Below are 72,089 nucleotides of genomic sequence, written 5' to 3'. Positions count from 1 at the left end.
TTTATAACACACTGGCCTTTTCAGTAATGGGCCTTTGATCTCATTGGTCAGATATATCTAGCTTCATCCAATGGACATAAATTCATCATAACCGCCACTGAGTATTTCACCGAGTGGGTAGAGGCAATTCTGCTCACCAAAGCAATTGGTAAACAAGTCGCCTTATTCATCCTAAACTATATAATTTGCAGGTATGGGATACCTTCGTCCATCGTGATTGATAATGGAGGACAATTCAAGAATAAAGATCTGGATGAGCTTTGTGAGAAATTCAAAATAAAGCAACACTGATCATCAGTATATTACCCTCAAGGTAATGGACAAGCTGAGGCATCTAACAAAAACCTACTGACTATCTTGCACAGAACAGTGAACAAGTCTGGGAAGGATTGGCATCTGCAGCTCAATCCTGCACTATGGGCTTACAAAAATAGTATCAGAACACCTACTGGGGCTACACCTTTTTCTTTGGTGTATGGGTCTGAAGCAGTATTACCTATTGAAGTAGAAATACCATCTCTAAGAGTTTCGTTGCAAGGTCTTGTTACTGATGAAGATCATAGAATATCTAGATTGCAAGAACTTGAATTGTTGGATGAACGTCGGCAAGTGGCATTTGATCATCTTAAAGTGTATAAGAAGAGAATGTCCAAAGGATATAACAAGAAGGTTTGACAAAGAGAATTTCAAGTTGGTGACCTAGTTCTGAGAGAAAATCCAAAAAATCAACAGTTTCGCGACAATAAAGGGAAGTTTGAACCCAACTAGCTGGGTCCCTACATTGTTACTACAGTATTCGGCTCTCATGCCTATCAACTCTCAAACTCGGAAGGAGAATAGCTTCGTGAACCAATTAACACCATCCACTTGAAGAAATTCTTCGCTTAGCACTCTCTGCTCCAGCAAACATGTGCAGCTGAAAAAAGTCCTGAAAAAAATCCTAAAAAAAAAATTAGAAAAAGTCCTGAAGAAATCACAAAAAAAAATAAAAATAAAAATTAAATATATATATATATATACAGAGAGAAATTGCCCTAGTGAAAACCTAGTAAACAGGCAGCTTGGCAAAAAAAAAATGAATCTCTGCCAAGCAGGTGAAAGCCTGGCAAATAGGCACCTCTTGTACTCAAGAACTCCATCTATCAACGCAATGTTGGCATTTCCCGCTTTCATGCATCTTTTTCTTTCGCTTGTACATATTTTTAGTCACTTTTGTGACATCCTGGTTCGTTGAAACTCTCATGACTTGAAACTGATTAACATCCTAGTCTTAGGTTACTCGACAGAGCACATTACATATCCTAAGTAGTGTCAACCAAGTCATTCTTCCATCAGTGAAACCTAGTCGTCCACTCTGAGTCAGTCACCTGTCTCCTAATTACCAAAGAGTTTATCACTGAGTTCACAAGCAAAACAACATAACAGAAAACAATCACTAAACAGTTTGAGCTATGAGTGAAAATTTTCTTTGTATGCTATCTTTTATATTGATTTTTGATTATTGTCCCTCTGAGTAACTCGAGGAAGTCTATTGTGACTAAGAGGAGCAAGGATTGGGGGCATAATATTTTCTTTGTTTTCTGCTTGTAGGAATGATCTCGATGATCTAGAAACATATAAATTAGCTAGGTGTCTATGATAAGAGTCTTCACATCAAGGTGAAATCGCCTCACATACCTCGACTCCGCTTATTTTTATGCTACAGGGAGGTCCATATCATTTCTTTGTCTATTTTGAGGGAATTTCTTTATGATGCAATTTGGGTCCCTACAAAATCTGTCCAAGGATATGAACAAAAAAAGGGTCATTGTGGACAAGATAATTAAAATTGCACATTGAAAAAGAAAGGAACTCTAACCTACCTGTTGTGTTCGTTATGCTCAGTGATGAATCTTAAGTATTTTAAAACCGGTGACTAGGTTTAGGTTGCATTTCGCATATCATTTTGCATTTCATTCTGCATTTTTGTGAATCTAGAGTGATTTCGGTATGGTAATAATCTCTTTATCTTCTGAATGAGAGCTGAAAGCATCATCATTTCTTACCCTAAGTGGTCTTTTTATCATTATTTCTCTGATCGAGTACTTGTGTTTTGAGATGTTTAGCTGCATACATAACATTTCACATAGCTTCATAAATTTCATTATTACTCATTTGCATTATCATTTATTTGCATATCAAAGAAACCAAAATATACATTCATAATCATTTGCATACATATAGAATAAAGCATATAAGAGACATCTCATAGTTGAATCAGCACAAGTATGATGAAGTCAAATCAAATCTTGTATATATATCATATCAAGTATAAGAGTACAAAATGATGTCCAATGACATGTACAAACTCCCATCGGAGCAAGAATCGTATCAACTACAAAAAATGGGTGTGTCTACAATATATATCCGAGCTCCAAAAAAGATGAATCATCTAGCTGGCGCCCTCTCCCTCATCGCCTGGTGGAGGAGCAGGAGCCTAATGCCCGGGATCCTGTCGAGGTGCTCATGCTCCCTCTGATCTAGCCATATACTGTGAATAGGGTTGCACCTGCTATGCAAAAGGAACTGTGACACTATATGCCACCACATAATATGCTACCCTACTACTCTGGAGAAGCACCTCCTATCGTAGAGACTGTATCTCTGCTCTCAATGTTGTGATATGGTGATCACGCTCGACCCTAACCTCGACCAACTATCGGTCTCGCTCTGCCAACTGAGTCTAAGCCACTGTCAACTGTGACTGTAACTTTGCAAGACGTGCTCTCATCGACCATCCTATGTCAGCCCTTGCTCTCTCGCAGGCTCTCCGCCACCATCTCCACCTATGGCTCCACTCTGCTCATCCCGGTGCTATCGCACTTATCTAGGAGCTACTTGCTCCTCCTCCACCTCACCCACTCGCCCTAGGGATCCACCCTCACCCCTCTACTGCCTACCCTGAGCTGACACCCTACTGCTGCTAGCACTCGGATCACCACTACCTCGTCATGGAGCCTCAGCTCTTTGTGCCTGACCCTGTCTCTAGCCCTATCCCTGTGTTGGTGCAGGGGGCATCCTCCTCAACATCCTCAATCTGAGGAGCCTGCTCACCTAGGTCTGTAAACCATGGGAAAGGATGCTGCTGAAAATAATCTCTATACTGGGGCAATACCTCCACATCTGCTATATCATCTAGGTAATCCCACCTCAGGCGGTGTAAACCTATCAGCTCCTGCATCGCTAAAGCATGGGATAGCCTAGGTGACCATCCTTGTCTCTCCTCATCGATGTATCAAGAATACGTTGTATACTCCTGAGAGATCCCCTGAGGTTGGCCGTACTGCCTCATCACTCGTGAAATGACGAATCGCTCCACAACAGTCTGTGATCTCCCAATCAGTGGGCATGTCACAAAAAGGTCCCTGCGAACCCTCTGCCAATCATCCCACAACTCCAATCCTCTATATGGTCTCCAGACAACTGCTATCAGATCATCGAGTTGTCATCACCAAAAATCTATCTTGCCCAGATGGGGCTACATAATATATCTGGCATACCTGTAAATAATCGCCTGCCCTGGCTCTCTGCTATCATCAACTATCGGCTAACAAATGGGAAGGTGCTCCCAAGCCCACACCTGTAAAATGTACACCCCTTTGGCCATGCTTCACCCATCTCTTTAAACAATCTCATGCATCTCCTGATACATGTGGGCCAATAAACAAGAGCCCCAGCCAGGTCTCTGAGGGGTCTCTATCAACCACTCCAGCATACGGTCCCATCCGCTCTGGAAACCCTGTTGCCCTCTATCTGGCATCAAAAAGCAACCAATGAAACCTGCTAGGACACATGCCAGCGGATACTCCTCATTGTACCTGCTCATCAATATATCCCAACTCATGGAATGAGTCAAGATATCAGGATCCCTGAATACGTTCCTAAGAGCCTGTAGTCCAGGTAACAATGCGGTATCATAATCCACCTTATCCCCAGCAAAAGGGATACGAAGGATCCTGTACACATCCTTGGGAGTGATAGTCAAGTCCCCAATTGGCAAATGAAAGGTATTCTACTCCGAATGAAAATGCTCAACCAATGCCGTCAGCATCCCATGATTCACACGGATATCAGGTAATCGCAATAAATGAGTCAAGCTGCATAAATCAACATGAGCGTGCTCAACCTCAGATAGATGATAAACTAATGCCATCGTAGGTGGATATACACATCTAAAGAGCACAAGAGGTAATCAAACCTACAAAAACCCAACAACGATCATTAGAAAACATTCCAAATAAGCCTACAAGAGAAGTTAAACATCACGCAAATCCAAATAAGTCAAATGCAAAACCAAAATTTCATGTTTACACTTTCAAAAATGATCACTATCTTTCGAACGACAAAACATAGTCAAGCAGCATCTCATATGAGTCAGGAATGGCTTTCGTACGAGAAAACAGCCTCGAACGACAATTTAATAGACTTAGCATGACAAAATGGTCTTTTAACAGACCTGTCGTATGACACAAGGGTGGACCCCGTATGACAAAACTAGTAGGCTCAAACGAAATAAGATTTTTTACCATTTTCTTGTACGAGACAGGATCCTGTCTCGCATAATAAACTGAGACACCCAACCCAAAACCCATGAAAGACATCAAAAATGCATTAAAAAATTCAAAATTGGAAACATAAAGAGGCTTAAGATTGATCACTTACCACTGGCTCGTAGTTTCGGGGTCGATTGTGACGTCTCTGGCACTCAAATCGATGCTGACGAGAAGGGACCACCATTTTTCTTCACAGAAGGCTTTTTGAATTTTCAAACTTGGAGGGTTAAAATGATTTGAAAATGACACGTTCGTCCTATATATAGCCTAAAATCTAATTTTTCAACTTGCTCCGATGGTTATGAAAATTGTACCCTTAGCTAATTTGCCTGCTCTAATTCCATTTTCGGGATCGAAATCAAAATTTGAGATCATTTTCTTAGTCAATTTCACAAGTTTGACCACTTAGTGCTCTTTTCATCAAACGCTCATTCTTTCTTCAAATTGCACTCAATTTCAACGCTGAATCTTAATTCAATTTCGTTCTACACATCAACATTTCAACCAACTCTATGCTCAATTTATCATCAATCAACGCCAAAATTTTCAACAACAAAAAAAAATCCTCAAAATCAATTTGTGCTCAAATTACTTATTTTCGCCAAACAATTGCCAATAATCAAGTACCCTCATTATCTTTTGATTTCACTCCCGAGGGGGTATACTCATGACCTTATGACTTCACATCTCACAAGTCGAGGAAATTTTTCAATTCTTCATCAAAAGTCGAGCAAAATCTTTTCAACTAAAGAAAATCAATCCTTATTGCTAAGGGGCATCTCAGCTTCAATGCTTCACATCAAGTTGAGATCTCTCGAACATCTGAATCAAATCAATGACTAGGGGCATATCAGTTTCATCACTTCAAATCAAGCTGATATTTGTCTTTCATCTGAATTAATCTCTTAACATTAATCAGTTTCATCGCTTCAAATCAAACTGATTATTCATTTAAACTCAATCAAAAGTTTAAAGAGTTTCTTTGATCACACTTAATCTAAGCTGGTGTTCAGTATTCATTTCTTGATCAAGCTGGATGGTTCATTCTTCGCTCATCGTGTCTTGATCAATCAAGTTCAAGATCGATTTTTATCATCACTCACTGTATCTAAGATCAATCAAGTTCTACATCAGTAAGATCCGCTTCTTGATCAATCAAGTTCAAGTTCGGTATCTTTGTTTTCTATCGTTCCCCAGTTCAATCAAGTTCGAGATTGGTATCAATTTAATTAGACTTCATTTAGCCTTGTCGCTTCGAATCAAGCTAAACACCTTGCTTTTCATCTAGTTCGTGATCGATCAAGTTCAGAACTGGCATCTCCTAGACATCACACATTCTTTGAACCAACGTGCTGCTCGCACATTAATTCAAAGAGGGGAAAATGTAATACCCTAAAATTGGTCATCTAAACCATGTGCCCCTAATCTCGACAACATCACCAAGGTCCTAACCAAAGGCAATTAAATCAATCTTGAGCACATTATTAATTCTTTAATTATCAAATATCACATGGCAAATCAACTACTCAATATTATTTATTTAATTAATTGAATCATTTCCAATAATATCATTTTGATCAATTATCCCATTTTAATTTATTAAATATCCTTGCATATTTAATTAATTAATAAATTTGCCATTCAATCATGCAAAAAGGATTAATTTATTACAAAAGATGGATTAATTTATTACAAAGAGTTGAATTGAAAATAAATAAATAAAAAGAATTGAATTGAGAGAGAAATCAAACTTGAGATATTATTTCTTTTTCTAAATTTAGAACTTGAAATCAAAAAAGCAAATTTAATTGAATTATTGAATTATTCTCTAAAATTGGAACTCAAAGCTTTTCAGAATAAGAAGTTCAATTGCATTGAAAAGACCTTTTTCTTGAATAAATCAAATATGTGCATGGAATTATCTATTTTCATCATATATGCATGGAATTAATTTATTATTATTTTCCAATGCAACTTGGACTTCTAATTTGAAAGCATTTCAATTAAACTATAATTGGAATCTATCTCAAGGTTAACTAAACATGATTTCTCAATTATTTCAATTAATCCTAAATTGAGCTTTTTCTCTTGCAATTCTCTATAAATTCAGTCTTCAGCTCTCATTCCAATTCAACCCAGAGATTTTTGAGAACACGCTTGGAGATTATTATCGCGCTAATTTTGCTCTGGAGTCATTAAAGATTATTGTGCTTTTTAGATTGTTTGCATCCATTTTACATCCATTATTGTTTGCATCCATTTTACATCCATTATTGCTTGCATCCATTGTTACTTGAATTGATTATTATTGGTTGAATTATTCATACATCTTGCATCCATATAGTTAATATCATATAGATTAAATCCTTCATCTTGGTGTAGTCTAGTCACTGGTATTGCTTATAAAAATCTGAGAGCAATCTTATACTCGCATCTTTTAGAAGGCAATTGGTCGCTTTGCTATGGTTTATTTCTTATTGATTATTGATTACTAACCATGCATATAATGACTTAATTGAAGTGTTGTGCTTGCAGCTACAGGTTCACTTTTTCACACACACAATAAGATGAATAGTAACTTTCATGGATATTATCGCATATGCAATGGCTATGGTCACAAAGATCAATTCAAATCTAGAACACATTCAACAAATTCAGTGCAGAGGAACATCAATTGTTACAATTTCCAGCAATCCAGACATTATACTAATCAATGTAGAAATGAAGTTGGTGTGGAGAAGTATACAGAGAATAATGTGTGAATCAAAGAAAAAGGAAATCATGGTATGGAGACAGAAGGAGGTGAACAATGAAAGTAATCCTGGTGTACCGGAATCCGATGCAGGCACCTCTTCCTTCGGTAACTGAGCTTATTACTTTGGATGAGGGGAGTTATCAAGGAAAAACATTTGCTCCTCTCTTCTGAGTTAGTTCATGTCGTTGTTCCAACATGACTGTGTTTAAGATATAATTCGATAATTTAATGAATATGTTGACGTCATCAACAAGACACTTTTTGGCAACAAAACCTTAGAAGAAATTGACAAGATAAATATGGGAATTTGAAATCATTTTTTACATTGTGCAAAGAAAAGAGTTTAAGGAGAAGAGAAAGAAATCATGGAATCAAAGATGATCATCAAAGAATTGAGCAACGAAAATTTTTAAACTTTGAAAAAGGTACAACTAGATGAATTTGATACTAAAAAGATCAGAAAGATAGAAAGTATCTTAAGTGAAGTAGATTGCAGAAGGTTAAGGACTTAGGTCACAAAGGAATGGATTTGTGGAGTAAATTCCCTTGGTTTAACAATGAGGATGTGATCAGATTACTCCTAAGTCAAGTGCAAAATGATTGTATCATGTTGGATAAACCCTATCTGATCACAAAAGACATTATTTCAGTTATAGTTGGTTTGTGTGATAAAGGGAGTGTACTGGTTAAGAAGAATGTAAAGAATAAGGAGGTTGAAACCCTAACCAGTGTGATGGGAGATCAGAGAGAACTATTAATTGACAAAATCATCAATCCCATGGTGAGGTATGTTGCGTATGATATGTCTTACAAGATTTATTTCATAAATAGGGAAGGTTATGTTGGCAACAAGGCAACCAACTGAGAGGGGGTGTGAATGAGTTGTTTCAAAAACTTTACCTAACTCAACACAATCTTAGACCAGATAATTAACTATGAAATCATAAATCAACACCACATCAATGACAAACATAACACCAAGATTTTTGACGTAAAAAACCCAGTTAAGGGAAAAATCATAGTGGGAACCTACCACAATATGATGATACCATGTTATAATTGTATAAAATATTACAATAAGGAATGCACATGCATTCAGACACATTGCCTAGAGGTCACTGCTCAAAACACATAACAAGGAGGGCTACAACCCTTGGGAAGACTCACTGTCTTACAAACATATTAGGATTACATTTGGAAGATCATGAACAGATAGAATAACATCTCCTCATGCCTGGTTATAGTTTCGATTAAGCACATAACATATATATTGTTCTTTCGCACTTCCTCACACTTCCCCGCACTTCTTCTCTGCTCTCGAAAGATTAATACATTATTTGCACACACAGAGGCCTCTCTCACATGAGAATTACATTTATTTATACATATCATCAACCTATCTTTCAAGGTAGGCTCAACACACATCACAAATTACAAAGATATAACCATACATGCTACAACATTACATGTGGACCAAACCAATATCAGCTAAGACATAGTATGGACCCAAAACAACACCTTGAACATGAAACACCTCCAAGAATTATGCCTCAAACATTTGCAACACGCTACAATCATCATGTCATCCAAGAACATGAAGAACAACACCAGATCAAATAAACTCATCAATAACATGCACAACGATCAATGTGGACCATCAACATGAATAGGACATGATCTAGAAACATCCACAAGCATCATGAATTACCACAAAAACAACCGCACCAACACAACGTACTAGAATCTTCATCATCATTATACCGAGCTTCAAGAACACTAACTGAACCTATAGCATCGTAAATTGTACACCCTTAATTGGGTGGTACAATTCCACGCTTAGGTTAGCACCTACCTTGGTGTGTTTGCATCTTGCATTTAAAATTCCCTTTAAGCATTTAATTAATTAATTTAATTAAATCTAAAGTCTTCTTTTATCACTCCACTTTATAAAATTGGGCCATTTACCCTAAGTGTGCCCCTTTTATTTTATTCCTCTAATTAATCATTTAATCAAATATCCTAATTATGTCTTATTTCGACCTTCAAGGCCTCATTTTGCATATCTAAACATTGCAAATTCCCACATACTCCTGGAATTTGTTTTAAAATCACAATATCTTGCTTCCACGAAAATTTGGCAAAAAGTTGGTCGAACCATGTGTTCGGATCATGTGGGTACCCACATGGTCCTAACTTTTTCTCCCCAAATTTTAGGAGCATGTTTTGGCAATAATTTAATATTCAAATCCAAGAGATTGGAAAAAAATATTATTTCTAAGTCGGCCTATAACTCAAAACAAAGTTAGGGTCTCCTACATAAAGCATTCCCCTCATTTGAAGGATCTAAGATCTAGTGATTGAAGGAGCCTCTTGTGAAGTGAAAGTGTAGGTTATATGCAGTCTACAATAGAAAATCAAGCATTCACCAAGACTACATCATGCATTTTCAACATCCCTTAGGAGCTTTGAAAACATTGAGAATAATAGGAGATCACCGACTGATGATTGGTTTGTACCTCTCCCTTAGGGTTTGGTATGGTTTCATGTTATTTTCATGTCTTTGTATGAGCTTCATAACATTCATTTTCAAATTTATATTCATGCTTTAGATCCATTGTTACATGTGATTTGAAGCATTTACATTCATTCAAGGTTTACTCTCCAAAGCGTAGGGTAGAACTCTATATCTTCTTTCTTGATCATTTAGGATCTTGCATATACACGAGATTCTTGGACACATTTTTAGTACATTATCATCTATTTGTGGAGGTGGAGATCACCAAAACAAGGGGTTTGACTAAGGAAAAACCCTATATAGCCACCTAGACACCCTTTTTCGAGTTGCAGGTGTAGGTATAGGAATCCGACGAACACACAAATTTTGGGAGCAACAGATCACACAAGTGAAGACTTAAGGATAGAGATAGGTCTTAGTTTTCTAAGACTAGGGTGTGGTAGCCTAGTCCAAGACTAGGGTGCAGTGCCCTGGTCCTCAACATTTTTTTAATTTTTTGTTGATAGTCCAACAAATCAGACCTTCAGCACCTGATTCCCAGAACCATAGCAAGTTACAGTATTTGGGACCAAGGTGCCCAGTGCCCTAGTCCTACACAGCCAGCTACAAATTTTAATACCAGGTACACATCATAATTCCCCTCCATGCTATATTCTTAGTTCCTCAGTTTTAGTTTTGTCAGTTTCTGTATTTTCAGTTTATACTTGCTTCATTGTTCATCTCCTAGCATAGTTGATCATTGCATCATATATTGCATATCTACTCCTCATTTACAACAAAGAAATAGAAACCCTAAGAGATATTCCTTGACTCTCTCTTCCCTACATGAATTATTCAAAGTTAGATATCTCCCTAGGCTCTTTTGTATTCCACTGTGTGTACATGAGAGCTGGATTACATCTTAACTACCCAATTCCATTTTTATGCCTCACAGAACTGATTGTCGAACTGAAAGATTCACTTGAGGACCTCTAAATCATGAACCGTATGAATTTAGGACACACCAGAATGTCCCAACCACTCTACCAAATCCACAAACCAAGATATTGCAACACAGAGCAAAATCCAAAACACTAATCAACACCGAACAACTACAAAACCAACCACAATACCGGATCTCATAACTCAATCAAATCTCCATGCGAACCTCTAAAACTTGAGCTGAATCAACTAGAGATACTTATCTCAAAACACTTTAATCTGTAACAACTCATCTACAACACATTGACCAAACCAACTCACTTAATCTAACTGCAACACTGAAACACACAGAGGAATATGTTGACATCAATGATAGCACATCACTTAGCCAATCCAAACACATATTTGCACATTATCCCAACAATCTTCCAATACATCCTACAGGTTCTATATTGGCTATTGTTGTGTATGTTGCACACAAGATTACTATGGAGGATGCAGTATTCAATTTGTGTGAATTGTTAAAGAATCATTTTTTAGAAAATATTAAAATGACAAAAGATCAAGGTTATCCCTTCTGGTTTGGATCGTTGCTTGTGTGTTTGACAATGTATTTTATAAGATCTTTATATATGAAGGAAAATGTGTTGTGGGAATCTCAAGTCTCGGTTGCTAGACAAATATTCTGGCATCTAATTTGTCTGAAAAAGAGAGAAGAAGCTTGTGATGTTTAATTTAAGTCATTTATGGATATGTGTTGTATCGGCCTAGTATCCCTTGCTACCGGTTCTTCTATAGAGGGTCTAGCCTCTAAAAAGAGGAATCTAAAGGAGATTGTGTCCTCTGGTTCTTTGCAACCTAAGAAGAAGCATAAATAATTGAAACAAGAAGAAGTTATTGAGCTAGATGATCCGAAATTCCTTGTGGTTAAGGAAGAATTTGAGATTGCAGAGTAAGAGGAAATTGATTCAGAGGAAGAAGTAGATACTATGCATAATATGCTAGAGAAATGTGATGATGCTAAGAGGAATTTATCCAAATGCATAAATAATATAAGAGATTGTATTAATCGTGCCAGAAAAGTTTACAGATATTGTCTACAATAGTTGGCTGCTATGGTGAAGTTCAAGACAAAAGTTGAATCTGTTGAAGAAGAATTCAATTCTATGGGTAAATCATTTGATTTTCTAAGAAACAAAGATGGTGAGCAAAGGAAAAAGGTAAATTTCATGTAGTATGAATTGTTATCTTTGTGGATGCAGAAGGAAGATTACGTTAGCATTTTTTTGGAAAGTTAAGGAGATTGTTGAAGTGAAACTGGAACAATTCTCAGTATTGCTTGGTGATGTGGTTGAGTATGAGTAGAATCCATCTGTTCTAGATAATTTATCCCATTATATTGATGTGTTGGTCAAATGAAAAATCTTATCTATTGGTATTAAATTGGTTGTACATTAATGCAAGGTTCTCCTTTCAGAGCTTAAGAAGAAATACAAGTAGATCATTCAAAAGAAAAGTAGTTAAGAATCATTTTTGGTTAATATACAATTTTGACATTCTTTTTGTTGTTGAACGCATTTATTTATTTCTTTATTTTTTATCAAATGCACCCTTTGTCCTTGATTTCAAAGGGGGAGAGAAGAGAAGTTTATGGAGAAAGGTAAAATAGAGATATATGAGTAAGGGGGAGCTTCATGCAGATATTCATGTGGCCATGTTTTTAAGATTATTCTTTTTGAGATGTTTTTCCATCAATGACAAAGGGGGAGATTGTTATATTTGTGTGAATGTTGTCATTTATGGTAATCCGGTTTGGACTGGATATGGCATATTAAGTAGCAGTGGAAGATAGGTATGTATGTGATATGAAGCACTAAGTTAAATATGAGCTACTGGAGTTATTTCTGGAAGATCCTCTTCTTCAGAATCATGTGTCTTGATTATCATATTTTTTATCTTGTTTTGGTGGCAGTTGTATTGCTATTTGAATGATTATATTGCATTATTATTTATGGCTCTATGCTCCAGAATCTATGGCATCGGTATCTTGAAGTTTGGGAGTTGTTGTGCCTAGAATTTGTGATTATGGGTTCGTATCTTTGGGTCCAGTAAACCCTTGTTTTGTCTTGGTAATTGAGGTGTATGTTTCGGTAAATGAAATATGTGAAGGAAGTGTGTAGAAGATCAATGAAGATCGACTTGGTTACCTTGTTTTTGGTCGATGCTCTATTGGGTAGCGTGTTTCTCCAAGAAAAGTATTATTGAGTAAATCATTTGTGCTTCGCTGACATATTATCTGATGATATGATGAATCAATAAGGATCTGGACAACTACTGAGAGGGGGGGTGAATCAGTAGAAAGAAATTGACTAAAATTTCACCAAACTCAAAAACAATCTCTCAAGTCAATCACTGAATTAACTGGTTCAAACACTGAGCTACAAAGTTTAATAGCACTGACAGTTTACCGATTTGACTGGCATATCAAAATAACAGTATAATAGCTCTAAAACTCCCAAACCATTTAACCAAAACATCAAAATACTTTACTAACAATAGTAAAAGCACATTTTAGATTACTGTCGCCTCATCCTAACATAACTAAGTGGATTTAACAGTTAAGCAAATTAACCATATCAAACATAACCACAAAAACCATTCACTACTTGAAACAATGATTTTTGAAGTGGAAACCCAAATGGGAAAAACCACGGTGGGGATGAATAGTCACAAGTATTCTGAACTATTTTTAAGTTTTCCCTGTTAGGAGCCAAGCATGTTAAAGATTTACAAAATTTCCTGTTAAGAACAGATCCCGTTAGGGACCACCCGGTTAAGGGATTGACTATAATGCCCTGTTAGAAGTAATACCCTGTTAGGAGTAACCTCGATAGAATATTTGAAATCCAAGCTAATGAATCACCTGGTTAGAGTATTTAGATAGCACTAAGCTTGTTAAAGTTTACCCGATTAAGGGATTTAAATAGTTGTAATTGTTAGAGAACAATAGGGATTTGTTGATCTGGTAAATAGCACTACTCTGCTTGATCACATCCTTTTCATGCTCCTATCTGCCTTCACACATACTGCAGATACTCCTTCTAGTTCGGCAACCAATCACATTGACACTTAGCCAAAATTGCCAACACTACAACAAAACAACTCATCTATCTTATATGCAAAATAATAGATCGGTAACACATCACAAACCTAAGATCTCATAGAGATTACAAACAAATAGATTCAACTATGACTATTGGATTACATAGCAACCATTGCACACTGTTCAGGACAACCTCGACCGCTCCTTGATCACCACTTCATCGATTCTTGTAACTCATCATGCAGTTTCAACTTCATGCAATGTACTCGCTCATTCCCAAGATAAAACCATTATCTCTACGTGCCAAAAACTACTTGAAACTCATCACATACAACATGCATACATGGCATAATCATTACCGTTCACCATTTGATCATAAATCAATACAACTGATTCACCAGGCTCCATCGGTTAGGGTTTGCCACATCAACAATTAGGGTTACCAGTTGATCTCACTTCTTCTAAAGTAATACCAGTTTCCTTCACTTGCTCACCTATCGGTTGCAAAACAACATCATCACCGATTACAATTGATATCAATGACAACACAATAGCTCATCAATGCAATCTTCATGCAAATGCCAACAATCTCCCCCTTTGGCATTGATGGATAAAAATATCAATACCCTTGATTGTAATGATTGAGAGTAATGCACATACACAGGTATAGGAATCTTGGTTTACATTTTATCATGTACTCTCCTTCAACTGAGTCTCCATGTTTTCAGCTCATAACTCGCTACAGTTCTTCTCTCTATCAATCATACAATTCTTAGTTCATAATCAAAAAGTTCTTCTCCCCCTTTGACAATAATGCCAAAGTGAAAGCAAAATAGGCAGTGTCCTACTTCATTCTTCTATATCAACAATATGCAACTTGATGCTCCCCATGTGGAGTAACTCCACTCTACACCAATCCTACTACAAGATTCTTCAATTAGCTTTGGGATTGATGTCTTCCACATCTACTCAATTGACCTCATGTAGGGGCACAACCCCTAGCTAACCTCTAAGATACTCAAAAGTAGTCTTAGGCAAAGGTTTAGTAAAGACATCTGCTAGTTTCTCCTTAGTAGATACATCCTCCAATAACACATCTTTACTCTGCACTTTCTCCCTCAAGAAATGATATTTTAGCTCAATATGCTTGGTTCTAGGATGCAACACTGGGTTCTTTGAAATATTTATTGCACTGGTGTTATCACATAAAATCTTTACTATTTCCTGTGATCTTCAACTTGAATCCTTCCAGGATGTGTTTTAGCTAGATTGCCTGGGTACAATTCATATACGCTGCAACATATTCAACTTCAGTAGTGGACTGTGATATACAAATTTGCTTTTTTTTTCTCCAAGATACAAGTCTTCCTCCAAGAAAGAATGCACCACTGGTTGTGCTCTTCCTATCATCAACATTTCCTTCCTATTCTGCATCTATATAAACCTTCAAATCAAAGCTACCTGCATATGGATACCATAATCCATAATCAATAGTACCTTTCAAATATCTGAATATCCTTTTAGTTGCAATCATGTGTGTCTCCTTAAGGTTATTTTGAAATCTATCAACTAATCCAACTGCATGAGAAATATCCGGTCTGCTGTGAACAACATAATGTAGTTTCCCTATCATTGATCTATACTCCTTTTCATCAACAGATGTGGCATCATCCTCCTTAGACATTTTACAACATGTAACCTATTGTTCTCAAAATCTGATTCACTTTAACATCCTTATAATGACATGATAACTCTGTATGTAGAAGAGACATTAAAGAGAAGGAAACTTCTAGGACAACATGTGACAAGGTTTGATTAACCTTCTACACTTCGGACTTATTCAAAGTCCAGGAAGGTATACCTTTGTGAACTAAATCCACACTTGTAAAAGATAAATCCACAACAAACCAGTCCAAAAACCAGTGGATTCAATCACCTTAAAACTAACTGAAACAAAGGAATGAAAATTGTATTCATGTTCAGTATTGACCTATAAAATATGTAATAAACAACCTTGATCTATACCAGTGCCTTATCCAAGGTCACAGAGTCATCCAAGTTCAAATAATATGCCCACAATCAAATATCTCCACATATCCCATTAGTTTGGCTTCTGCATATCCCTATATATGCCTGACACACATAAGAATGTTTCATACCAAATTAAACTACGCTCATCAAGATTCAAAGTATCCCACAGAGAATTTACTAGTAGAGATGATTCCTGCATATTTAATTCCCCTCTTGAAGAGAAAAGCTAAGAAACATATCTACTGAAAATTGCCTTACAACCCCTATTCAAATGAAATAACCCTAGATTATTCAGAATGAAATAGTAAACACTTGGAAACATATTTTGAAGACAACACAAAGTTTTAACTCAAAACCAATGGTCTGTATATTGATATTTTCTTCAAGAAAGTATTACAAGAAACCTTCGAATATTCTCCATTAGAACTTGGAAAAGCCCAGATAAATTTCTGCAGTGTTTTCTTACAATTCTTTTGTGATCCCTTTCTACTAGTCCTGGTATCCATTTATAACAATATGGATGCATACAAAGCTTCGCACTTTCCTAGGAGAGTTTGTTACAATCATTACTTTTCAAGAAGAAGTTACAAAATCTTTTACAAATGTGGTTACAAGTCTTTCTCAACATTCGCGGCTTCTTCTTCTTGTTACTCTATTGCAACATCTTCTAAATACTCCACATCAAGAATTGCATATTTGTTTGTCCATTCCTGATACACCTCATCAATGGGCCATGAGAAGTTAATTACTTTTTCTTTTGTCTTGGCTATTCTTTTCCAAGAATTTCTCATTTTATTAACCTCTGAATTCAGGAAACCATAATGAGATTTGTCTCAATCTCTTCAATTGTTTTAACAAATATGGAGGCATCCTCTGATTTAACAATTCCTTTTATCCTTAATGACAATTTGGCTTCTAATTCCTTAAGCCATATTTGTTTGTCCTTTAATTGGTTTGGGCTGACAAAACCTCCTGGGAGCAATTCAAAAACCTGATTAGTGTACTCTTTCTTGTACAAATTGATCTTTTTGTCTGCATTATCTACTCCTTCTACCAACTTTACTAAATCCTTAGTCATAACATTTGTAGATTTAATGATAGGGTTAGCCCCTGCCTCATCATAGGATACACAAATCAATTCTATATCCCACTCTCTGGGTCTCCATTTATCAAAAATAGGCATTAACACAGCCTTGTCCCCATTTAGCTCATTCCACATTTCCAAGATTTTACTCATGTTATTGTACATTAGAGAAGACCCTATAGTGTCAGCAAAACTTAAAATTGTAGCTTTTACCCTCTCTTCATACTTCTTTGCATATAAGGCTTGAGCCTGTTTTAAATTCTCCAACTCATGGGGAGTGATCTCAATCAACTGAGAACTAGAAGGTGTCGGAGATGGTTGGAACTGAATAATGGGGCTAGTAGGTGGAGGTCTTATAGGAGAAGAGGAGATCATCAATGTTGAGGACTCACCTTGATGGTATTGTCTTGCCAACTGGCTTTGTAGCCTGGCAATGATGCTATCTTTACCTCTTACCTCTTCCTTGGCATTGTTGTAAGCTTTTAGAACTGTCTCCAACTTAACTTGGAGATCTGCCTTTTCCTTGGCCTCCCTTTCTACTACTACAACACTAAACTTTGCAGTCTATAGCACAGTGCTAGCAGGTTCTACTACCCCAGTGCTCTGCACTCTTTTCACTATCATTCCTCCAAGCTAACTTGACCCTAGGGTATCCTTATTCCTCTTATTTTTATCTCTCTTAAGAGACCACATGACTAGTGCAGCATTATCTTTACTGAAAGTGACTCCCTCCATAGGTTTAGTCTCTTTTCTTACTGCCTCTAAAACTAAGGCATTTGCTATGTCCCATTTGGGGAGAATGAGTACCCTAGCCTGTGCTACCATGTCTCTTCCCTACTCAGGATAAATGGTCTTAAACTCATCAGCCATTTCTTGCTTTATCTCTTCCTCTACCACAGCTGGATCTCTGTGGGGCTGCTCACTTTTCCTCTTTTCACACCTAGCATTAAATTTATCAATGTTCTACTTCCACACAAACTATATGAAAGCTCCTGATGTGACAAAGTTATTATCAGCCAAGAAATCTTCACTGGCTTGTTTGATCTCAAGGTCCCACTCCTGGCCTTTGAACTCATTAGCAGCGATGTTCATTTCAGCAGTAAGGGGCTCCTCTAGCATTCCCTCCTCCACTTCATCATATGTGTAGGCTATCTCTCCAAGACTACCTAACTATAAAAGTTGCTCAGCTGCTGCCTGTTCATCTCCTATATGAATAGGGGATTGAGATGGAGAGTACAAAGGTTCATCAGATTATACTTCTTTTCCCACTCTTTGTTTCTTTGGGCTATCTTGAATGTCAATGACATCCTGTATCTTCCTCTTTCCTTTAGAGGTAGAGGGCTCCCCATTTGTAGGCATCAACACACTGTAATTGGACTTCTTATGCAGCATGTAATCACTAGGAGGGATTACTCTGGCAGATGCAGACCTATTCAGAACCAGTCTTGCTTTCTCAGGGTTGTTCTTTATTACAACTTCCCTCTTTTCTTTCAATGTTTGCATCACATCCTCAAAGCAAAGAATCAAGAACTTTATCTTCTCCTCAAAAGGGTGAAAGCTAGACAAAGGGTCATTGCTAGTGTCAAATTGGTGTACAAAGTCTAAAGCCTTTTTGTAGGCCACCCACTTCTCCTTCCTCAGCTCTTGTTCATCCAAATCAAACTCATTCCTAATGAGATCTTCAGGAAACTGGAATTGGTGGGGTCTACCTCTGCATATTGCCCTCTTTCTGAACATGTCGTTGAAGAAGTCTTCAGGGTCAGCACATTGGGATACTGCAGTTGATAAATGGTATGGTTTTAGGAAATCTTCAAAATACTTCCAACCTCCTTTAATTATCACAAATTGGTGTGCTATGGTAACTGTAGGGAAAATGGTCCCTTTACCTCTGCTTGTTAACTCTGCCTCCTGCACACCACCAATCTGCTTGAGGATCTCTATAATTCCCACTTTAAGAGGGACCTGATAGGGTAACAAAAATGGAGTGCCTTTGAATCCATACACTCTGAAAACTATGGAGACAGGGTATAAGTAAATATCACCCCAATTGTGGACATTTTTAACATTCTCAGCAAACTCTTTTGGCCTAATGAATTCCAAAAGAACCTTAGGGACTCTTGGATTCTTTGAACAGATAAGAGTCCTAATCTTAGATGCAAAACATTTATCAAACTTTAGGAAGCTTGCATCTTCTCTGTCCCATGACAGCACTATACTCCATAACTGCACTGGCATTTTCTCTCCATTTTTCTCTTTCACAATATCCATCCCACTTGCAAAATAGTCACCACCTTTGAATAAAAACAAATGCATGAGGAGGGAATACCACCCAAAAGGCCTGTCCACTTTCCCATTCTTTATTCCTATCAATCCTTCATGGATAGCATCAGTGATAAATAAAGGAAGCATAGTCAAAGGTCATTGCCAAAGAGGGGTTCAAAATTTGAGCAACCATTAGCATGTAATGAGTTGGCATATTTGCCTTAGCATCCTCTCCTAGAATTTGGTAGAGTGACCAATATAATCCTTTGGCCCTAAGGGTAAACAAATTTAAAGAGAAAGGCTCCTCAGCGTTAGGTCCTACAACTATTAACCCGCCTATCTTCACAAAGAATTCTTTAAGAGGCCCATTTCTAAGGTGGTTCCTCTGCACACTGTAAACCTGAGCTAGTGATTTAAAATTAATAGGCTCTAAAAAAATGGTAAATTCACTAAGCCCAAAAGCATTTCTGAACTCCTCATTATTTATTTCAATGAGATTTTTCCCACTTATATCCTTGACACTTCTTGTAATTGGGTCATAGTTGTGTGCAATCTGAGTTATGAGATCCACATCCATGAATACTATAGGGACCACTAATTTGCTTACATCCAACTCCCAGATACTGTTCTGCGGAGCTGGGGAGTTTCTCATGCCAAATCCAACTTTAAATAATCCCAACCCAGACAACCCAATTTGAGGGTCTCTTAGCCAGTTACCCTTATCATATAATCCCTCTCCTATTTTTAGGCAAGGAGCTTTTGGCATGAGTTCTTTTACCTCACGGACATATTAGTTGATAATATCAACTATTCAAGGAAGTCATCACAAATAGCCCTCTCCTGGTAATTAACCTTTCCTGAGAATTCTCTCTTAGGTGCCATCTTAAAAATTATGTAAGCAGTTTAACTATTACCCCCAACTATTCTATGACAAATCAAGACCTCAATTAAAACACACTATTAAGTAATTGCCAAACAAGAGTACAAGAGAACTTGTTTTATGCTTGAAAAATTTTCTCTGCGACTGAAGAAAATAGCTCTGCAACCACTTCTCTGCAACTATTCTTTAGAATGATACCTTCATTCAATTGATACGAGATCATATACAGTACTCAGGCTCTTAACTGCGACATTGATAACGCATGCTTCGGCCATCCCTTCTAAATTGAATTCATAGAAAAATTTGAAAATTTTGCTCCAACGGGTCATAACATGCCTGTGTATTTTCCTTTTCGCTCTTTCGCCATTTCGTAGAGCATAACCTTCAAGCAATTTCACCAAATGAAATCACGCCAGCCATCTGATCAGACGAGACTTGATCGGCCTTTACACTATCTTAACATCTCTGCCTTTGCATCGGGCCCTACCTCTTTTCACCACTTTGCAAGCTTTATCCCATGAGCACTTTCCTTTCGCGAAGCTATGTCGAGCGTTAGATGGAACTCTAACCGCTCGGCCTTTAACCCTTATCGGGACCGTCAGCTTTTTCACTAACCGCACCTCATCTTGACGGCTAATGGTTTTTCATCATTTCACAGTAGTTAATCCGCTTGCATCTTCGGGCCATGAAACATCAAGAAGCGTTGGATCAATCTTGAGATGACCATATTTTAAGTGAGACCTTTATTGCTTACCCCACTTATTCACCGGTTAACAAATGGCATGTGGTATTCGGCCATTAGCCCTGGGAAACTCTTCGGGTTTAGTTCAGAGCCAACCATGTGTCACTATTTGCTACATAACCATCGGTTACACCTTGGCGGGTCCTGAATCACCTTTTGAAACTACGTGTCAACCGGCACATCACAATCAGGCTTTACCAGAAGTAACAATTGTCGCTCCACGTCATGCCGAGAAGAATCTCTTTTTCTATTTCGCCATTTCATGGGCCTTAACATTCATTTGATATGCAACCACAAAATGACGAGAACCCTTAGATCAAAATAGAGTTGATCCCCTTTTACCTCTAAGCTTTATCTGTTCTTCGGGCCCACCTTTTCCTTTCGCCATTTCGCGGGCTTTAAAACATAAGCATCTTACCTCTGTGAACACACGTGGACCGTTAGATTAGATCAAACTTGTTCAATGCTTAACAACTTAATTGAATATGGTAGACGTGGGTTATCTGACTCAGCATTATCCACCTAGTGTCTAGTCATTCCCAAATTGACATGTCAACTTTCTACTCGCTGAGAGAAACATCGGGATCCACCTCATCCTTGCCACTTGTATCTGCCAAGTCATTTCTTATCCCGCAGCATGACTCATCTTCTTGGACCCACCATTTAGTCCTTAAATCTGATTCGTTGACCATTTTGATTTTTGGCCACGTGCCATTATCTTACTCACCATCTCAACCAGCTGGACTGCTTGCTTGGAACGCCATGTCATTTCACTATTTTGCGAAAGCTATCTTTCGAGCATCTTCCTCCTGTGAAACTACGCTAGCTGTCAGATCAGATGAGACTTGTGCATCTATTGTGCTTCTATTAAAACTCCCTTTTCCCAGGCCAAAAAACTTTTCGCTGCTTCGCAGGGCATAACACGTGAGCATCTATCAGCCATGAAACAACGCGAACCGTCGATTTCTGTTGAACTTGATCACCTTTTACGCATTTGAAAAGTCTTCACTGTCGGGTCCCACCAAGCCTTTTTGTCATTTCGGGAAAGGTATTTCACTTGCTAGTTTCAGCTGCGAATCAATGACAGTCATTAGATCTTGAGCGAGATGGAGTCTCGTTAAACCGGACCAAATGCACACATTTAAACACGCTTTTGCCTTTTTGCTATTTCGCATAGCTTAACACACCCGCTACTTCGCCTAACAAAATAGCGAAAGCCATAGATTCATCTAGAAGTTGTGTGACACTTACTGGGCCCGACAACATTAGAAGGGAAAAGGCATAAGGCATAGATTTTTAACAATTATTCAATGACCGCCTAGGTAAATGACAAGGGGGGACATTTCATACGACCCCAAGACCCATTACTTAAGTGAATTAAAGTAACATAGGAATAGAAACTAGAGGGTTTAGATCAGACACTTGAGCGATTTAAAACCAAAAACCCTAAACCCTTAAAGACCTAACACAGACTTGAAGTAGTTGATAGTGTGCCTAACTCAAAATTTCAAAAACTTAGCCAATTATGGGAAAAGAAAACCCATTTCTTAAACAGTGATAACATAACCATTGGTGTCCTAACTATTTTACAGTCACTCATTCCAAATGTCTTCAATACCTCTTTCACATATTTGGACTATGTAATAAAGATACTACTCTTCATCTGTTGAATTTGTAAACCTATAAAGAATTTTATCTCTCCTACCAGAGACATTTTAAATCTACTTTTCATCTCATTTGCAAAGTCATCACTCATGTCATCATTTCCTCCATAAATGATATCATCCACAAACACTTCACTAACAAGTATCTTATCTCCTTCAGTCTTGAGATATATATTATTGTCTTCACTGGTTCTCTGGAAACCTATCTTCATCAGGTATGAATGTAGTCTTTCATACCATGCTCTTGGTGCTTACTTCAAACCATATAATGCCTTATGTAGTTTACACACTATATCCATTGCATCACTCAAAGCATAACCATCTAGTTGTTCAATATATACTTCATCTTCCAGTATTCCATTTAAAAATGTTGACTTCACATCCATCTAATATACTTTGAATCCGCTATATGTTGCAAATGCAAGTAGAGTCCTAACACCTTCCAATCTAGCAACTAGTGCAAATGTCTCGCCATAGTCTTATCCTTCTTCCTATGCATAACCTTTGCATACCAATCTTTCTTTGTTTCTGACTACTACTCCATCTTCATTTAGTTTATTCTTGAATACCCATTTAGTGCCTATCACATTTTTATTCACCGGTCTAGTTACTAAGGTACATGTATTGTTCTTCTCAATCTGGTCAAGCTCCTCTTTCATAACCTTGATCCAGTGATTATCTCCAAAGGCTTCCTTAGTAGTTCTAGGCTCAATAGTGGAGATCATGCAAGAATTATCTCTAATTCTTCTTCTGGTTAATACTCCAGCATCTTTATCTCCAATAATATGGTCAGGATTATGATTGAGTCTCACATACCATGGAATAACATGATCATTATCTTCAGGTTCTTCTTCCTCACTATCATCATCTTCTTCTGCATAATCTACCTGTTTCGGTTGAACTGGTACTACAACATTCACTTCACCAGCTTCTGGCTTCACCGGTTCTAGTTCTAAAATTAGGATATAAGGTTCATCTTCCTTCTTCTCCTCACCGGTTTCTCCTAAGACTTCAGGGCACTCATCCACTCAGACATCAACACTTTCAATGATTCTTATTGTTTGATTGTTGTAACATTTGTAGGCCTTACTCTTGGTGGAGTAACTAAGAAATATGTCTTCATCACTCTTAGCATCAAACTTACTAGCATACTCACCTCTCTTGATAAAACATTTACTGCCAAAAATATTAAAATAATTGACATTAGGTGATCTACCATACCAGTATTCATAAGGATTTTTATCCTTACCTCTCTTTACCAATATCCGGTTCATAGTGTATACAGTTGTGCTGACAGCTTATCTCAAGAAATGTTTTGCTACACATCCTTGTATTAGCATCATTCTAGTTACTTCAACAACTGGTCGGTTGTTTCTCTCTACAATACCATTCTATTGTGGTGTCCTAGGTGTAGAAAGTTGCCTCTTAATTCCATTGTCTTCACAATATCTAGTGAATTCCTCTAAAGTAAATTCACCTCCTTGATCAGTCCTCAGACACTTTATCTTCTTACCACTTTCCTTTTCATCTAGGGCCTTGAATGCCTTAAACTTACTAAAGGCTTATGTTTTTTCCTTCAAGAATGTGACCCACATCATTCTTGAGCAATTATCAGTGAAGATCATAAAATATCTATCACCTTGAATAATTTTAGTCCTTATTGGTCCACAAAGGTCTATATGAACCAAATCTAACAAATCTTCTACAGAAAAAGATTTGCTCTTAAAAGTTGAGGATGTCAACTTCCCTAACTGACATTCCTTACACAAAGCATTCACTGGTTTGTCCAACTGAGGCAAACCTCTTACTGACTTTGACAATGTTATCAAAATTTATATGAGAAAATCTTCGATGTCAAAGCCAACTATCATCTACTTTAGCAATTAAATAGTTTTTGACTTTAGGATTCAGGTGAAATAGGTTATCTTTTGTTTGCTTGTCAATTGCAATCAGTTCACCTTTTCTCCCATAGATTTTGCACATTCCATTCTTAAATTCCAATGGATAACCTTTGTCATTTAGTTGAGCTACACTCAATAGATTGTACTTTAGTCCTTCAACCCAATAGACATCATTTGCATTGCTCTTTCCATTAAGAGAAATGATTCCCTTTCCTTTTACCTGATGAATAATGATGAACAAATGATACCCTAACTAGTACTTAGAGGGGGGGGTGAATCAATACAGACAAAAACTTCTCCTAAACTTTTCAAGTTAAAACAATGCTAATCAGTTGTCTTCATTACTGAACTTAACCATGGCAATACCAGTTAAACACAGTAAGACTTCAGATAGCTAAACCAATAAAATCGAATACTTCAAATAACATTCAACACTTGATAACTACTTCACCAATATACTCATTCATGTGGTGTATCAGTAATACCATAACCATTAGCTCTGTATGCATATTCACCTAAACAAAGAATACTCAATCATCACATGAAAAATGCACAACTCATGACACATAGATTTTTCATGTGGAAACCCAAATGGGAAAAACCACGGTGGGGATGAATACCCACAAGATTGTTTTTGAACTCTTTTGAAGCTCGCTCTGTTAGGAGCCTAGTCCGGTTAAAGACTTTACAATAAGGTTTTGTTAGGATCCGATCTTGTTAAAGATCACCCGGTTAAGGGATGGCTATAAACCCTGTTAAAGGTTACCTCACTAGAGGATTTAAAGAACTCAATGAAATTGAGTCACCTAGTTAGAGTATTTACAACAAGCCTATTAAAGCTACCTGGTCAAGAGATTTTCCTTCTGTTGAAACGGTTAGAAGTCAACAAGTAAAGATTTGATCTGATAACAGCACTACTCGCTAAGGCAGATCCTTTTTAGCTCCTCTCCTCTGCAATCACACTCTGCAGGTTCCACACTTTGGTTTGGCAAGTATCTCAACATGCAGACACAAAAACAACATTTGCCAACAACAACAATATCAAAACTCATCAACCTTATAGACAACAATTAGGTCGGTAGCATAAACCCTAAACCCTAAACATTTTAGGTTTATAATTTCAAGTGGTCCAAATCTAACCATCCAAACACATTACATAAAATGAAATGATCTAAACAGATCTCAAGTCACTCTGCATCGTCCGATCTTCACATCTGGAAAATGGTAACCCATCACGTCCTCTTCATACACCACTTAGAAAATCATGCATTCTCAAGGTAGGCATTCAATGCATTCGATCTCCACATGCAAAATCCTTAAGGAAATCCTTCACGTGCACACAGATGACATGGCATCCTGATCCTTATCCTTAACGTTCACAAAACACCATCGGTTGCACCACACAGGCCATACCAAAAACCCTAAAACTGAACAGAGACTACCAACTGGTAATAACAATTAGTGAACCCCGACACCAATCCACTCCATCTCGGTTGACCAAAATCACTTCCAATCTTCATACCGGTGCATACTAGTGTACCTGCTTGAGCACTTATTGACAGCAATGACAACATACTTTGTCACTGCTTCATCATATGCCAACAATCTCCCCCTTTGGCATTGATGGCAATACTCAGTGTATTATTGCTCAGTGTCTGCACCATGCTCAATAACATATAACGGTTGTCATATACCAGTTCAAAGATCACAACCACCACCATCTATATTGGTTAGTGTGTACTCTGCCATATATCTTCATCATCAGATATCTTCTTCCCCATATATCAAATATCTTCTCCTTCATATGTCTTCTCCCCCTTTGACAATAATGCCAAAGTGGAGGCACAAGCTTCTAAGCTCCACTATGTTGCTCCCCCTGTGGAGTAGCATCCTTGAACACATCAACCCTATAATATTTGTCACAGTAGTACCTGATTGATGTGGAGCACACAACTCTAGTTTACTTCATGAAGGGGCAAAACCCCTAATTCACCTTTCAAGTAGGTAAATGTAGTCTTCGGTAAGGGCTTAGTGAATATGTATGCTAGTTGCTCCTTACTGGAAACATGTTCTAATACAACCTCTTTATTCTGAACCTTTTCTCTCAAGAAATGATACTTGAGTTCAATATGCTTTGTCCTAGCATGAAATATCAGATTTTTGGAAATATTGATTGCACTAGTATTATCACAAAAAATACTCATTGGTTCATATATAGGCACTTTGAAGCCATTCAGTACATGCTTCATCCAGATTGCCTAAGTGTAGTTCATAAATGCTGCCACATATTTCGCTTCAGCTATAGACTAGGAAATATAGCTCTACTTCTTGCTCATCCAGAAGACTAGTCTTCCACCAAGGAAGAATGCTCCACCGGTTGTGCTCTTCCGGTCGTCCACATTACCTGCCCAAGCTGCATCAGTAAACACTTTGAGATCAAAGTTGCCATTGTATGGATACCATGATCCATAGTCAATAGTCCCTTTTAGGTATCTAAGAATCCTCTTTACCACTACCAAGTGGGATTCTCTTGGACTCTTCTGAAAATGAGCTACTATGCCCACTACATGAGAAATGTCTGGTCTATTGTGCACCACATAGTGCAGCTTACCAATCATTGATCAGTCCTCTTTCTCATTCACCAACACTGAGTCATCCTCCTTAGTCAGTTTGTAACTGGTCACCATCAGCATTCCAACCAGTTTGCTCTCCTCTATGCCAAAGGTCTTCAATACCTGTTTGATATACTTGGACTGGGTAATGAAGATTCCTTCTTTCATCTGTTGAATCTGTAGACCAATGAAGAACTTTACCTCTCCAATGAGAGACATCTCAAACTCTTTCTTCATTTCATTTGCAAATGCATGACTCATTTCATCATCTCCTCTAAAGATTATATCATCTACAAACACTTCACAGATCAGTATCTAATCACCTTCAGATTTTAGGTATATGTTGTTTTCCTCACTTGTTCTCTGGAATCCTATTTTCACAAGATGAGAGTGTAACTGTTCATACCATGCCCTTGGTGCATGTTTCAATCCATACAGGGCCTTGTGTAATCTACACAGCATGTTACTATCTTCTGACAAAGCAAATCCATCTGGTTGCTCAATATACACTTCTTCTTCTAGGATTCCATTCAAGAATGCAGACTTTACATCCATCTGATATACCTTAAATCCCTTGAATGCTACAAATTCAAGTAGCATTCAGACACCTTCTAGTCTAGCCAATAGGGCAAAGGTTTCTCCATAGTCTTCTCCCTCTTCCTGAGCATTTCCCTTGCATACAAGTCTTGCCTTGTTCCTTACCACTATGCCTTCTTCATTAAGCTTATTCCTAAAGACCCATTTGGTACCAATGAGATTCTTGTGTTCTGGTTTGGGTACCAAAGACCATGTTGCATTCTTTTCTATCTAGTCTAGCTCCTCTTCCATTGCCTTAATCCAGTCTTCATTTATAAGTGCTTCTCTTGAAGTCTTAGGCTCAAATTCAGAAATCATGCAAGAGTTTTCTTTCACCTTTCTTCTTGTGATTATCCCTGCATCTTTATCTCCTATGATCTGCTTTGGATCATGATGTAGTTTCACATATCTAGGAATGACTCTAGTTGGTTCTGCTTTCTTTCCTTCTTCTCCTTCATCTCCATCTTCTTCTTCACCTACTGTAGCTTCTACCAGTATAGGAACACTTAGGTCTTTGCTTGCTTCTTTCTTAACCGGTTCCCATAAGTTTACACCTAGTTCATCTTCTACTTGCTCATTGCAGGTTTCCTCAGGTTTCTCAGGGGATTCATCAACCCTGACATTGATACTCTCAACAATTTTTTGATTCCTATTGTTGTAGCATTTGAGAGCTTTACTGTTAGTGGAATATCCTAGAAATATTTCTTCATCACATTTAGCATCAAATTGGCTTAGATGCTCACCTCTCTTGATGTAACACTTACTACCAAATACTTTAAATTAACTCACTATGGGAGTCTTCCCGATCCAATACTCATAAGGGGTTTCATCTTTACCTTTCTTGATGAGTACCCAGTTCATAGTATAGACTGTAGTGCTCACCGCTTCTCTCCAAAAAGTATGAGCAACCTTTCCTTGGATCAGCATTGTTTTGGCCACTTCAACTACAGTCCTGTTATTCCTTTCTACTATGACATTTTGTTGTGGTGTCCTTGGGGCAGACAACTACCTCTTGATACTGATCTCTTCATATTACTTGTTGAATTCATCAGAAGCAAATTCACCTCCTTGATCGGTTCTAAGACACTTTATTCTTCTATCACTCTCCTTTTCAACCAATGCTCTAAAGGCTTTGAACTTTCCAAACTCCTCAGACTTGTCTTTCAAGAATGTGACCTACATCATTCTTAAGAAATCATTAGTAAGAATCATGAAATATCGATCTCCCTGAATACTTCTTGTTTTCATAGGACCACACAGATCGGTGTGCACAAAATCAAGTTCTCTACTGAAAAAGACTTACCTTTGAAAGTTGAGGAAGACATCTTCCCAAGTTGACATTCTCTGCATAAAGCATTCTCCAATTTGTTCAACAAAGGCAATCCTCTTACTGCCTTGATCTTACTCACCTTTACAATATTATCAAAATTCATATGACAAAGTCTCCTATGTCATATCCAATTGTCATCAAACTTCACCATCAAGCACTAACTAATATTGGCATTTAGCTAAAATAGGCTTCCTCTGGCTTGCTTACCGATGGCAATAAGTTCACCACTCTTTCCAATTATTCTGCAGACTCCACCTTTGAACTCTAGAATGAGTCCTTTGTCGTTCAGCTGAGAAACACTCAAATGGTTGTGCTTAAGGCCTTCCACCCAGTAGACATCATTTTCACTACTTTTTCCATTCAGTGAGATGGATCCTTTTCCTTTCACCATGCAAGGTGCATAATTGCCAAACTGAACAACACCTCCATCATATTCTTCTAGAGACAGAAACTTTCTCCAGTCACTAGTCATGTGGTGAGAACACCCGCTATCAATGATCCACTCATTAGAGTTGTCAATGGGAGAGACAAGGGCTTTCTGATCAAACACCTCTTCCTTTAAAGCTACAAACACTATGTCCCCATTCTCTTCATCCTCAGATTCTTCATTGGTAACACCTTCATCCACTACAACAAGACAATTTTTCCTACCTCCTCCTTTATACTTTCTAAACCTTTCCAGTTTATCCTTATTGTCATTGCTAGGACAATTAACATCTATATGTCCTTTCTTATTGCAAGAAAAACATTTTAGAGGAAGATTACCTCTATATTTTCTGGTGCCTTTTGGAAGTCTCTTGGCAAGAAGAGCTTCAAACTCCATTAGAATCTCCTCATCATCGATGTCTTTGTTTAGCCTAGATTCATAGTTGGTGCTTACTTCTTTTCCTTTTCTGGTTGGTGCATCAGATTCTCTAAAGGCTAACTCAGTCTTCTGAACACTGTCATCATAGCTATTCAACTCATATGCAGTCAACTTTGCAATGATAGAGTCTAAGGATACCTTGGTTTTGTCGATAGATCTTAACTCCTGAATAGCAGCAACTCTAATTGCATAGATCGGTAATAATGATCTTATAAATTTACTGACAATGGTGGCATCAACAATTGTTCCACCAGTGTTCTTGATATCTCCAACCATGGTCTTCATCCTTATGCCATATTGTTGAATGGTCTCACCTTCAACCATCCTCATGTCTTCAAATTTTCCTCTAAGGCTTTCTTCCTTAGCTTGCTTGACATGCTCATCACCGCCATAAATGGTTTCGAGTGTGTCCTATACATCCTTAGGAGTGTCCTTATCTTGTACATCAATGAACTCAATATCGAACAAACTACTAAAAAGGGCTTCCATGACTTGACCATTTTCTTGAATCTGTCTTTTCTGATCATCGGTTAGAGTGCCAGTGGGGTTTACATAGACATTCTCAACATAGCTCTAGTGTTGAGCACCCAAACTCTTGATATAAATCTACATTTTGTCCTTCCATACTTTGAAGTTATCCCTATTGAACTTAGGACCTTTCCTCTTCATCATTAAAGTAGGATCTTTTGCCTCAAGCGATTAAGCTTATATTACCGAGGACCTGGAGTCGCTCTGATACCAATTGATGAATAATGATGAACAAATGATACCCTAACTAGTAATGAGAGGGGGGGGTGAATCAATACAGAGAAAAACTTCTCCTAAACTTTTCAAGTTAAAACAATGTTAACCGGTTGTCTTCATTACTGAACTTAACGATGGCAATACCGGTTAAACATAGTAACACTTCAAATAGCTAAACCAGTAAAACTAAATACTTCAAATACAACATCACATGCTCATACTATTAAAAAGGGTTTCCATGACTTGACCATTTTCTTGAATCTGTCTTTTCTGATCATCAGTTAGAGTGCCAGTGGGGATTACATAGACATTCTCAACATAGCTCTAGTGTTGAGCACCCAAACTCTTGATATAAATCTACATTTTGTCCTTCCATACTTTGAAGTTATCCATATTGAACTTAGGACCTTTCATCAACATAGCTCTAGTGTTGAGCACCCAAACTCTTGATATAAATCTACAACATCACACGCTCATCCTAATAAAAAGGGTTTCCATGACTTGACCATTTTCTTGAATCTGTCTTTTCTAATCATCGGTTAGAGTTTCAGTGGGGATTACATAGACATTCTCAACATAGCTCTAGTGTTGAGCACCCAAACTCTTGATATAAATCTACATTTTGTCCTTCCATACTTTGAAGTTATCCATAAGCCTTCAAATAGACAACCTCTTCTTAGGATGGGCCAGGCTTTGAGCATTCCTAAAATAGTTTTGAGGAAAGACAGAGGACCAGCCTAGTTTCTGGGTAAACCACACCCAACATTTGTTTCCATAGTTGCAATTAAGGAGGAGGTGATTTGTGTCCTCTTCATCATTTTCACATAGAGGGCATCTACTAGGTCCCTCATACCCCATCCTTCTAAATTTTTCAGCAGTCAAGAGCTTATTCTGGAGAGCAAGCCATGTGAAGACTCCATCCTTGGGTAGGCAGTATCTGTCCCAGCAAAGTTTCAGAGGTAGCTTCATCTTGGGTCTAAGTTGAGCTTTAGTGATGTGATTATACCCATCCTTGGAGTTGTATTCTCCATTCTTGGATCCATCCCACACAAGCCTATCCTTGCCTATACTAAAGGAAATATTCTTATCTTTTAAGATTGCCATGAGTTTATCTTTATCCCTTACAGGGATATCCTCATTTTCTTTCACTATCAATTTCCACCCCGCTCCATCCTCTGAGGGGGAAATGTAGTTCCCAATCAATTTCCCTCTGTTTGATTCTAGGAGTGCTCTTGTAGGTCCAAACTCATGGATTTTATCAATCACCTTATACCCTCCCCAAGAGTCTAACCAAAACAAGGCATCTTCCCCTAACCCTAGGTTCCATGTGAGTTTATCTGTGATAATATTTCTGCATTCCAGCATAAAGTTCCATATGTGAGAGCCTCTGGGCGGAATGTTTTCTCTATATATTTGGATAGGGTTGTCTTCTTTAGGGTATTTATGGTACAAGATTCTCGCCCTTCTTAAATGGGAATGGTTGAACATTCTCCATAAAAATTTTGCCCCTAGGCTCTACTGTGGTCACGGATATTTTTAATGTCAGCTCCTCCTTCTTCTTTTGGTCTTCATATTTTTTAGACAATGCAATCAATTGGGTATATGTTTCTATGTATCTTCTTGACAAATCCTCTGGTTTTGATAAATTCATGAAAGAAACTTGAGTAAAAAATGAGGCAATCTCCATGTCAGTTGTGTTTTGCAAGTTCCAAATCATTCTATCAGCTTTCTTTTCTACTTGGATATTTAGAAGGTGGGGCTTTTGAGTGGAAGGGGCCAAAGACCAAGCAGCAAGTGTCTTTGACTTAGGATTAAATCCTGATCCTCTTATTACATCTCCAATTTCGAATTTAGTTCTAAACATTGGGTCCTTTTGCTTCCTAATCTGATCAATAATAAAAATAGACTGGATATCCTAGTCAGGCATCATAATCATACCAGTACTCTTTATCAATTGTCTTGCCTGTTCCATAGATATTTCCTCCCTGTCAGGATCATATTCCTGAAGTGCCTTGATGATCTCCTCTTTATTTTCTTCATTTGCTTCCTCTATGATCAAATTTTGTTTTAATTGATTTTGTTTCAACCTTGTCAAAAAACTTTTAAGTTCATTTGACTTAATAAAGTCATCATCTTTCATGAACTCATTTGACAACATCACACGCTCATACTATTAAAAAGGGTTTCCATGACTTGACCATTTTCTTGAATCTGTCTTTTCTGATCATCGGTTAGAGTTCCAGTGGGGATTACATAGACATTCTCAACATAGCTCTAGTGTTGAGCACCCAAACTCTTGATATAAATCTACATTTTGTCCTTCCATACTTGGAAGTTATCCCTATTGAACTTAGGACCTTTCCTCTTCATCATTAAAGTAGGATCTTTTACCTCAAGCGATTAAGCTTATATTACCGAGGACCTGGAGTCGCTCTGATACCAATTGATGAATAATGATGAACAAATGATACCCTAACTAGTAATGAGAGGGGGGGGTGAATCAGTACAGAGAAAAACTTCTCCTAAACTTTTCAAGTTAAAACAATGTTAACCGGTTGTCTTCATTACTGAACTTAACCATGGCAATACCGGTTAAACATAGTAACACTGCAAATAGCTAAACCAGTAAAACTGAATACTTCAAATAACATTCAACACTTGATAACTACTTCACCAATTCACTCATGCATGTGTTGTATCAGTAATACCATAACCATTAGCTCTATATGCATATTCACCTAAACAAAGAATACTCAATCATCACATGAAAAATGCACAACTCATGACACAGATTTTTCACGTGGAAACCCAAATGGGAAAAACCAATGGGGATGAATACCCACAAGCTTATTTTTGAACTCTTTTGAAGCTCACTCTGTTAGGAGCCTAGTCCAGTTAAAGACTTTACAATAAGGTTCTGTTAGGAACTGATCCTGTTAAAGATCACCCGGTTAAGGGATGGCTATAAACCCTGTTAAAGGTTACCTCACTAGAGGATTTAAAGAACTCAATGAACTTAAGTCACCTGGTTAGAGGATTTACAACAAGCCTTTTAAAGCTACCTGGTCAAGGGATTTTCCTTCTGTTAAAATGGTTAGAAGTCAATAGGTAAAGCTTTGAGCTAATAACAGCACTACTTGCTAAGGCAGATCCTTTTTAGCTCCTCTCCTCTGCAATCACCCTCTGCATGTTCCACACTCTAGTTTTGCAAGTATCTCAACATGCAAACACAAAAACAACATTTTCCAACAAGAACAATATCAAAACTCATCGACCTTATAAACAATAATTAGGTTAGTAGCATAAACCTTAAACCCTAAAAATTTTAGGTTTACAATTTCAAGCAATCCAAATCTGACCATCCAAGCACATTACATAGAATGAAATGATCTAAACAGATCTCAAGTCACTTTGTATTGTCTGATCTTCACCGCATCTGGAAAATGGTAACCCATCATGCACTCTTCATACACCACTCATAAAATCATGCATTCCCGAGGTAGGCATTTAATGCATTTGATCTCCACGTGCAAAATCCTCAAGGAAATCCTTCGCGTGCACACAGTTGACATGGCATCCTGATCCTTATCCTTAATGTTCATAAAACACCATTCGTTGCACTGCACAGGCCATACCGAAAACCCTAAAACTGAACAGAGACCACCAACCAATAATAACACTTAGTGAACCCCGACACTAGTCCACTCCATCCCAGTTGACCAAAACCACTTCCAATCTTCATACCGGTGTACCTGCTTGAGCACTTATTGACATCAATGACAACATACTTTGTCACCGCTTCATCATATGCCAACATTACCATGCAGGGTGAGTCATTTCCAAATCTCACAACTCTTCCATCAAATTCCTTTCAAAGTAAGAAATTTACTTCAGTCACCGGTCATGTGGTGTGAACAACCACTATCTATGATCCAATAATTAGAACTATCCATGAGAGAAACTAATGCCTTCTGGTCAGATGTATCCTCTTTAATGGCAACAAAGACAATGTCTTCATTAGCATCTCCCTTAGATTCTTCTTCAGTGATTCCACCATCAACTGCAATGAGGCAATCTCTTTTGCCTTTTCCTTTGTACTTCTCATACTTTTCACGCTTATGCTCATTATCAACATTAGGACAGTTAGCTGCAATATGTCCAATCTTGTTGCATGCAAAACACTTCAAAGGTAATTTACCTTTGTACTTATCGGTACCTCTGGGTAATAGCTTAGCCAACAATGCTTCAAGCTCAATCAGACTGTCTTCATCATCAACTTCTCTACAGCATCTAGACTCATCACTATGACTAACATCTCTTCTTTTCCTCACAAGTGGGTTAGAAACTGAAGCTCTAAATGCAGATTTGAATTTCTGAGCACTACCATCATAACCATTTAATTCAAATGCGGTAAGTTTACCAATGATGGAGTCAAAAGCTACCTTTGTTTTATCAATAGACTTTAGTTGTTGAATGGTTGAAACTCAGATAGCGTAGACCGGTAGAAGGGTTCTCAACACCTTACTAACCAATATGGCATCCTCCACTTTACCACCAGCACTCTTGATCTCACCAACTGTCTCTTTGATCCTTTGACCATACTGTTGAATATTATCACCTTCAGCCATCCGCATGTCATCAAATTTACCTCTCAAACTCTCTTCTTTGGCAATATTCACATGCTCATCATCGCTATAGATCTCCTCAAGTTTCTTCCACACATCATAAGTAGTCTCCAAACCATGGACATCAACATACTCTGAATCAGACAAAGAACTGATAATGGCATCCAATGCTTGATTATTTTCTTGCTCCTCTTTCTTTTGATCATCAGACATTGTTCCACTAGGTGCATTATATTGTATAACAACATATTCCCAGTATTGACTTCCTAGACTCTTGATATAGATTTTCATCCTATCACTCCATATTTTTTAGTTTTCCCTATTAAACTTTGGACCTTCTTTCTCCATCATGTTCTTCTAGATCTTTACCTCAAGCTATTAGGCTTAGACACTAGAGGACCTGAAATGCTCGGATACCAATTGATGATATGATGAATCAATAAGGATCTAGACAACTACTAAGAGGGGGGGTGAATCAGTAGAAATAAAACTAACTAAACTTTCACCAAACTCAAAAACAATCTCTCAAGTCAATCACTGAGCTAACTGGTTCAAACACTGAGCTACAAACTACAATAGCACTGACAGTTTATCGGTTTGACTGGCATATCAAAATAATAGTATAACAACTCTAAAACTCCCAAACCATTTAACCAAAACATCAAAATACTTTATTAACAATAGTAAAAGCACATTTCAGATTATTGTCGGTCATCCTAACATAACTAAGTGGATTTAACAGTTAAGCAAATTAACCATATCAAACATAACCACAAAAACCATTCACCACTTGACACAATGATTTTTTACATGGAAACCCAAATGGGAAAAACCACGGTGGGGATGAATACCCACAAGTATTCTAAACTCTTCTGAAGTTCACCCTATTAGGAGCCAAGCCTGTTAAAGCTTTACAAAATTTCCTGTTAAGAAAAGATCCTGTTAGGGACCACCCAGTTAAGGGATTGACTATAATGCCCTATTAGAAGCAATACCCTATTAGGATTAACCTCGATAGAGAATTTGAAATCCAAGCTAATAGATCACCTGGTTAGAGGATTTAGATAGCACTAAGCCTGTTAAAGCTTACCCGTTTAATGGATTTAATAGTTGTAATTGTTAGAGAACGACAGGGTTTGTTGATCTGGGAAATAGCACTACTCTTGTTGATCATATCCTTTTCATGCTCCTATCTTCCTTCACACATACTACAGATACTCCTTCTGGTTCAGCAACCAATCACACTGACACTTAACCAAAATTTCCAACACTACAACAAAACAACTCATCGACCTTATAAGAAAAATAATAGATTAATAACACATCACAAACCTAAGATCTCATAGATATTACAAACAAATCGGTTCAAGTATGACCGTTGGATTACATAAAAATCATTGCACGTTGTTCAAGACAACCTCAACCGCTCCTTGATCACCACTTCATCGATTCCTGTAACTCATCACGCGGTTTCAACTTCATGCAATGTACTCGCTCATTCCCAAGATAAAACCGTTATCTCTACGCACCAAAAACCACTTGAAACTCATCACATACAACATGCATACGTGGCATAATCATTACTATTCACCATTTGATCATAAATCAATACAACCGATTCACCAGGCTCCATCGGTTAGGGTTACCTGTTGATCTCTCTTATTCTAAAGTAATACCAGTTTCCTTCACTTGCTCACCTACAAGTTTCAAAACAACATCATCACCTATTACAATTGACATCAATGACAACACAATAGTTCATCACTGCAATCTTCATGAAAATGCCAACTTTATCTTGATATATGTGCTTATCAAAATATTTATATATATATAGAAGATGTGTGTATATGTGGAAATTCAATAGAGAGAGTGTATGTGTGATGAATGGATAAAGATGAAGTGTGTGAGTGATAGAGTTGTGGACAAGAAAGTAGCAGCAATATATAGTGCAAGCAGGGGAATATGATATATAAGTGAAGGTGTGTGAAGAAGAGTTAAAGAGAATATGGTGTTGTAGTAATCCTTTACCAAATCTATTGCAAGTAGTTGGATTGATAGAGTGCAGATAGTAATGCAATAATCCCTTATCGGATATGTTGCAGGCAGTTGTGGACAGCTTGGAGAGATCCCTTACCTAATTTTTTGTGAGTTTCTACAAGTTGTTATTTGAGCTTAACTTGGAATTGACTTAATGCATTTAGAGATACAATTTTCCTCAGTTCATTTAATTATATTTTAGTGAGTATTTTGATAGTGAGCCGCATTGTAATCGGATAGTGAGCCAACCGATAGTGAGTCATCCTTTTGTATCACCATATAACTAGTTACATTATCTTGAGAGTTAACCCTCTTTATGGTTTTTTCCATTTGGGTTTTCCACATATAAAATCCGGTGTTCATTTGTGGTTGTGTTATTTTTTATGCATTTGTTGATTCCTATTGATGAGATTAATTTATGAGGTTACTATATCTATAAAAAAATAATTAAATGTGAGAATATTGATTCACCCCCCCTTCCTCTCAGTATTTTGATCCATTCAACCATTTAACATTGATTCACCCCCTTTCAGTGTTGACATTTAAATGCTCGTTTAACCACGGGCAATTATTTTCCCTCCCAACCATAGACAATTCCCAATTGTCTCCCTCGACCATCCTGGTATATCAATCTGCAATTGTATTCCATTGTTATTATACCTTATTGAATGAGATCACATATCTCATTATATATGTGAGAGGTAACTTTTCACCAAGGGTCACCACACTTCACATGTGACCCTATTAATTTAATAATTATATTATTACATAATAATATAGTTATATCATCTCACTATAATAATATAATCATCACATAATAATATAATTTTATTATCTTACAATAATAATATAATAATTATATTATCAATATAATTATTATATCATCAATCACAATAATTGTATCATCAATATAATTATTATAATATCAATAATTGTATTAGCACAATATTATAATAATATAATTATATTATCACACTAATTATAATATAATTATATTATCTCAACCTTTATGTTCTCTATGTCGGCCTGAAGGAATCCGATCATAGCTATAATAACATTAACACTCCCTCTTAGCTAAGGAGGAATCCTTCTCGATATTTATATTTAATGAAGCACTTCTTCATTAGGTCGGCCCAAACAAAGATTTGACTTTAGCTATAAACATCAACACTCAATATATTGGTTTATTTCAACATAGTGTTCCCAAAATGGAATTACTACAAGTCTTTTTTGGACCCATCTCATCCTCTCTTTTGAACACATCATCATCCACTTCATCAATTTCCTTAGAGACTCGGTCATCCCTTTGCAATTATAGGATTCTACCTGTGACAAAATTCACTAGTTTATCCTCTACCCAAAAAAGGTTTCTAAAAGACAAACTCTTACTTGTGAACCTTCTACCTAGCCTTAACCTTGGTTAATGGACAAAAAACTCACACATGATCTACAATTATTTGATTTGATAATGTGCGTACATAATCTTTTCCATCCAATCTTCTCTTCTTTGTTCTTCTAGACAAATAGCTTTATCACTTTCCAACCAACCAACTTGCTCTAATTTTTATCACTTCATCATTTTTCACTCAACACTCAAAATCCTCTTTTCCTTCAAACTCTCTCCTACAACAATATTCATCATGCCAATGATCTTTTGCCTTTCATACCATTTAATGCAGACAAAGACTAGGGACAAGCTCAATCTCCCAGCTACTAACTCATATGGGAAGTAAAATAACTCATAAATCAATTTCTCAATACAAGAATGCTTACAATATCAAATTAAATTAAATTAAATCACTTCACAAACTATTCCAATTCATAAACCATAAATTCAAATCTATATCTAACAAAATAAGAATTTTCTTTCTTTGTTATCTTCAAAGCCACACACTGTGAAAATCCTCACTCCACACTCTACAAATCTCCTCATATATTTGTTTGTTAATTCTTTGTGCCTCTGATTGGATCTTCCTTCTATCTAATATGGCACACATTCTTATCTACAATATTTCAATCAATTCCTTTTTAGTTTCTCTTTTCCATGCACATTTTCTTCTTCCTCACACTCTCCTATGCATCCTCATCTTAACTTCACACTTCCTTCTCCTATCTTCTTCATACACTAACTCTTCCCTTGCTTATCCTTGTGTTTCTATTCCACACACTCACCTCCAAATTCCTCCTCTTTTAACTTCAATTGTAAACTCCATTGTTGGAATCAAAATGCCCAAATCAAGTTTTCCATTCTACTAGATTATGTTTACTATTACACATTATGTTTCCCATGCCTCCACATGTACTTTTTAGTGCAACTTCATCTCTACCTTTCATCTTTCAATTTCCACATTTTCTCTTTATCTATCTTTGTCAAAAAAAATAACTTTTTTATTTCCTAATCTCTACATTGGTTTTCTTCTTCTAAGTCACTCTTCTATTTTTTTTCGATCGGCCTCTTCCCAAATTGATATGCAACTTTTTTTCAAACTTGGCTTCATTTGTCTTTAGGTCACGCTCTCTCCTCTCTTCCCTGGTACTATTTAATTATTATATTTTTTATTACTTACAACTTTTGCAACTCATTACTGTACAACCCTTACTATCCCTCTCTTTCTATGTTGACTTTGGTATCCTCCTGGATGCTCTTACATTAGAGTCAAGTTCAAACTGATAGCTCGTGGAGCTTGAAATTGTTTCCCTTGCACTATTCTTCAATGTGCACCCCAAAAGGGTAATTTAGAGGATGAATACACCTCATATAAATAGATGTCTCTATACTAAAGATGTTTATGGGGTAAGAAGCTCACCATTGAATAAAATAAAAGAAAGAGATATATGGTGAGGAAAAAAATTAGGGAATCATAAAGATAGTAAGATTTCGTATAAAGTTCATAAAAAATGTATATATTCTATGGGATTAACTTGAGCAAGTGATAAGATTCTAGTAGGAACCTTAGCTTATGGGATCATGGAATGGTGCTCGGGGTCAAGGAGGACTAATGAAGATCTATATCATTTCCTTGCTTGGGCTATCACTCTAGGTAATTGTTTACATCTTGTAATCCTCTCTTGCTCGTGGAGAGCATTTGATTGATAAAAAGTCAAAGTTGTTGAACACACACCAGATATTGAGAGGGGGGATGAATTAGCATAAACTAAAATTTCAGACTACAAACATATGTTAACCAATTAATTATAGATATGCACATCAAAATATTTAAACAAGATCATCAAAAATCATCCACACAAGAACAACAATATTTTAAATATGGAAAACCCAAACTGGGAAAAACCACAGTGAGTGTTAACTCACAAGGTAATCTAATATATAGAAATTTTTACAAAAGAGAGATATCACTACTTCGGACTTGCATATCAATGCTAACTACTCATGGTGTAAGATACAAAAGAGGACTTGCAGACCTGAAGCTAACTGCAATAAGGCAAGACATAGATTTACAACTTTCAAGAAAATAACTAATGAATAAATTCATCTCGATATGTCGATTATAGTCACTATTAAAGCAAAATCTCTAACCTTACTAAAATATCTGGACCACCATATCTTTTGAAATACAACATCTACATCCACTATCACTTACACACCACAATAGCATCTAACATAATAACTCAAATCACATCAATATCCTTACATCAAGTCGCATATACTTGCTATTGAATCACACATATTCATCATCATCCAACAAACTTGTATCTCACTCTTGTATATATCCTTTTCAACAAATCCTCATGTATATATATACCAAACCAAAACAAAACATTCTCACTAAGTCGGCCAAAAGGTAGATTGTAACGTGTACACACATTTTTGACTCGAGATATTCAACCAGACCAAAATATAAAGCATGGAGCATAAACCTAACCTAAACCAACATCCAACAAGAAACACTGAACCAAGAGAATACATCACATAGAATCACCAGACCAAAGAATATACATCTAACTTTGATAATCATATCCCAACACATGCACTGAAAGAGTCCAAACCAAAAATAAGCAACACTCAAACCATACAGATAAATCTTCCAACTATCCTCACCATCAAATAACCTAATATCAACTGGAACAACTACTTATGCAACTTGTCTATATCCAACCCACGAAACCAATCATAACTGTTGGAATAAGTGAACACTAAGAGGGGGGGTGAATCAGTGTTCTGTAAATTCTATTCGTAGTAAAGTCGTTCAACCCCTTAATGCATTTGAACAAAGGAAAGATGCAAGAGCCATAAAACGAGGATTTTTATATGTGGAAACCCGATAAAGGGAAAAACCATGGTGGAGATGAACCCACAAGATAATTATAGTGTTAAAAGTAGAATGCATATGCATTCGGGTTCACTTCTCAATTTACAAAGCAAGGAGGGATACAACCCTTGGGAAGGCTCACTGCCTTACAATATCTTTTATAAAAGATAATTAGAATGTTTTAACTCAAAAACAACATCTACACATGCCAAAGTACAATTTTGGTTAAGCACAAAACACTTAATCTCACACTACTTTGTCCCACTGTTTTGCAATATTCTGGAGCACAAATCCTTCATTTGTGCACGTGAAATTGCGCACAATCGATCACAAATACTTTCCACACACCTATCGATATTCAAAATGATCATATCCATCAGTCTTATATATCTGCATCATGAAATTAGGTCTTCTACATGTCAGCTTCAAGAACACTATATAAATAATGAAACGTGCATACATAGTCAGCTCAATCCAAACTTTGATGCATATGCAGACAAAAAAGAATTTTCCACATGCTTTCTAAATGTCGGTTAAACATCCTCGATCATAAAAACAATCACCAAAATTACTCCATCAATTCCGCACAACGATAAACTATCCAAGTCATCCATACCACATTGTTCAACCCAAAAAATTGTACACCGGATCTTCTAACTCATACAACAATCGTCACCGGAGGCCAAGATTCTCAAATAAGGTACTCCAGACATCTAACTATCTTCCTCTAGCTCCACAACACAAAATATTCAACAAAAATGAAATACCAACCAAAATACTACACTTTGTCGAATGCTCTGTTCTATTTCATCGGACTTAACCAAATCTTCATTCTGACATCCGGTAGGATCGGATCACACACTACGGATGGAAAAACTAGCTTGGGTTTCCATCAATGACAAAACTAGATGACCTATGCAGTGTCTCTTTCCAACAATCTCCCCCTTGTGAATTCAAGGCAACACTTAGTGAAAAATGACTCAGTCTTGAAATCAGTACCAACATATGTATACTGCAAAACTTAACAAATTCAACAACTATTCAACAAATCCATAACTCCCCCTAAGATTAATGCGACATTTTTCACTACCCTACACTCCCCCTTTGACATCAATGGCAAAGGTAGGGATCTGCACACCAAAAATTTACACAAAATTCTATATACAATGACATATGTACATACAGACCTTACTAACCTGCATAAGCTTGAAAATATCTACAAAAATGTTTTTCAAGGAGCTCAAATGGTTGTCCCAGCCCTTCTTGAGACACTCTAGAACTGGTATGAGGCCATTGAAGAGGTACGCTTGCATCTCTACCGACTTGAGATCGGAGGGGTCACTGGTGACTACTACAGCCTAAGCTTCCTTCAATGCACTGAGCATTGTGTCCAACTTGGGAGTGATGTGACTCCAAAGTTCACCAACTCTACCAACATTATTCTCCTTGTCATGGCTTTAGCTATTGATTTTTTCAAGTAAAGATATTACTTGGTCTTCTTGACTGGCCACAAAGACTGACAAGGGATCAAGTGACTGAGATATACCGACTAATTGTTTTTCATGCTCCTTGGACTACTTCTCAATATCCTTAGTGAACTTTGACAATGGCAGACAAGATTTGTAAATATTACCACCACTAGATATTGCATCTTGAATGCTCTTGATATAGGTATCTAACACAATTCTATCATCTACAATCATTCTCTTTAATGTCTTGAGCCTCTTGGCATTAAATTCATTGCATACCTTGGCCTCAGTAGACTTCTCTAATGACTTAAAATGGGTACTCACGAACTTGAGCAAACCTTTTAGATGGCCAAAGGGGGTATCAGATTTGTCCTTGACATAAGAGGGCATTATCTTCTCAAGAACACCAGATGCAAGAGTGAGCAATTCACTATCTTCAATGTGTCACTTTAGCAAATCTTCACTTGCCTTGGCTTGTGCAAATGAAGGAAATTGCAGCTTTTGAATGGGAGACAGAGAGGCAAGGTCGATGGGACCTTGGACAAATTATAAATCATCAATAATCTTCTTATCTTTCTGTGTAAGGGAAAAAGTGACACTAAGCAAACATGCCCTAATCTCACTTTCAATCACACACTTGTGGAATACGAAAGAGCCTAGAGGTATCACACAATTGGCTACTTCTTTTTGTGAAAGAGAGAAACATGGGCTACCTATTAGGATTTCTATTCCTTTGTTGCAAATGATAGATAGAATGATACAAGTTCAACTATTAACCCTAAAGTGTAAGTATGAACTAGTAACTTTGAGCACAAGATTGTAGAATTGAGATTTAAACAATGGAAAGTTGTAAACACAAGGACAAGACAAGAATGCAGATGCGTACCTAGGATTAAAATATGAGTGGAAATGTTCGGGACGGGGGCGCAGGCGCCACTGTCCTGATTCTGCACCTGAAACTATTGTTTTGCAACCTGAAAAGCTGTCAGAAAAATGTTGAAACTGTTGTCTGACAGAAGGACCAGGGCACCCAGCGTCCCTATCCCAGGGACCAGGGCGCCTAGTGCCCCTGTCCTAGCAGGACCAGGGCGCCCCGCGCCCCTGTCCTAGTCTTTTGCTCTGCAATTTGGTGTGAAGTTCAGTCTCCGTCTGCTTCCGTCGAATCTGCAACTTGCGGCATCGTCTGAATCCCGAAACCTGCACTTATATCTGAAAAAGGTATGGTGGCCAGCTATATAGGATTTTGCCTTAGTCAAACCCCCGCTTTGGTGATTTCTACCTCCACGAATAGCCAAGTTGTATTGTAAAAGTAGTGTGTGTGCAGACCTTGTGTGTGTGCAAGATCCTAAAATGCAAGTAAGCAAACTAGAGCAACCTAGAAAGTAAACCCTAATTGCTTGCAAATGATAATGTAAATGCTCCAAATCAAGATGTAAAGAGATCTAAAGCATGAATACAAGTGATATAATGAGGCTTATGCAAAGACATGAAAACAACATGAAATCATACCCAACCCCAAGGGAGGGGTACAAGCCAATCTTCAGTCGGTGATCCCCTATTGCTCTTCAATGTCTTCAAAGCCCTAAATGGATGAATGAAATTGATGAATGCTTGAATGGATGTTGAATGTTGTTGAAGTCTCCAAAGATCTGGTCTTTCGCTGCATAGAAGGTCCCTGAAACCAAATTCCCATCCTTTCCAATGAAGAAAGAGAGCTCTTATGTATGAAACCCTAGGTCTTAATTCCAACTTTTGGCTGACCTAGAGATTGAATCTCCCGCCAATTTCTTGGGGTCAAGCTTTATTTTATGATTGGATCGCGCTCCTAAAATTTTGGGAAAAATGTCCGGGACCGTGTGCACTCCGGGCGCCATCGTCCTGGCAACTTTTCACCAAATTTTCAGGGCCGTCAGATATGATGATTTTAGAGAGAATCCCGAAGTTACAGGTGATTTCGAGATGTTTTGACCCCCGAAATCAATCCCCCAAGTTCAAAATAGGACCTAATTAGGGTTTTTGATTAAATGATGTATTGGAGGAATAAAATGAAAGGGGCACACTTTAATGAAAGGGCCCAACTTTATAATGTGGAAGATGATGAAATAGGACCTTAGACCTAATTAATTTGATTAATTAAGTGCTAAAGGGGAAATGCAATGCAAAATACAAAATGCGCCAAGGTGGGTGCTAAACTAGGTGTGAAATTGTACTGCTTTAGCAAGTGCATACAATTTACGACGCTACATTTAGCCCCCACTTTAGCGGTCATATGAGTACTACGTGCATATGCAAGCTAAAGTACAGGAAAGTAAACATTATTTGAAAAAGGATATATCCATGAGTCCGTCGAACGAAGCCCCCAGCGGTATCTGCAGTACACAGTTAGGAACCGCACCCTACAAAACACACGTTAGATCACAAAATCACCTAATGCTTACTAAGGAAAGTGATGAAAATTCGAGGGTAGCTATATGCCCCCCCTTGTTTCGGCTTGCTAATTTTAGTGAGTTGAAACAGGGTATCATGTTTACCACTTCGAATTGTTAAAGAATATTGATGACAAATGCTCACAAGAAGATTTGATATGAGATCAAAAACTAATGGAGAATCATTTGGTAAGAAAGAGGACTAAACCTCAATTCCAACACAACAAAGAGTGTGAGGATTCAAGAGTTCTCTAACACAAGATGAAGGATGTAAATGGAAACAAAATGCAAAGAGAAGAAAAGAAAGGAAAAAACCATGAATACACACATTGGTGATCCATGAGAAGAATAGTGAGAGAGAAATGATGGACTTCTCACCCCTAGATCTTGTCTAGGTGATCCATGGGAAAAAGGACATGGAAAACTAGCCCCTAGAGTCTGTCTAGGTGATCCATGTAAGGGAGGAGAGTGAGAAAGTCTAGCCTTATGCCGCTAGTTCCACTCAACCTCGTGCATGTGTGTGTAAGTGAGGTTAGAAGCATCTCATAGGAGTCTATGCCTGAGTATGCTACAACCTGTATATGTATAGTACAAAAGCGTGACATCTCACTCTAAGAGTCTCTGCTCTGGTTCCGAGAATAATCACCTTGCATAAAAGAAAAATGGAGACATCTCGCTCTAAGAGTATGTGCTCTGGTTCCGAGAATGACCCATTGCTCAAAAAGTGTAATGTTTATGTCATAAGCAAAGTAGAACAAGGATACCTACCTTCATCACAAAAGAAGATACCCCCAAAATGCAACAATGTCATAGATTCAAGCAAGAGAGTTTTGCACTCTTTAAGCAAGGATAAGATAGTTGAAAAGGGATATCTTGTAGTATGTGTAAAGGAGATCCTTAGAGGAGAAGAGATCTTTGTACAAAAGACATCTATCCCCGAGAGGAATTGTCTTAGATAAATATAACATCTTCTAGAATAAGACAAAGAAGAGAATAAGAATGCAATACTTCCTTCTTTTGTGAGGTGAAAGTGATTCTTAATGAAGGATGATGCTCTTTTTAACCCAATTGGGAGAGTGAATTCATTATGGATGTATTTTACCAAGTGCAAAAGAGGTTGTAGTCAAGGGCTTACACCTCTTGTAAGAGAGAATCCTTGAACAAACAACAACAAATGCATACAAGGAATAACATCAACTAATAAAGTTCACACCATCCACGAAATAGGAAAAAGTGGATCCTTAGATAAAAATAAGAAAAGATCATTGCCTCCCAAGGATAAGGACAATGAGAAGGACTTACACAATCTTCTAGGGAGAGATTTAGACATAAGCAAAATGTACTACATACTCACATGAGTTCATGCAAGCAAGACATTAGTGTATGTAAAATGCTCCTCATAAGAAGTGGGTAGGATAAGAAAGAGAATACACATCTTCTCTCATATCTAGGAAAAGAGGATTCTAAAGAAAAGATGATCAATATTTCCACACTATTACCCCATAGGAACAAGAGATAACATAGAAAAATTAGGCTATTATGTTGCTTGAAAAATATGATTGCACTTGAAATTGTACCATCATGAATGACAATGAGCCCCCAGTAAATGAGCTACCAATGTCACATAATGATGAGCAACATAATAGCCATTAATGTTATTTAAAGATATGATAGATTGAATGAGGTATTTGAATATGACATGTTGAATGCTCAACCATAAGTGAGATCAAAAACATGTATAAAATGATAAAAATTGAAGAAGGAAAGTTACGAGAAATCTTAGAAGAGAGATGAGTGTAATTTATTAGAGCCTTATCCCTGGAGGAAAGGAATTTATGATGAATAGGAGATAAAGATTCATAAGTGGATTTAGAAATTTGAGGGGATTCATAAAGAGATTTGTTCATCACCAAGATTTCCTTATGAGGGGAATGAGAGTTGATAGAAGTAGAAGATGATTTAGTTGAAGTGAGATCATCATCATTACTAAATATAGCATTCACACTGAGAGATGGTCTTTTAGATGCTTTGGTGGGCTTAGAAAGATTATATCCAAGTCCAAATGAATATTCATGCATGTTATGTTCTAAAGGAACTTTAATTCCTTGTTCATTTGTGCCACAACCATTTCCACTATAGCCACTCGTAGCCAAAACATGAAAACCACGACCATAACGATTAGCCATTTCAGAAAGAAAAGCTGGTTTTTCATAAGACAAAGAATCAAATTCTTCAGAATTAGAGGTGTGAGGAGAAGAAGTTTGAGAAGCAGCCACAAAATTATTGCTCATAGGTTCAGGTAAGACTGATTGATCTCTAGTTTCTTCCTTCTTTTTAACTTTAAGATCTCTAGGAGGAACCCTATACTCACCTACAAAGGTGGGATTAAAATCAAGAGATCCCCAATCGTCTTCTGCGAGAACCTTCTCAGGATCAAAAGCCTTTTCATGTGTAGATTCAATTCGAGAAGAATCTTCTTCAGGAACTTCAGACTCATCCAAAGAATTTTGATTATCAGAGGGTGATGATTCATCCATAGGTATCTTGTTTAACGAGTCATCACTAGAAGAGGAAGGCTTAGAAGAACTCCCTTTGGAAGTAGATGTTTGCAAACAAGCTTGAAAATTAGTATCACCTATCAAGGTATATGTCTTATTATTATAAATGAATTTAACTTGTCTATGCAATGTAGAGGGGACAGCTTGCATACTGTGAATCCAAGGTCTCCCTAATAACAAGTTGTATGTTAGATTTCCCGACATAACATGGATAGGAGTAGGCAAAGTAACAGGTCCCACTGTGATGGGTAAGGTGATAATACCTAATGAAGACTTAGCCACATTATCAAAGCCTCGAATGGGATGAGAGTCAGGCTCAATAAGGGATGTATCCACATTCATCTTATGCAATAGATTAATGCTACATACATTAAGGCCAGAACCATTATCTACCAATGTTCGTCTTATAGCAGTGTCATTTATGATAACCACAATCATCAAGGGATCATATTGATGTTGAATTTCACTAGTAGGCAACTCATCTTGAGTAAACACAATTTGAGCTTTAGGATTCATCACAGAGTTAACCAAAGACACTATATTACTACATGTATTAGGTGGAGGAACATTCAAGTCTTTCAAGGCATCTTGTAACATTCCATGATGAGCGGAAGAAGTTTGGATCAAATCCCAAAGGGATATCTTAGCAGGGGTAGCTTTAAGTTGTTCTATGAGATCATAGTCCTTACTAAGAATTTGTGAAATACGAGGAGCTTGAGGAAGAATAGGTTAGGAAGGAGGAAGTGAAGTTGGGATAACTGGAGGAGGATTAGGTTGCCTATTATTTCTTGTGTTATAGGTATGAGCAACCGCATTATAACTCTCTCTAGTCAGTTGCTTAGCATACTCATAAGGGCTCTTAGTAGAATAACCTCCTTGCACAGTAATAATAGGTTTGTTAGGAGTGCAAAAAGAATCATTAGCATAACCACCTTGAACCACTAAGATAGGCTTATTTAAAGGTTGAGAATTTTAAGAAGGACAAGCACCTTGGATAGTGAAGAGAGGTTTGTTAGGTGTTTCATTTACATGTATCAAATTGATTGAGGATGGTTTAGAGGAATGAACAAAAGTGTTGGAAGAATTGTTGATAGTCTTCTCTTGCACTAAAATCTCATCATGGATTAAATCAATTTTAGGAGAGAGACAAGGGGTAGGCATTTATGTTCTAGTAGGCAAAGTAATTCTAGGAAAGGTCATATCATCCTCTATCATCAAAGGATCTACATGGGGAATAAACTCTCTAGGAGAAGGATCAACATTACTCTCTAAAGTCTCACTCTTGAGAGGGAGATCTTTGAAAGAGATGTTAACCATCTTGCCTTGAACTAGGGTTTCCTTATGAGTAGAACCAAGTTGAGGAAAGGGAGAATAATTGAGATTCAAGGAAGGTGAGAAACTATCAAGGGAGTTTTCAATCTTGATTTCATCCCCTTTGGCTAGGGGTAGAGAATAATCTATACCTTCTTCTAATGGTTCATCCCAAATAGTGAGGTTGTTGAAAGGAACATTTGAAGTATTGTCAATTTCGGGAGAGGAGATAACATTATTTATTAATTCCTCATTCTTAGGAGGGAGAGCATCAATAGATGTGTTAAACTCATCCTCTTTCCTCAAAATATGTTCAATATGATCTTTAGGGGAGAGAGAATTAAGGAAATTGCTCATTATTTCATCTTCTTTCTCTAAGGGATGCTTATGGGTAAGACAAACTTTAGGAGAAGGGTAAGCATTTATCATTAATTCATCATCTCTAGTTGGAATTTTGTTGGAAAAGGAAATGCCATCACTAGGGAATGTAGGGATAATGTCATCTTCTTGATGCTTAGGAAGGAGATCTTTGAAAGAAGTGTTCATAACCTCTTGTTGCACTAACATGCCCCCATTGGAAGGACCAACTTTAGGAGAAAATAAGTCAATGTCCATCAATACCTTTTCACTTAGAGAGGCATCATGTAGGGAAGGTGAAGTAACATTAAGAAAGGTGTTTATGATATTATTCTCTTCCTCTAGGATAGCTAAATAGGAAGGGCACATTTCAGGAGAATTGTCAAGATCACTCTTAAAGTCTTCATCCTTAGAGCACGGGAGAGTCTCAAAGGGATTGGAAGAAACTCTTTTAGGCACTAAAATGTTGTTATAGATGGGGGGAGGTTCTTTAGGAGAAGGAAAAATTGAAACAAGGGAAGCTAACCCATTATCACATCTATGAAATGAATGCATCATGACAACAATTTTCCTCTTTTCAAATGATAACACATGCAAAATAGAAGGAAATGTTTAATTCTAACTGATGAGAGCACTTAGAATGTAGATTTAGAAAATGAAATTTATGATTCAAATGAGTTCCTAAATCAGATTTAAAATTAATTATGCTATCCACAAGTTCAACTTTGAATTTTAGCAAAAATTTCCTCTAAATTTTTGAATTTTGCAAGAAATTAAAACTTGTAAATACAAATTTGAATTTGAAATAGCATAAACACTCAAATTTGAAAACATAAATCAGAATTAGAGAAGATTGAGTTCATGTCGGGTTCACCAAAATGTGTAAGGGAAAAAGTGACACTAAGCAAACATGCCCTAATCTCACTTTCAATCACACACTTGTGGAATACGAAAGAGCCTAGAGGTATCACACAATTGGCTACTTCTTTTTGTGGAAGAGAGAGACATGGGCTACCTATTAGGATTTCTATTCCTTTGTTGCAAATGATAGATAGAATGATACAAGTTCAACTATTAACCCTAAAGTGTAAGTATGAACTAGTAACTTTGAGCACAAGATTGTAGAATTGAGATTTAAACAATGGAAAGCTGTAAACACAAGGACAAGACAAGAATGTAGATGCGTACCTGGGATTAAAATCTGAGTGGAAATGTTCAGGACGGGGGCGCAGGCGCCACTGTCCTGATTCTGCACCTGAAACTATTGTTTTGCAACCTGAAAAGCTGTCAGAAAAATGTTGAAACTTTTGTCTGATAGAAGGACCAGGGCACCCAGCGCCCCTGTCCCAGGGACCAGGGCGCCCAGTGCCCCTGTCCTGGAAGGACCAGGGCACCCCGCGCCCCTGTCCTAGTCTTTTGCTCTACAATTTGGTGTGAAGTTCAGTCTCCGTCTGCTTCCGTCGGATCTGCAACTTGCGGCGTCGTCCGAATCCTGAAACCTGCACTTATATCTGAAAAGGTATGGTGGGCGGCTATATAGGGTTTTGCCTTAGTCAAACCCCCACTTTGGTGATTTCCACCTCCATGAATAGCCAAGTTGTATTGTAAAAGTAGTGTGTGTGCAGACCTTGTGTGTGTGCAAGATCCTAAAATGCAAGTAAGCAAACTAGAGCAACCTAGAAAGTAAACCCTAATTGCTTGCAAATGATAATGTAAATGCTCCAAATCAAGATGTAAAGAGATCTAAAGCATGAATACAAGTGATATAATGAGGCTTATGCAAAGACATGAAAACAACATGAAATCATACCCAACCCCAAGGGAGGGGTACAAGCCAATCTTCAGTCGGTGATCCCCTATTGCTCTTCAATGTCTTCAAAGCCCTAAATGGATGGATGAAATTGATGAATGCTTGATAGATGGATGTTGAATGTTGTTGAAGTCTCCAAAGATCTGCTCTTTCGCTGCATAGAAGGTCCCTGAAACCAAATTCCCATCCTTTCCAATGAAGAAAGAGAGCTCTTATGTATGAAACCCTAGGTCTTAATTCCAACTTTTGGCCGACCTAGAGATTGAATCTCCCACCAATTTCTTGGGGTTAAGCTTTATTTTATGATTGGATCGCGCTCCTAAAATTTCGGGAAAAATGTCCGGGACCGTGTGCACTCCGGGCGCCATGGTCTGGGCAACTTTTCACCAAATTTTTAGGGCCGTCAGATATGATGATTTTAGAGAGAATCCCGAAGTTACAGGTGATTTCGAGATGTTTTGACCCCCGAAATCAAGCCCCCAAGTTCAAAATAGGACCTAATTAGGGTTTTTGATTAAATGATGTATTGGAGGAATAAAATGAAAGGGGCACACTTTAATGAAAGGGCCCAACTTTATAATGTGGAAGATGATGAAATAGGACCTTAGACCTAATTAATTTGATTAATTAAGTGCTAAAGGGGAAATGCAATGCAAAATGCAAAATGCGCCAAGGCGGGTGCTAAACTAGGTGTGAAATTGTACTGCTTTAGCAAGTGCGTACAATTTACGACGCTACACTTTCTCAAGAAAATCTTTCACATCCTCTACAGTGTCTCTTGCTTCAACCTTCTTATACTCAACATAAATTTTTGCTTTAACATCTTTCTGACCTACATCATCAACTGAAGCTTGAGATTCCATAGATGGCATTGAATCCATAGGCTGATCTAGAGGATTTTGTGTATCCTCATCCTCATTACCATTACCTACCTCCTCTTCACCATTATTCAAATCATCTTGCTGCTCATGTTTATCTATATCTTTATTTTTTGAAACAGAGGCAGTATTCACATTAGCTTGATTATCTTTTGGTTGATCATTTTTCTCTCTTAGAATGGATGATACAACATCATATTGATTCCTCTCCAAAATTGGTTTCAAGATTGCCTCAGTATCCTTTATTACTTCACTTAATTCCCCAATCATAATCTTATTAATTCTTATTTTTCTCCTAAAATGCTTTTGGTCCTCTTTGCGTATTCTCTTTATTTCCTCTACTGCAAGTACTAGACATATACTAACTATTACATACTCCTTTAACCTTTCATCTCTTCTTTAGCAATATTTCTTCTCATTTCTTGAATATCATATAAGCTTTTTGGAATTTTCGACATTATTTCTACAAGAGCTCTATTAAAAATGTTCAAATATTTGATTATGGCTTCTTCTAAAGTTCTCTTGCCAACATCATCAAACTTGTCATAATATTTTAAAAGAGCTTTCAAATTACCTTGCATAGTGACAGCCTCTTCAACTTCTTGGACTAACATACCAGGCTTATGAGAATATATCTTCACCTTCTTGCTGGCTAAAACTTCATCAGAGGGCTTAGTCTTAGAAACTTTTGCAGCTTTGGTGCCCTTGGTCTTCATTTTCTTCACCTCTTCAACAAATTCAGTCTCCTCATCATCCTTTATAGAGACATATGCTCTTGTGCCCTTTTCTTTCTTCCTCTTCTCACCCTTACCGGATGGCTTGGCTGGAGATTTTGCTATGCTGGTTAGCTTTTGAGAACTGGAGGAAGGTGCAGAGCCCTTAGATAGTCTAGATCTTGCAGATGATATTGTCGAAGTAGATTTTTTAACCTTGGTTGCCTCAGCTTGCTCTCTCCTCTTCCTAGCTTCCTTGACAGCTTCTGCAATGATCCCAATACTTTATGGATGGCGCTCTACTTCCTTTGTTACTTTCTAGATCATCTTAGGCTTCTTCAACTCCCTATGCAATTGAAAATCCTTCTTAGCAAAGGTGCCAACCTCTCCTCAGAGGTATCAATTGGCTTACTAACAAGTATTGAGCATACACCTCCAATATTTTCTCATCTACCTCATTCCCATTGGCATGATCCATACAGTCCTGGGTTCAATAGCCTCCATCAAACATTGGTCAATCTCAACCATGAAGCAAATGGTGTCCTGATATTTCTCCATAATAGACTTAGGGATTCTTTCCCTGGCTTGCATCATGCTTTGAAAATTATTGAAGTAACCCCTTAGTGCAGTTCTCTGAGTTTTGGCATCTCCAAGGCTATACAAAAGATCTCTAATTTGGACTGTGACCGGTCTATCACTATCCCATTGTATATTGTCAATCCCTAGAATTTCATTCATAAAATAGAAGAATAGGCATAGAATCAAAGTACAAAATTTAAAAGTGTTCTTCTTTTCTTTCTTGGTTGCAGTGAGATTCTCCATCAACTGGTTCTAGAGAAATTCACATAAGTCATAATCCTTGTTCTACTTCACCATCTCATATGCAGCATATATGGTAGTGTTAGAGACTGAATTCTCCCTTCTGGAGTGATAGACTTTGTATCTGATGACCATGGAAGCAAATCTCACATTTGGTTCAATGATGTCATTAATAGTCGTGGCCCATTTATCAAAATTAGAACTAGTTACATCAATAACCATCTAATTCTTCACAAGCTGGAGCATGGGTAGACCATTGCATGAGCTAAAACCAGTTACAACTTAGATTGCATCCTTTGTGATCTTGAACAGCAGGTTCAACCATATGAATGCATCATGAATTCGGCTCAAAACATATTGGACCCACTCATTTTCATCAAACACCAAAAACCTAACAACCTATGTGAAGCTCTTTTCCTTCAAGGCACCGAATTCGGGCTTAATTTTGAAATTCTCTCCCAGAATGTGATTAGAATACAAATTTAGCAATCGGGATCCTCCTAATTATTTAATATTTGCATGAATGTATGCACTAATATTCTCAACATGAAGCACACTATACAGAACAAATTAAAATACACCTTGAGGATCATCTTCTACTGATTTTAAAGGGTTTTTTTTTTAATTTGGGCCAAGATCTTTCAGTGATTTCAAATAGCAATGGTGTATCCATCTTTAGAAATATCAAATTCACAATCTTGACAGAGAAATACCTTATTTTGCTAGATTAGGGTTTCTTCATCGAATCACCTTCGTACTATGATCTCTTTGGAAATCTCTTCGTAGAGCTCACTTCTACTCTCTCTACTAGAATGCAAAGTGACAAATGAAAGAATAGGGTTTCCTTTTATCATCCGCGAACCTAAATTTTTGAAGTAATAAATGCACTTTGCCTTAATTATTCTACATATCCTGCATACACAGACAGTCTCTCAAGAATTCTTCTATGGATCTTCAAGTTTTCTCATATTCTTCTGGAACTCCTTCCAAAATATTAGCACTACTAGAATATAGCTAAAGGCAATTTGTCAATCTTTTGGCATCACTGCTAGAAAGGGAGAAAAGGATTTGCATGTAAACTCCCCTTAGGCCAAAGGCCTCAAACTAATTCCCAGATGAATTTCCACCATCGAATCCAAGTGTGGATTCATTCCCTACATCATTATCGCTCTTTTTAACCCATGTCTTCTTCATTTCATCTCTTATATCCTCCACTTTTTCTTTGCCTTTATCATTTGCCTACACATTCTTGTTCTTGTCTGCCAAACCATTCCTATTCAGATTTTTGCTTCTGCAGTATCTTGCAATGTGACAGGATTTGTTACAATTGTAGCATACAACATTTCCTTTTCTAGGATAGAAGTTCATCTGATTTCCTCTTGATCTACACTGATTAGAAATGTGTCCAAACCTACCACATGCATAACATCTAAAATTTCTTCTATTTAGAAAGTTATTCATCACACTTGTGCATTCACTTGACTTATGACCATATTTATTGCATTTGAAACATTGACCAGAGAAGGATGGACCATTTTGATTTATTCTATTTCTGCACTGAATAGATTTATGACCAAATTTATTGCAAACAAAACAATTACCATTGAATTTTTGAGCATTAGGTTGTCTTACTGGAGACCTTCTAGGCTTGTTCTTTTGATTTGTTGACTTAGGATTGCTTTGACTAGATCCGAAGCTTTCACCTTTCTCAAATCCAAGACCTCTCATGTCTTCTGCATCCTTCTGGCTATCAAGCATCTCATTGAGTTTGGCTGAATTGATCCTAAACTTCTCCTTGTATTCATTTGCATCTTCAAGGTCACATATAAGAATAAGAATTTGCTTTGCAATTTCTTCTTTGGTTTCATGCAGATCATGCTCTAGTTGGCCAATCTCATAACCAAGTCTATTGCATTCATCAGATCTTTCTTTCAAGGATTGATTAAGATTCTCTTAATTCTTCTTTCTTCCCTCAATCTCCTTGGTCAATTTTATCACTATAGATTCCATCTCATGCTTCAGGGTTGCATTCTCTCCTGCAAGCTTCTCACATTCCTATTTCTTCTCCTTCAAGGTCTGACTTAGATGATCATTATCCATGATTTTTCTTTCTTTCTATTTTAGCTAATCAACAAGTTCCTTTCTCTTTTCTCTAGATTTATCCAATTGCCCTTTCAATGACTGAATGAAGTTTTCAGCATCTCTAAGATTCTCTTGCGGTTCCCAGACTTCAGTTTTGGATTGATCCAGATCATCTAGTACCACTAAAAGTTGTTTATGAATAATACTGGCATCCATTGAATTGTTTTCCCGGATCTTCCTCAAGTTGTTAAACTTCTTTCGAGGAACTAGGATCTGATACCAATTCTTGGAATAAGTAAACACTGAGAAAGGGGCATGAATCAGTCTTCTGCAAATTTTATTCTTAGTAAAGTCATTCAACCCCTTAATGCATTTGAACAAAGGAAATATATAAAAGCATGAAGCAAAGAACCACAACAACATCATAACATGAGGATTTTTATATGTGGAAACCTGATTAAGGGAAAAACCATGGTGGGGATGAACCCACAAGATAATTATACTATGTTAAAGGTATTACAAGGGAAAGCACATGCATTTGGGCACACTGCCCAGAGCTCACTGCTCAATTTACAAAGCAAGGAGGGCTACAACCCTTGGGAAGGCTCACTACTTTACAATATCTTTTACAAAAGATAATTGGAATGTCTGAACTAAAAAATAACATCTACCCATGCCAAAGTACAGTTTCAATTAAGCACAAAACACTTAATCTCACACTGCTCTATCCCAATATTCTGCAATATTCTGTAGCACAAATCCTTCTTTTGCGCATGTGAAACTATGCACAATCGATCACAAATACTTTCTACACTCCCATCGATATCCAAAATGATCATATCCATCAGTCTTATATATCCTCAACATGAAATTAGGTCTTCTACATGTCGGCTTCAAGAATACTATACAAATAATGAAACATGTATACATAGTCAACTCAATCCAAACTCCAATGCATATGCAGACCAAAAATAATTGTCCACATGCTTCCCAAATGTTGGCTAAACATACTTAATCACAAAAACAATCACCAAAATTACTCCATCAATTTCGCACAATGATCAATTATCCAAGTCGTCCATACCACACTGTTCAACCCAAAAACTTGTACATCGGATCTTCTAACTCACACAACAATCATCACCAGAGGCTAAGATTCTAAAATAAGGTACTCTAGACTCTAACTGTCTTCCTCTAGCTTCGCAACATAAAATATTCAACAAAAATGAAATGCAAACCAAAATTCTACACTTTGTCGGATGCTTTGTTCTATCTCGTTGAACTTAACCAAATCTTCATTCTCACTTCCATTAGGATCAGATCACACACTACAGATAGAATAACTAACTTGGGTCAAGCCATCAATGACAACACCAAATGACATGTGCAGTGTCTCTTGCCAACAATAGCAACCTCTGCTAAAAACATAATCATGACAACTGGTACAAAATAATAACTACAGATACTTCAACACTAAATCCCACACAATGGATGTCAAATCCCACATAGCTAATGTCTGGACCAAAAGAGATTTGGGCCACATTGTTTGACATCAATGACAACAAAGCACACATGTAACAATCTCCCCCTTTGTCATTGATTGCAAACAACCAAAAATGTTTTCACCTCAATCCTTTTTGGAAAAAAATAACCAATAACAACTCCCCCTAACAATAACATTACCGAACTAGATAACAAAACAAATTTTAGTACCTGTCTCCAATAACAACTCCCCCTGATAGATAAAAAAAAAATTCAACACCTTTCTCTTCCTTTGCCATCAAGGACAAAGGCCAAAACAAAAAACACCAAAATCATTCAAAATCACTCGGCCAGATATCTTTGATTTGTTTCTTGAACTTGATCATTGAGGCCTTCCAAGAATGAGTAGTAGCATCAAGAATATTACTCTCTCACACAATCAATATATTTATTTACTACATCATCAAAATAATTTATGTTTTTAGCAATCTTCTCAACACTCTCTACTTCAACCAACAACCTCAAATAAGAAGAAAGTTTTAACTCCATGTCAGCTCTCAGCTCACCAGACATTCTCATAAACTCATCTCTCTATCTAAACTAAATAATTTAAAAATTCTTTCTCAATAACAACATGCTCATATGATACATAATTGTGATATGAATCTCCAACAGACTTCACACTGTCCAGCTTCTGAATCATTTCAGGCACCGTGTCCTTTATAAGCTCATCATCATCAATTTCTTCACCTTCTTTTTGCACCACTTTAGCTTCCTCACTTTGAGCAAATTTATATTCAATCTTCATCTCCTCTTCTTCATCATCAGTATATATCTCCTCTAAAGATAGCCTTCTAGATTTATTTACTTTCTTCTCCAACTTCATCATACCGAACCTTCCAAGAATCTCTTCCCTAGTTCCAAATCTCTTAGCATTTTAATCCTTTGGAATCTTTTGAAGTTTCTTATCTAACCTCATTCACTCATATTTTGAAGCTTCATAAGGTAGTTTAGTTTCTCAAGAAACTCTAGGAGCCACAACTTCTAAAATCCAGTCATCTTTATTTACCAAAAATATAATGTCATTCTCATACCAATCTAAAACTTTAGGAGGAACCCAATTCCTCAAAACCAACACATTTTTGAGCTTCTCAAAGAAATTATTTCACATATTAGAGCTATCATCCAAACCATCTAAGTAACCCTTAATTTGACATCCAATAGGCATATCTCCTCTCCATACAACATTCTCAACACCAGTTCAAAGTATTCAGAAAATAGAAAACTAAGTAGACAAACAGAGAACCATATCAAAATGGATACATATCACTCTTTGCCATCTTGATATTATTGAAAAAATGTTGTCTCAAAATCTCACATAGATCATATTCAACATTTTCCTTGACCATCTTGTAAGCCACATATACTCTAGTAGACAGATAAGAACCTTCTCTAACCTGTAATAAACTTTAAATGATATCCCCATTGTTGCATACCTGACATCTACAACTCTAATAGAATCAATTCTCAAAGCTCTTCCATATAATATTACTCTGGTCAATTGATTCACTTCAATATTATTTACAAATTTCAATATTGACACTTCTCTTATTGCACATAAACTTGTCACAACTTGTAGCACTTCCTTCAAAATCAAGTATGGTTTATCAAGCTAGATATGTTCATCATGAATTATGCTAAGAACAATTCTAATAATTTCTTCATCTTCAAACATCGAGAAATAATTCCAAGTATCCAAACCCTTGTGGCCTAGGCTACCGAATTCATTTTTCAACCTTTGTGAATTGTCAGCCAAATTACTCTACCTAAAATCCCTAATCTTCCCACAATCATACTCTTGTAGAACAACATGAATATACTGACAAACATCCTCTTTAAGAATAACGTGATCATCAACACCAAAAAAATCTCTAATCGAATCTATATCCAACTGAATAAAAGATTTTTGTAGACACCTAAATTGCCTTGCATAATTAAATAAATATTTTTATTTATTTAATTATTTTATCCTAAGTCTTCTATTAATTAAATATTTTTTTATTTTTTTACGCCGAGAGGCATACCACTACAACAACAGGCATCTGTCATAAACTTTTATTCATCGTCGCATTAAATCTCACTGCTGAGTTTAATCACCATCGCTCACTTACAATATTGCGGTATCTTCCTCCATGTTACATGTTTGACGTGTCTTTGTCCAGACTAAATTAGTTATTTGGAAATAGATGAATTTTGCAACAAAAAATGGTTACCATCCAACTTCGCATTTATGTTCTACCAATAATGATGCCAGTTTCCACGTGTCTTCTTTGTAATGCAAGGAGAGACATTTATGATACTAGTGGAAGCTTTGAATTTGCATGCCAACCTTTCAATTTGCATGATATCGATTTCAAAGGCTTCCACACTCTACATTTGAAAACATTTTATCGCACCGCTCTGTGAACTTCAGATTGAATCTCTTCAGTGTACGTATGTTATAGGCAATTTTACTGTTATAGGTATGTTTTTGTATTAGTGTATTGCTTATACTGACAAATATTATCACAGTTTTAACTTGCACTGAATTTTTCACCTCGAATTCAACATTGCAACGACAAATAGTTATTATAACAATAGAAGCTTCCAAATTGCATGATAAGCTTCCTGTGTAATGTGAAGATTTTGCAGTCTATCAACTACTTTGTGCAGCGAACTTGACATGAAATCTCTTCATATAGGCATTTTCCATTCCTTACACTAACAAATATTACCTTGCAGTGAATTTTGGAAGGTTCGCATTCTGTTTAGATGATTTGTATTTCATAATTCACTATTTATGCATTGCAGAGAATCAACGTTGCACTTCGGCTTCTTCTCCTTTTCTTCATACTTTTCAGATTAAGAACTGCTCAAACAAACAGGTATGCATCATAACAGTATTGTTTACTCCTGCACTTGTATTTTTCTTCTCATCCTCTTATAAACCAACATATCTTTCTGAACATACAATGGCTTTCCTCTCTTTCCTCTATGTGCATTTATTTAGAAGGCACATAGTCAATAGAAGTACTCAAGCCAAAATGTGTTCTACAGCCGCTCCTCAATTTTCCTTGAGGACTACCACCGTGCACTAAGATAATCTCATGTAGTTTTATGAATGTCCAAAACTATGTATTGATATCGACTACCCTTGGACTCATCACTTTTATAGGAAGTTTTGAAAACATATTCAACAAATAGTTGCTCTGCAAGTCTCTGATGTATTCTAATATAATATATTTATGACTCTCTGTGTTAATGATGTAATACAAACAAGTCTTGATGCCCAAGGCCATTGCATGGCAATTTGCAAGGGTTGAAAACCTAAACATAATCCTACTGATTGGAGCTGCAATTTTCATGCATTTACTCTATAAACCCTAAATCCTTTCTCATTTCCCATGATGGGTCATGCTTGCTACTGCACCCTCCTGCAACAATACACGTATCAGCTTAAACTCGTTATGTTTTACTGTATGAGAAACTAATTTAATTATACTATTTAAATTTAAAATATTTAACACTAAATATTTAAATTTATACTATTGAATATATAAAAAAATAGTGAAATTAATTATTGAAAGTGGATATCTATACTTAGTGGTATTGTTCTTTATACGCCGACTGCATTCGTTTATACTGATAAATATTATCATACTTTTCAGTTCGCAGTGAATTTGGAAGGTTCAAATTCTGTTTACCAACTTCCTCGCCCAGCTAAATAGGTACATAATGTCTGCACCAACCCATTAATTTTGATGACATGCATCTCATTTTTAATTTATCGTCATTGAAAATTTCAACCTTCAATATAAAATTATGCATTTTAAAAAAATATAGAATATTGTTTTATCAATACAGCTGAAGAATTAATATTTCATATTTTTTGAATTATTTTCTTTTTAAAATAAATTTGAAATTTTTGAAATGGTGTTATTATTACAAGTATTGAAATATCATTAACTTTGCCAATAGATTAATTGTTTTTAAAAATAGATTTAAATTATTGAATGTGATGAACAAAGATTGTAGGAGATTATAAATAGCCATTGTTTGTATGACATCATGAACACACAGACTCATAAATATATTATATTAAACTAAAGTAATAATAATCCAATAGTAATAATTTCCATCTTGCATATTTGTTTACTATTTTAGATTGTACATAAATAATGATATTGTTGTTTATTTTTTAGGTTTTGTCTTTGAAAGTTCATATTTATACATAGCTTTTAAATTGATATATAGTTATCATTTGTTGAAAATAATTTTTTATTCAATTTATGTTTTTTTTAAATAGATGGATGGACATTGTTACAATGAAGAGTTTTGTAACGACAAAGTGGAAAGTCAAAAATCTGTGAATTCTCCTCCAACCCCGACTGAGTCGTCAAGTTCAAACATATTCACCCCTTCATTTATGGATACAGCATTCCATGGAATCGAACATCATATCCATGGTATTCTTGATCATTTAGAAAATATTGTTGTTGAGATAGCAGCAATTAATGATCGAGACATGCAGCAAGTCCGTGACATTCAAGAAATGATGCATTTTTTAAATTTCAAGGTTCAACCATTGGACCAGTTTTTCAAAGAGATCGCACATGATGAAATGCAATTTCAAGGAGAACATTGTAGGGAAATCAAAGAAGGCTTTGTTCTTTTCCTCAATCAATAAATAATGCAAAAAGGATCATCCTTCACAGTATATATGTACATAACATATGCATAGTGTCTCTTCAGAGTTTTAAGTCTTTAGATTTTAGTTTTTGTTTTTAGTGAGTTGAGTTTGGCTTTAGACTTTAGTTTGTCCTCTTAATTGTTGAGTTTGTTTTGATGTATATGTATGTGGAAAGGTAATTCCACATTTTGTAAAAATCAATTGTACATGGTTTTCTAAACTATGAAATACATGGATAATAAATTTTCCACAAAAATTATTTCTTTCATTTCTTGCACTTGCACATTCTTTTTCAAAATGTATTGAATTCAATTATATTTAATTGTCAACTAATAATATAAAACTATAATTTATTTATGAGTCTCTTTGTTAATGATATAATACAAACAATGGCTATCTACCTCACTACAAAAGTTTGAATTCAATTTTGTATACAAGGACTAAATAATTTGAATTAGGAAAAGAACGTGTCACAATTCAATTAAACATTAACTACAAAAATATTGAATTCAATTATATTTAAAAATCAACTAATAATATTCTACTATAATACATTTATGAGTCTTTGTGTAATGATGTAATACAAACAATGGCTATCAACCTCACTACAAAAGTTTGAATTCAATTTTGTATACAAGGACTAAATAATTTGAATTAGGAAAAGAACATGTCACAATTCAATTAAACATTAACTACAAAAATATTGAATTCAATTATATTTAAAAATCAACTAATAATATTCTACTATAATATATTTATGAGTCTTTGTGTAATGATGTAATACAAACAATGGCTATCAACCTCACTACAAAAGTTTGAGTTCAATTTTGTATACAAGGACTAAATAAATTGTATTACGCAAAGAAAGTGTCAAAATTCAATTAAACATTATATAGATCAATGTATATCACTCATATATTTTTAATTTGTTTAACAAATTTATAGAAATGGGTCGATCGAAGAAATATTTTGAATCTAAAAAATAAAGAAAGGAATATAAAAGAGAATATCAAAGAGAATATCAGAGATAATATATGAAACGAAAAAATGAACAAATGTCAGATGCCTAAAAGGAAGAGCAAAAGAGGTGAAGGAATGAAACGGAAAGAGCTACATATGCATCTAGAAGATTACAAATTTCAACCCAAGAATTACCGGCACAACATAGTGAATCTGAAATTTTACATTTCATTACATGTCAACAACTAGTTCGAGATGCACAGCCACAAGAAATCGGTTTTCAGGAGGAAACTATCCAAACAACATTGAATCCAAATAACACACAAAATGTTGGAAATATTCGAGAAGGGGAATCCCAACTGCCAATCGATTTCAATACAGAAAACACTCCAAATCCAAATGGATTACTTCGCACTAAATTTAAAAAGGTGCAAATGACATTTCGTAATCATTTATATGCCTACCAATCACCTTGCATGTGTCATATTTGCCAAGAATCTTATATTGGAATGAAAGTATATCAAAATCCGGAAGGACCTGTTTGCAACAGATGCAAGCAAGAGAGAGGAATAAACAGATTATCAGCTATCAATAATATGGATCCCGGACCCCAACCACCTGAACTAGCATGCTTGACGCAAGTAGAAGAAATTCTTATCGCACGCTTAAATCCAATATTACAAGTTACGCATGCCACAGGTGGTCAATTCAAATATAAAGGACATACAATTAGCTTTCCACAACACATTGAAAAAATAGCAGAAAAATTGCCACATTCTATTACAAGCTTGCCAATAATTATAGTGCGAAGGAAATATCAACGCGGGACGAGTTACAATTTTATAGTAAACAGAGACCATGTGTATAGAGCACTACAGTACAAAATTCAGAATGACAAATTTTATGCAGACGTCACGATTGATACATGTGCACTAGAAAATTTATCAGAAGGATGTGATCAAAATATATTTGAACAGCGGAAAACTGTAAACATGGAATTAGATTCTGACACAAATGAAATTTGGTTTGTCGGACAGCTCTTGGAAACTAAAGAAGAAAACATTATTGATCACACGACATCGATGGCATCAAAACCACCAAATGCACAAAGAGAGATGGAGTTGATTCGTGCATGGATTAACAACAATAACACACATCCATCATCATTGATCGAGTGGCCATCGATTGGTGGATCTCCAATCAACGAATATACTACATTAGGACTACTAGATATGGTATTCCCGACATTGTCTCCCAATGGGAAATGTGACTGGTTGGAGCCTCGAATAAAACAAGTACATCTCCATGAATATGCAAAGCATCTAATTCAATACAGAGATAACCATTTTGGGAAGCATCCCAAGTTCCAATATTACATTACAAATATGATTATGAGGCATCGAGCACAAACGTCAACTTTTGTTTTCATCAAAAGAAATCTAGGTGAATTGCCAATCACTATAATGGAACTACGTAAGCATATGGAGAATATTCCAAACTCACATTTAGCTGATAGGTTGATGCAATTTGGTACAACTCTAAGAGGTACAAGATCTTACTGGACAAAATGTCGAGCAGAACTAACAGACATGCTACATCAGATTGGAACACCGACTATATTTTTCACTTTAAGTGCCATAGATTTGTATTGGCCAGACTTACATGCACTCATGCCAAGTATAACACCATCAAATCCACGTGAAGCTCAGTTATGGCGAAAAAAAAATGTCATTGATTATCCACATATTGTTGCACAATACATGCATCTACGAAACTCCAATTTTAGAAAACATGTCCTTGAGAAAGGATTAGATGTTAGAGATTATTGGTATCGATATGAATGGCAACATAGAGGATCTCCACATGTACATGGATTTCTCTAGATACATGGATCACCAGACATGGATAACATTGATTGGTCGAATGATGTACAACAAAAAAATGCAGAAAAATATTTTGACAGCATTGTTCATGCATGGAACCCTAGAGAAGATTGACATCAACGAAATCTCCAGGTATGTTTGCAACTATTCATTGATCTTTGCAAAAACCTTCAGTATCAACATACTTATAAAATCATAAATTAATCATTTCAAAATTTATTTGCAGCCATTTCAAGATTTCTCCTTCCATCCATGTCTCAAAAACACAAGACAGCTTGCAGAAGCTGATTTTGAAAATGACTATGAAGAAATACTCAACATAGTTGAAAGACATACGATGTGCAAAGAAGGAGCATGTCTATGTAAGAAAAAAGAAAGAATGGTTTACAAGTAATGTTTTTGGTAAGAAATTTAATTTGACAACAATTTTCATAATAGAATACATTGAAATATTATACAACCAACTGACACTTTTAACCAACAGATACAATGCTCCTTGGCCAATTAATTTGCATGGTTCAAAAATGTACAATGATCCACAAATGGGTGACAAGAAGTTTGAACCCGCATGAAATGATGATAGAGTAAATACACACAATAGGTACATACTACAACTTTGGAGAGCAAACATTGATTGGCAACCCGTTCTCTCTAGACATGCAGTAATTAAATACATCGCAAAGTATGCAGCGAAATCAGAGAAAAGTTTTGAAACATACCAACAGATGTTACTACGGTTGGCAAATATTGAAAACCCAGATGATTCTGCAACAAAGGCTTATCAAAAACTACTAACTGAAACAATAATTGAGAGAGACATTGGAGCACAAGAAATGAGCCACATGCTATTGGAATTGCCATTGGTAGAAAGTAGCAGAAAATTTATTAATTTGAATGTCTCCACTAAAGTTTTCAAGCGCGTGGTAGAAGATGTTGAAAAAAATGATGATGAACAGACAGTCTCATTCATAGATGCATATCGAAACAGGCCATTTTCTATGGAAGCAATATCATTAATTGATGCAGCAAAATCATGGATATACAATCCGAATAGAAAAAGCAAGAAAAAATGGAATGTGAGGAAAAGAGCAACTATTGTCAGAGTATTCCCTAGGTTCGTGTCCATTCCCCCACGTGGATCAGAGAAATGGTTCACATTTTGTTTTTCAGAATTGCTACTATACAAACCTTTTCGCAACATTGAAAGGGACATTGGGAATAATAATGATACAATACAAACAAATTGGGATAACTTCAATTACAATCAATGGCACATGCAACGGACAATAGAAACCGAGAATGATGACAACATTGAACTTTCTGAAACTGAAGAAAATGATACTAGGCAAGAAGAAGCAATAGAAAACAAGTGGGAGATAATATCTAGGCTTCATCATGGCCAATTAATGCAAACTTCAGAGTTTGAAATGCTCAGCAGGAGGGACTTAGATAAAGAGACAAATTGGTCCATTGATTATGAAGGTGAAGAATATACTGACAAGGCCATGAATTTCATTGCCACTGTCAAAACTATTGGTTCTCTCATCCATGATGATATACCACAGATTGTCAACTATCACAACCTCAGCAATCAACAGGAACAGGCACTCAATATTATCATTTCGCACAACCTTACTAATGGAACAAAGCCTCCTTTATTCATGATAATTCAAGGTACAGCTGGAACAGGAAAATCACATTTAATAGGCGCTATAAATGAAGCACTAAAAAATGCTTCCATGCCAAATTGATCTCCTCTACTTGTGCTTGCACCAACCGGAGTTGTTACCTTCAATATAGGAGCATCGACCATTCATTCAAGACTAAGAATACCCATAAGAGATTTTATAGATCTTCAGGGAACAAGACTAACTACCTTCCAAGAAGAGATGGCACATGTCACATATATCTTGATCGATGAAATGAGTTTTATTGGCGAAAGGTTATTGGAGAACATAGATGCACGTCTACACCAAGCTTTTCCTTCTAATGCTAATGAAAATTTCGCAGGTATGTCTTCTATGAAATTTTAAAAAATTATAATTATTCCATTCTATTGCAACTATTGTACTATAGAAATGTTTAAATGTGAATATCATGATACAGACAAAGTAAGGTAGTTAAGAGTTCTAAAAAATGTTCAAGAATATCCATGATTCTGGTTGGTGATCTTAGACAATTGCCTCCAGCCAACGATAGGCCACCATCTAATAGCAGAAGTCGGGCAAAACTTTTGTGGGAACAATTTACAACTATTATTACTTTGGATCATATCTATCAACAAGAAGGCCAAGGCAGTGACCAAAACAGTTTCGACAACTGTTAATGAACATAAGAGATGCAAAACCAACATTGGATGATTGGATATTACTAATGACAAGGTCTTCTATGACAATTGATACAACAACCAGCCAAGAATTTGATAGTTGTGTGCATTTATTTTCAACAAACGACAATGTTCACAACCACAACAAGAAAAAATTACAATCATTAAAAAATCCAGTTGCATGGAGCATTGCATCAAAAGTACGAAATGTTATTGCTAACCAAAGTGGAATGGATGATGAACTTGATGTAGAATTATTATTATTCAAAAATGCCAGAGTAATGTTGACATCAAATCTATGGATAGAAGCAAGACTTGTCAACGGAGCTTTAGGAAATATTAGAAAAATTGTTTATAAACCAGGAAGTGCACCACCTCAACCACCAGCATACGTGTTAGTTGAATTTGACAATTACTCCAGACTACCATTCGATGATCATCATCCATCCTCAATTCCAGTTCCAGCAATTGAAAGAGGTGGTTCTTCTCAATACCAATGTGCTTGGCATGGGCACTAATGATACACAAATCTCAAGGGCTCACTCTTCAAAAGGCTACCATCGATATAGGGCCAAATGAAAGAACTGGTCTCACATTTGTGGCAATCTCTCACATGAAAAGCTTCCAGGGCCTACGGATCATGCCACCATTCAACTATGATAGGTATGAGAAATTTAACAAAGGCAAACAAATCATTAGCAGGAAAAGAGAAGAAGAAAGGCTTCAATCCATCCAGAACAATTCATGTAAGTTTTGCTTTCATGAAGTACATCTATTTTCCACTTACTTGAATGCTACTATATTATGAAAATTAAAACCTGTTAATGACAATCACTATTTTCAATAATAAAAATGACAAACTTAATCATAATTTGATTTCTTCTCACAGGGCCCTAACATAAAATTGACAACATGGAAAACACAATGAAATTTCTATGACATCAATATTGCTTTGTACAAATGAAAATGTACATTACTCCCCCTCCATATTATAGAATAAGATTTTCAATTTTTCCAACCATTAATTATAAACAATTTTACCTCTAAATTGGCATATTTTAAAATGTTAATATTAATGTCAATTGCTTTTGTTTTTAACAAATGCTTCACATAAACCCAAAGACGTGGACACAACTTTTACATTCATAAGTACCAATTGTAAAATGTATTGCACTGGCTATTACTACAAAATATAAGTGTATTGCCCTTCTAATTTATATTTTTCTACTTGTATAGATTTTGAATGAATTTGTACACATGTTGGAACAAACCACACTTCACTCAGTGTTCTTAAATTTGATCATCACATGCTACAATTTTTCTGATTCATGTCGAAATTGGAGTTTGTTTTAGAAATGTATTTTATTAATATATGAAAGTTGTTGAAAATATTTCAATAACGCTCACTCAATTAGTTTAATTGATTATTAATTAAATTAACATTAACAACTAATTAATTATTTAAATATAATCAAAATTCTATTGGCAATTTTTAACGAATATTTTCAAAATCACATATTTATTATACATATGAGATATGAAAAATGTATTTAAATAATGTATTAAACTAAATTTATTTTGATCAAAATGTCTAAAATATTCTAATACCTAAATGAACACCGTCGCCCCTATGACCATAAATCCTAAGCATAATTCCTATGCATGAATATCATTAATCGTAACTCTCATCGTAACCCTAAATCTACACATAAACCAAAAAAATTAAGCTAAAACCTAATCATACAAAAACCAATTTATATATTATCTACTTATTTAATTTCTTCTACCTTGTGCGGTCACTGCTACTAGCATATATATATTCCTATTATATATAAAATATGCCGACTCATATCCTTTATCGAGGCACCTATTTTTAATCAATTTTATATCCTAATGTCAAATAGGCGCCAAGAGAAAGGATATGAGTCAGCGTATTTTATATATAATAGGAATATATATATGCTAGTAATTAATTCATTTATCTTCTTCTAGCCTTTCCCTATTTAAATAAATATTTTTTTATTTAAATTATCTTTTCCCTATTTAAATAAATATTTAATTTATTTAATTGGTCCCGCTTCCTCTATTAATTAAATAAATATTTATTTATTTAATTAATTCATTAGCTTTTTCACTCTATGACCCATGTCATTTATCTCTTAATTTTCCTCTACCTACCCCTTCATTATTTTATTTTTTTTCTTACATACCCTTTAATCTTAGCCGACCATTTTCTAAGGTGTCCTCTATATAAGAGGATTCTTTCATCTTTATCAATCCTAATAAGCAATCTAGCAATTTAGCAATTTGGCAATCTAGTATTGGAGCTTACTTTTTGCATTCTAGCATTCTTATCTTGTATCCATCATTTCTCAAATCTTCATTTTTTCATAGCCTCTGTGTGTGCTTTGAGAGCAATATTGTCACAAAACGATGAAATGGAGTAGGTTTTAGAGCATGTATGTTTCTAGTCTAGATTTTGGTTTGCATTGTGTGCATTTTGCAGGTACTCTATTGAGGATGTTGAAATAAATATGGATCTTGTATATATATATATATATATATATATATATATATATACATATATATATATATATACATGTATATATATATATATACATGTATATATACATGTATATATACATGTATATGTATGTATATATATATATATACATGTATATATATATATATATACATGTATGTATATACATGTATATACATACATATATGTATATACATGTATATACATACATATATATACATACATATATATATATATACATGTATATATATATATATATGTATGTATACATATGTATATGTATGTATATGTATATATGTATATATATTTATGTATGTATATATGTATGTATGTATATATGTATATATATTTATGTATGTATATATGTATGTATGTATATGTATATATGTATACATACATATACATATACATACATATACATACATATATATGTATATATACATATACATATACATACATACATATACATACACATACATATACATATATACATACACATACATATATATATGTATGTATATGTATCATATATATGTGTGTGTGTGTATATGTATACATATGTATGTACATACATGTATATGTATATGTATATGTATATGTATATGTATATGTATATGTATATGTATATATGTATGTGTATGTATGTGTATATATATATATATGTATGTGTATATATATGTATGTGTGTGTGTGTATATATCTGTGTGTGTATGTGTATATGTGTCTGTGTGTGTGTATATATATTTCATCCACATTTGGCACGGCCGGTGGGACAGCCTTGTCCTTTCATTATTTTGCTTGATAGAGGTTTTTGCTTTCTGGTTTGTTTTGTTGCAGGCTTTGCTTGAGGGTTTTTATGTTTTTTGGTTGCAGGTTTGCATAAAAGATTCTAACACTCTATGCGTAGCCTCATTTTCAAATTACTTGAAGGAGATTTCGTTACCAACTTCATATATTTCACAATATTTTGCATTTGGCATTTTAAAACATTGTCTTCTCTATACTTTCCAATTTGCATATAAATTTGCTCACATTTGCAATTCTGCTTGTTGGAGATCTTTTTTTTTCAACAAATCCATTTTGTGCATAGCCTATTTTTTTAATCTTTTTTTGTGCATGCATAGTTGTAGCCGACACAGGTGTCATAGCACCCTGTGGAGCTGCCTTAACAGCCCACGAAGCTCCCACACAGCTGACATAGTAGCCAGCCCCCCTTTATTTTATTTTATTTAGATTTTAATAGTTAGTTTTTATTTAGATTTTATTTTTTTCTTTTTTAGATTTTTAAATTAGATTTTAATAATCAGTTTTAATTTTTTTGTTTTAGATTAAATTAAATTAGATTTTAATAATTAGTTTTATTTAGATTTTAATTTTTTAGGTTTTAATTAGATTTTAAATTTTTGTTTTAGATTAAATTAAATTAGATTTTAATAGTTAATTTTTATTTAGATTTTCATTTTTAGTTTTTTAGATATTTAATTAGATTTTAATAATTATTTTTTTATTTTTAGTTTTAGATTAAATTAAATGAAATTTTAATAATTAGTTTTTATTTAGATTTTCATTTTTAGTTTTAGATTTTTAGAATTGGATTTTTTTTATTTTATTTTTTTTAAATGCCTGGTAAACTTTTAACGTGACCGGCGACGCTGGCATGACACGCCCTCCGACTCCACGTGAAACGCTTTTGACCTGGAGCTATGAACTGGTGAGCCCACAATCAGGGGACCTCATCCCCACACTTCACTTGTTCAAACCTGCGAGCACAACGAGGGTTTTAACCTTGGTGGTTGCTTCACCAACGAAGTGTTTTAACCACGACATGACATGTCCGAAGACAAATTTTTAGAATTAGATTTTAATAATTAGCTTTTAATGAGATTTTATTTTTTCGTTTTAGATTTTTAGAAGTAGATTTTAATAATTAGCTTTTAATGAGATTCTATTTTTTAGTTTTAGATTTTTAGAATTAGATTTTAATAATTAGATTAATATGAGATTTTATTTTTTGTTTTATATTTTTAGAATTAGATTTTAATAATTAGGTTTTTAATGAGATTTTATTTTTTATTTTAGATTTTTAGAATTATATTTTAATAATTAACTTTTAATTAGATTTTAATTTTTAGGCTTAGATTTTTAAGAATTAGAGTTTGATAAGTAATTTTAATTAGATTTTAATTCTTGTATGCATCAATGTTTCGAATCACACTCTGTGATTCATCATCAGG

General features: G+C 35.9%; 1 protein-coding gene across 1 annotated transcript; it reads left to right on the top strand.

Moving 5' to 3' along the window:
* The first annotated feature begins 63,613 nt into the window (after positions 1-63,613).
* Positions 63,614-64,987, top strand: LOC131037537 (uncharacterized). The gene has a single exon (XM_057969725.1). It carries the CDS (start codon positions 63,614-63,616, stop codon positions 64,985-64,987), a length of 1,374 nt encoding a protein of 457 aa, XP_057825708.1.
* The last annotated feature ends 7,102 nt before the right edge of the window (positions 64,988-72,089 follow it).

This window comes from Cryptomeria japonica, chromosome 6 (genome assembly GCF_030272615.1).
Source record: "Cryptomeria japonica chromosome 6, Sugi_1.0, whole genome shotgun sequence".
In the NCBI taxonomy this organism is placed as follows: Eukaryota; Viridiplantae; Streptophyta; class Pinopsida; order Cupressales; family Cupressaceae; genus Cryptomeria; species Cryptomeria japonica.
Note: the sequence above shows the minus strand (reverse complement) of the source record. Positions and strands in the feature narration are given on the sequence as shown.

What these genes read in the sequence shown, in the direction of transcription:
- LOC131037537 (XM_057969725.1), top strand. Translation starts at nt 63,614, where the DNA reads ATGAAAGTATATCAAAATCCGGAAGGACCTGTTTGCAACAGATGCAAG.